The 72,089-nt window shown below is 44.6% G+C and overlaps 2 protein-coding genes across 2 annotated transcripts in view; both read left to right on the top strand.

The window, feature by feature from the left end:
* Window positions 1-35,413: 35,413 nt before the first annotated feature.
* Window positions 35,414-40,642, top strand: LOC123180426 (uncharacterized). Its single transcript, XM_044592482.1, has 3 exons — window positions 35,414-35,994; window positions 36,232-36,629; window positions 37,677-40,642. The coding sequence occupies exons 2-3, from the start codon at window positions 36,506-36,508 to the stop codon at window positions 39,905-39,907; spliced, it is 2,355 nt and encodes a 784-aa protein (XP_044448417.1). The 5' UTR covers window positions 35,414-35,994; window positions 36,232-36,505; the 3' UTR covers window positions 39,908-40,642.
* Window positions 40,643-68,910: 28,268 nt separating this feature from the next.
* Window positions 68,911-72,089, top strand: part of LOC123180425 (disease resistance protein RGA5) — a 5,480-nt gene continuing 2,301 nt past the window's right edge. The window contains exons 1-3 of the mRNA XM_044592481.1: window positions 68,911-69,150; window positions 69,251-70,526; window positions 71,605-72,089. The exon at window positions 71,605-72,089 is cut by the window's right edge and continues 1,532 nt beyond it. Coding sequence (XP_044448416.1) covers window positions 69,727-70,526; window positions 71,605-72,089 — 1,285 coding nt within the window. The 5' untranslated portion in view covers window positions 68,911-69,150; window positions 69,251-69,726. The remainder of the gene's footprint in view (window positions 69,151-69,250; window positions 70,527-71,604) is intronic.

The following is a 72,089-nucleotide window of genomic DNA, read 5'->3' as shown; positions in this document are numbered from 1 at the left end:
TAAAGGTGCTCTACAGGTGTCTCCAAAGGTACTTGTTGGGTTGGCGTATTTCGAGATTAGGATTTGTCACTCCAATTGTCGGAGAGGTATCTCTGGGCCCACTCGGTAATGCACATCACTATAAGCCTTGCAAGCATTGTGACTAATGAGTTAGTTGCGGGATGATGTGTTACGGAACGAGTAAAGAGACTTGCCGGTAACGAGATTGAACTAGGTATCGAGATACCGACGATCAAATCTCGGGCAAGTAACATACCGGTGACAAAGGGAACAACGTATGTTGTTATGCGGTCTAACCGATAAAGATCTTCGTAGAATATGTGGGAGCCAATATGGGCATCCAGGTCCCGCTATTGGTTATTGACCGGAGACGTGTCTCGGTCATGTCTACATAGTTCTCGAACCCGTAGGGTCCGCACGCTTAACGTTACGATGACAGTTTTATTGAGTTTTGATGTACCGAAGGAGTTCGGAGTCCCGGATGAGATCGGGGATATGACGAGGAGTCTCGAAATGGTCGAGACGTAAAGATCGATATATTGGACGGCTATATTTGGACTTCAGAAAGGTTCCGAGTGATTCGGGTATTTTTCGGAGTACCGGAGAGTTACGGGAATTCGTATTGGGCCTTAATGGGCCATACGGGAAAGGAGAGAAAGGCCTCAAAAGGTGGCCGCACCCCTCCCCATGGTCTGGTCTGAATTGGACTAGGGAAGGGGGGCGCACCCTTCCTTCTTTCTCCTTCCCCCTTCCCTTCTCCTACTCCCACAAGGAAAGGAGGAGTCCTACTCCCGGTGGGAGTAGGACTCCCCCCTATGGCGCGCCTCTCCCCTTGGCCGGCTGCCTCCCCCTTGCTCCTTTATATACGGAGGCAGGGGGGCACCCCAGAGACACAACAATTGATCCTTGAGATCTCTTAGCCGTGTGCGGTGCCCCCCTCCACCATATTACACCTCGACAATACCGTTGCGGAGCTTAGGCGAAGCCCTGCGTCGGTGGAACATCATCATCGTCACCACGCCGTCGTGCTGACGAAACTCTCCCTCAACACTCGGCTGGATCGGAGTTCGAGGGACGTCATCGAGCTGAACGTGTGTAGAACTCGGAGGTGCCGTACGTTCGGTACTTGATTGGTCGGATTGTGAAGACGTACGACTACATCAACCGCGTTGTGATAACGCTTCCACTGTCGGTCTACGAGGGTACGTGGACAACACTCTCCCCTCTCGTTGCTATGCATCCCCATCATCTTGCGTGTGCGTAGGAAATTTTTTGAAATTACTACGTTCCCCAACATGGGGGTACGTAGGTATATATAGGAGGAAGAAGTATGTCGGTGGAGCAACGTGGGGCCCACGAGGGTGGAGGGCGCGCCCCCTACCTCGTGGCCTCCTGGAAGCTTCTCTTATGTAGGGTCCAAGTCTCCTGGATCATATTCGTTCCAAAAATCACGCTCCCGAAGGTTTCATTCCGTTTGGACTCCGTTTGATATTCTTTTTCTGCGAAACTCTGCAATAGGCAAAAAAACAGCGATTCTGGGTTGGGCCTCCGGTTAATAGGTTAGTCCCAAAAATATGAAAGTGGGTAATAAAGCCCAATATTGTCCAAAACAGTAGATAATATAGCATGGAGCAATCAAAAATTATAGATACGTTGGAGACGTATCAAGCATCCCCAAGCTTAATTCCTGCTCGTCCTCGAGTAGGTAAATGATAAAAACAGAATTTTTGATGCGGAGTGCTACTTGGCATAATTTCAATGTAATTCTTCTTAATTGTGGTATGAATATTCAGATCCGAAAGATTCAAGATAAAAGTTCATATTGACATAAAATAATAATACTTCAAGCATACTAACTAAGCAATTATGTCTTCTCAAAATAACATGGCCAAAGAAAGTTCATCCCTACAAAATCATATAGTTTAGTCATGCTCCATTTTCATCACACAAGAATGCTCTCATCATGCACAACCCCGATGACAAGCCAAGCAATTGTTTCATACTTTAGTAATCTCAAACTTTATAAACCTTCACGCAATATATGAGCGCGAGCCATGGGCATAGCACTATGGGTGGAATAGAATATGATGATGGGGGTTATGTGGAGAAGACAAAAAAGGAGAAAGTCTCACATTAACGAGGCTAATCAATGAGCTATGGAGATGCCCATCGATTGATGTTAATGCAAGGAGTAGGGATTGCCATGCAACGGATGCACTAGAGCTATAAATGTATGAAAGCTCAACAAAAGAAACTAAGTGGGAGTGCATCCAACTTGCTTGCTCACGAAGACCTAGGGCACTTGAGGAGGCCCATTGTTGGAATATACAAGCCAAGTTCTATAATGAAAAATTCCCACTAGTATATGAAAGTCACAAAACAAGAGAATCTCTATCATGAAGATTATGGTGCTACTTTGAAGCACAAGTGTGGCAAAGGATAGTAGCATTGTCCCTTCTCTCTTTTTCTCTCATTTTTTTGGGCCTTCTCTTTTTTTTATGGCCTTTCTCTCTTTTTTTCCTCACTTGGGACAATGCTCTAGAAAATGATGATCATCACACTTCTATTTATTTACAACTCAATACTAGAACAAAGTATGACTCTATATGAATGCCTCCGGCGGTGTACCAGGATATGCAATGAATCAAGAGTGACATGTATGAAAGAATTATGAACGGTGGCTTTGCCACAAATACTATGTCAACTACATGATCATGCTAAGCAATATGACAATGATGAATGTGTCATGATAAACGGAATGGTGGAAAGTTGCATGGCAATATATCTCGGAATGGCTATGGAAATGCCATAATAGGTAGGTATGGTGGCTTTTTTGAGGAAGATATAAGGAGGTTTATGTGTGAAAGAGTGTATCATATCACGGGGTTTGGATGCACCGGCGAAGTTTGCACCAACTCTCAATGTGAGAAAGGGCAATGCACGGTACCGAAGAGGCTAGCAATGATGGAAGGGTGAGAGTGCGTATAATCCATGGACTCGACATTAGTCATAAAGAACTCACATACTTATTGCAAAAATCTACAAGTCATCAAAAACCAAGCACTACGCGCATGCTCCTAGGGGGATAGATTGGTAGGAAAAGACCATCACTCGTCCCCGACCGCCACTCATAAGGAGGACAATCAAAGAACACCTCATGTTTCAAATTTGTTACATAACGTTTACCATACGTGCATGCTACGAGACTTGCAAACTTCAACACAAGCATTTCTCAAATTCACAACTACTCAACTAGCATGACTTTGATATTACTACCTCCATATCTCAAAACAATCGTCAAGCATCAAACTTCTCTTAGTATTCAACACACTCATAAGAAAGTTTGTACTAATCTTGAATATCTAGCATATTAGGATTATTTAAGCAAATTACCATGCTATTTAAGACTATCAAAATAATATAAGTGAATAATGAGAGATCAATAGTTTCTATAAAACAAATCCACCACCGTGCTCTAAAAGATATAAGTGAAGTACTAGAGCAAAACTATATAACTCAAAATATATAAGTGAAGTACAAAGAGTATACTAATAATTTCCAAATCATGTATGGCTCTCTCAAAAGGTGTGTACAGCAAGGATGATTGTGGTAAACTAAAAAGCAAAGACTCAAATCATACAAGACGCTCCAAGAAAAACACATATCATGTGGTGAATAAAAATATAGCTCCAAGTAAAGTTACCGATGGAAGTAGACGAAAGAGGGGATGCCTTCCGGGGCATCCCCAACCTTTGGCTTTTCGGTGTCCTTAGATTATCTTGGGGGTTCCATGGGCATCCCCAAGCTTAGGCTCTTGCCACTCCTTGTTCCATAATCCATCAAAATCTTTCACCCAAAACTTGAAAACTTCACAACACAAAACTTAACAGAAAATCTCGTGAGCTTCGTTAGCGAAAGAAAACAAAAGACCACTTCAAGATACTGTAATGAACTTATTATTTATTTATATTGGTGTTAAAACTACTGTATTCCAACTTTTCTATGGTTTATAAACTATTTTACTAGCCATAGATTCATCAAAATAAGCAAACAACACACGAAAAACAGAATCTGTCAAAAACAGAACAGTCTGTAGTAATCGGTAACTAACGCAAACTTCTGGAACTCCAAAAAATCAGCAAAAATAGGAAGACCTAGGCAATTTGTTTATTGATTAGCAGAAATTGGAATCAGTATTTTATCGCGTTCTGGTGATTTTTAACAATTGTTTTCGTGAACAGAAAGTTTCTGGAAATTTCTGCAAGATCAAATAACTATCATCCAAGAAGATCCTATAGGTTTAACTTGGCACAAACACTAATTAAAAAATAAAAACACATCTAACCAGAGGCTAGATCAAATATTTATTGAATAATAGCAAGGAAAAATATTGGGTTGTCTCCCAACAAGCGCTTTTCTTTAAAGCCTTTTAGCTAGGCATTGATAATTTTAATGATGCTCACATGAAAGACAAGAATTGAAGCACAAAGAGAGCATCATAAAACATGTGACAAACACATCTAAGTCTAACATACTTCCTATTCATAGGCATATTATAGAAAAACAAATTATCATAGCAAGCAAAAACTAGCATATGCAAGGAAGAGGAAAGGAACAATAGCAATCTCAACATAACGAGAGGTAATTTAGTAACATGAAAATTTCTATAACCATATTTTCCTCTCTCATAATAATTACATGTAGGATCATAAGAAAATTCAACAATATAGATATCACATAACATATTCTCAACACGATCCACATGCATGCGAAGTTGACACCCTTCCAAAATAGTGGGATTATCCTTAACTAAAGTCATGATTTCTCCATGCCCACTTTTATCAAAAATTTCATAAGATTGAATATTATCCAAATATGTGGGATCTAAAGTTGACACTCTTCCAAACCCACTTTCAATATTATTGCAAACACTATTATCAATTTTATATTCATCATGGGGCTTAAATAAATTTTCAAGATCATAAGAAGAATCTCCCCAATCATGATTATTGCAGCAGGTAGTGGACATAGCAAAACTAGCATCCCCAAGCTTAGGGTTTTGCATAATATCAGCACAATTGACATCAAGAGAATTTATAATAAAATTATTGCAATCATGCTTTTTATTCAAGGAACTATCGTGAATCTCTTCATAAATTTCTTCATCACAATTTTCAGATTCACAAATTTCAAGCAAAACTTCATAAAGATAATCTAGTGCACAAAACTCACTAGCAATTGGTTCATCATAATTGGATCTCTTAAAAAGATTAGCAAGTGGATGAGGATCCATAGATCTTAGCTTCTCTGTTTAGGAATAAATACTCAACTATTTCAACCAAGCGAGAAAACGAGCCAAGAAAGACATCAAGGCGAATGGAAAAAGGGCGAATAAAACGGCAAGGGTGAAGTGGGGGAGAGGAAAACGAGAGGCAAATGGCAAATAATGTAATGCGGGAGATAAGGGATTGTGATGGGTACTTGGTATGTTGACTTTTGCGTAGACCTCCCCGGCAACGGCGCCAGAAACCCTTCTTGCTACCTCTTGAGCACTGCGTTGGTTTTCCCTTGAAGAGGAAAGGGTGATGCAGCAAAGTAGCGTAAGTATTTCCCTCAGTTTTTGAGAACCAAGGTATCAATCCAGTAGGAGGCTACGCGCGAGTCCCTCGCACCTGCACAATACAAATAAATCCTCGCAACCAACGCGATAAGGGGTTGTCAATCCCTTCACGGTCACTTACGAGAGTGAGATCTGATAGATATGATAGGATGATATTTTTGGTATTTTTATGATAAAGATGCAAATTAAAATAAAAGCAAAGTAAAAGCAAAGGCAATAACAAAGTGTTGGAAGATTAATATGATGAAGATAGACCCGGGTCATAGGTTTCACTAGTGGCTTCTCTCAAGAGCATAAGTATTTTAGGTGGGTGAACGAATTACTGTTCAGCAATTGACGGAATTGAGCATAGTTATGAGAATATCTAGGTATGATCATGTATATAGGCATCACGTCCGAGACAACTAGACCGACTCCTGCCTGCATCTACTACTATTACTCCACTCATCGACCGCTATCCAGCATGCATCTAGAGTATTAAGTTCATGAAAACAGAGTAATGTCTTAAGCAAGATGACATGATGTAGAGGAATAAATTCATGCAATATTATAAATACCCCATCTTTTTATCCTCGATGGCAACAATACAATACGTGCCTTGCTGCCCCTACTGTCACTGGGAAAGGACACCGCAAGATTGAACCCAAAGCTAAGCACCTCTCCCATTGCAAGAAAGATCAATCTAGTAGGCCAAACCAAACTGATAATTCGAAGAGACTTGCAAAGATAACCAATCATACATAAAAGAATTCAGAGAAGATTCAAATATTGTTCATAGATAATCTTGATCATAAACCCACAATTCATCGGTCTCAACAAACACACCGCAAAAACAAGATTACATCGATAGATCTCCACGAGAGAGGGGGGAACATTGTATTGAGATCCAAAAAGAGAGAAGAAGCCATCTAGCTACTAACTATGGACCCGAAGGTCTGAGGTAAACTACTCACACTTCATCAAAGAGGCTATGGTGTTGATGTAGAAGCCCTCCGTGATGGATGCCCCCTCCGGCGGAGCTCCGGAACAGGCCCCAAGATGGGATCACGTGGGTACAGAAGGTTGCGGCGGTGGAATTAGGTTTTTGGCTCCGTATCTGATCGTTTGGGAGTACGTAGGTATATATAGGAGGAAGAAGTACGTCGGTGGAGCAACGTGGGGCCCACGAGGGTGGAGGGCGCGCCCCCCTACCTCGTGGCCTCCTGGAAGCTTCTCTTACGTAGGGTCCAAGTCTCCTGGATCATGTTCGTTCCAAAAATCACGCTCCCGAAGGTTTCATTCCGTTTGGACTCCGTTTGATATTCTTTTTCTACGAACCTCTGAAATAGGCAAAAAACAGCAATTCTGGGCTGGGCCTCCGGTTAATAGGTTAGTCCCAAAAAATAATATAAAAGTGGATAATAAAGCCCAATATTGTCAAAAACAGTAGATAATATAGCATGGAGCAATCAAAAATTATAGATACGTTGGAGACGTATCAAGGGTCGACCTTGAACACTTGTGTTTCATGGAAGTTTCTCAAAAGTAAGTATCCCCTTGTATATATTCATTGTATTATAAAAATAATGTGCCAAGGTTTGGCTTTAGAATGTTTAAATTGCGTGTTTGGTGTGTGCTGTAGAAAAACAGAAACTTTGGCTGTAGTGTTCGAATTCTTATTTTTTACTCGAGCATGCTAAAATCTTGAAACTTTTACATATTACTGCTCTGCAAATTGTTTATATTGTCCTATTTTTTAGAATTTTTTAAGTTGCAGAAGTATACGAAATATCCAGATTGCTACAGACTGTCCTGTTCTTGACAGATTCTGTTTTCTATGTGTTGTTCACTTATTTTGATGAATCTATGGGTTTTATCGGGGGGTATGACCCATGGTGAAGTTGGAATACAGTAGATATAATGCTAATATGAAATTGGAATGAGTTTACAACAGTACCTAAAGGTAGTGATTTGCTTTATTATACTAACAGATCTCACAAAGTTTTTGTTAAGTTTTGTGTGGATGAAGTGTTCGAAGAACGAGGAGTTACCAATATGAGAAGAATAATGAGAGGCAAGAGTTCAAGCTTGGGGATGCCTAATGCACCCCAAGTAAATATTTCAAGGATACTCAAGCATCTAAGCTTGGGGATTCCCCCGGTTGGCATCCCATCTTTCTTCTTCAACAATTATAGGTATACCTCGGTTTTTGTTTTGTTCACATGATATGCGTCTTTTGTGTTTATCTCTCTCTTCTTTTCCTTTATGCTCCATGCTAGTGTGAGATAGCCCTTCATTTATTTGTAGAATGCTCTTTGTGCTTCACTTAAATCTTTTGAGTATGCCTCTATAGAATGCTCTTTGTGCTTCACTTAAATCTTTTGAGTATGCCTCTATAGAATGCTCTTTATGATTCACTTAAATCTTTTGAGTATGTCTTTGTAGGATGCTCTTTGTGCTTCATTTAAATATTTCGAGTATGGCCTTATAGAATGCTTCATGTGCTTCACTTATATATTTTGAGCTTGGATTGATAAATATATATTATTTGTAGAATGCTCTTTGAACTTCACTTATATCTTTTAGAGTATGAATAAAATTATCATTAAAGGTGGGTTTGGAAGAGTGTCAACTCTAGGTAATGATCCCACAATTTTGGAGGGTGTTGAATCTTATAATATTTATGAAAGTGGATTTGTAGAGGTCATGACTTTATTTAATGATGATTCCACTATTTCGGAAGAGGTTCTAATTGATTATGAGAACAGAGTTGCTATCTATGATGATTATTGTGATCACATGTATGCTATAAAGAATAATGATAACAATGAAAATTGTCATCTTGATTTTAATTTTCAATTCGATTATGCCTCACATGATAGTTATTTTGTTGAGTTTGCTCCCACTACCATTCATGAGAATAAATTTGCTTATGTGGAGAGTGGTAAAATTTCTATGCTTGTGTATCATGAAAAGAATGCTTTGTGTGATAGCTATACTATTGAATTGCATCATAATGCTACTGAAAATTATTATGAGGGGGGAATATATGCTTGTAGGAGTTGCAATAATATCAAGTTTCCTCCCTATGTGTTAAAAATCTTGAAGTTATGCTTGTTTTGCCTTCCTATGCTAGTTGATTCTTGTTCCCATAAGTTGTTTGCTCACAAAATCCCTATGCATAGGAAGTGTGTTAGACTTAAATGTGCTAGTCATATTCTTCATGATGCTCCCATTATGTTTCAATTCTTATCTTTTATGTGAGCATCATTGAAATCATCGTGCCTAGCTGAAAAGGCATTAAAGAAAAGCGCTTGTTGGGAGACAACCCAATATTTATCCTTACTATTTTTGTGTGTTCACATGATTAAGCTACTGTAGTAATCATGTTTTATAGCTTTAGTTTCAATAAAGTGCCAAGTAAGACCTTTGGGACGGCTTACGGTAATAGTTGATTTGATCTTGCTGAAAAACAGAAACTTTTGCTCTCAGGAAAACAATTCTCATTTTTAACAGAAGCGCGATAAAATACTGATTCTTTTTGAAGAAGATTAATAAACAAATTGCTTAGGTTTTCCTAATTTTTCAGAATTTGTGGAGTAGCATAAGTATGGTTGTTGTTCAGATCATTACAGACTATTCTGTTTCTGGCAGATTTTGTTTTCAATGCATAGTTTGCTTGTTTTCTAGTTTCTATGGCTTATATTGCTCAATATAAATTGTGGAAATGATATGGTATAGTAGGAATTGTGTGAGAACAGTTATGAATATTGTCTTTGACAGCACCAAAGTGAATGATTTACTCTTTATCATACTAACCCATCTCACGAAGTTCCGTTAAGTTTTGTGTGATTGAAGTTTTCAAGTTTTGGGTGAGATATCGATACAAGGAGAATAAGGAGTGGAAAGACCCTAAGCTTGGGGATGCCCAAGGCACCCCAAGGTAATATTCAAGGAAGACTCAAGCGCCTAAGCTTGGGGATGCCTAAGGCACCCCAAGGTAATATTCAAGAAAGACTCAAGCACCTAAGCTTGAGGATGCCCCGGAAGGCATCCCCTCTTTCGTCTTCAAAACCATTGGTATACCTTTCTCGGAGCTATATTTTTATTCGTCACATGATTTTTGTTTTGCTTGGAGCGTATTTTCATTTTACTTGTTGTTTGAATAAAATCATTGGATCTGAAATCTTGAATAAGAGAGAGTCCTCCCATGGCTAATTAATTATTTGACTACTCATTGTCCTTCACTTATATATTTTTGTTGGAAATATGCCATAGAGGCAATAATAAAGTGGTTATTATTATATTTCCTTGTTCATGGTAATTGTCTATTATTCATGCTATAATTGTATTAATCGGAAACTGTAATACATGTGTGAAAACATAGACCATAATATGTCCCTAGTAAGCCTTTAGTTGACTAGCTCGTTGATCAATAGATGGTTGTGGTTTCCTTACCATGGACATTGGATGTCGTTGATAACGGGATCACATCATTAGGAGAATGATGTGATGGACAAGACCCAATCCTAAGCATAGCACAAAATCGTGTAGTTCATTTGCTAGAGCTTTTCTTATGTCAAGTATCATTTCCTTAGACCATGAGATTGTGCAACTCCCGGATGCCGTAGGAATGATTTGGGTGTATCAAACGTCACAACATAACTAGGTGGCCATAAAGGTGCACTACAGGTATCTCCGAAGTGTCTGTTGGGTTGGCACGAATCGAGACTGGGATTTGTCACTTCGTATGACGAAGAGGTATCTCTGGGCCCACTCGATAATGCATCATCATAATGGGCAATGTGACTAAGGAGTTAGCCATGGGATCATGCGTTACAGAATGAGTAAAGAGACTTGCCGGTAACGAGATTGAACGAGGTATGGGGATACCGACAATCGAATCTCGGGCAAGTAACATACTGATGGACAAAGGGAATTGTATACGGGATTGATTGAATCCTCGATATCGTGGTTCATCCGGTGAGATCATCGTGGAACATGTGGGAGCCAACATGGGTATCCTGATCCCGCTGTTGGTCATTGGCCAGAGAGATGTCTCGGTCATGTCTGCATGGTTCCCGAACCTGTAGGGTCTACACACTTAAGGTTCGGTGACGCTAGAGTTCTTATGGGAAATTGTATGTGGTTACCGAAGGTTGTTCAGAGTACCGGATGAGATCTCGGACGTCACGAGGATTTTCGAAATGGTCCGGAGGGGAAGATTTATATATGGGAAGTCCAGTTTCAGTCGCCGGAGTGGTTTCGGGGGTTATCGGTATTGTACCGGGACCACCAAAAGGTGTCCGGGGTCCACCGGGTGGGGCCACCTGCCCCGGAGGACTTAGTGGGATGCATATGGGTGGGAACCAGCCCTCTAGTGGGCTGGTGCGCCCCCCCCCCAAGGGCCCAAGGCGCCTAGGGTTGAAAACCCTAGGGGGTAGGGGCGCCTCCCACCAACTTGGGGGGCAAGCCTCCCCCTTGGCCGCCTCCCCCCCTCTAGATTCATCTAGGGAGGCCGGCCCCCTCTCCCCTTCACCCTATAAATAGGTGGGGGTGGGAGGGCAGCCACACCCTTCCCCTGGCGCAGCCCTTCCACCCTCCAACACCTCCTCCTCCTCCATAGTGCTTGACGAAGCCCTGCCGGAGAACTGCAAGCTCCACCACCACGCCGTCGTGCTGCCGGAGCTCTCCCTCAACTTCTCCTCTCCCCTTGCTGGATCAAGAAGGAGGAGACATTCCTGGGCTATACGTGTGTTGAACACGGAGGCACCGTCCGTTCGGCGCTTGGATCGGATCTTCCATGATTTGAACCGCCGCGAGTACGACTCCATCAACCACGTTCTTGTAATGCTTCCGCTTAGCGATCTTCAAGGGTATGAAGATGCACTCCCTCTCTCTCGTTGCTAGTATCTCCTAGATTGATCTTGGTGACACGTAGGATTTTTTTTTTGAATTATTACTACATTCCCCAAAAGTGGTATCAGAGCTAGGTCTATGCGTAGATTCTATGCATGAGTAGAACACAAGTAGTTGTGGGTGATGATTTGTTCAATTTTCTTACCGTTACTAGTATTATCTTGATTCGGCGACATTATGGGATGAAGCGGCCTGGACCGACCTTACACGTACGCTTACGTGAGACAGGTTCCATCGATTGACATGCACTTGTTGCATAAGGTGGCTAGCGGGTGTCTGTCTCTCCCACTTTAGTCGGATCGGATTCGATGAAGAGGGTCCTTATGAAGGGTAAATAACAATTGGCATATCACCGTTGTGGCTTTTGCTTAGGTAAGAAACTTTCTTGCTAGAAACCCATAGCAGCCACGTAAAACATGCAACAACAATTAGAGGACGACTTACTTGTTTTTGAAGGGTATGCTATGTGATGTGATATGGCCAAAAGGATGTGATGAATAATATACGTGATGTATGACATTGATCATTTTCTTGTAATAGGAATCATGACTTGCATGTCGATGAGTATGACAACCGGCAGGAGCCATAGGAGTTGTCTTAATTTATTGTATGACCTGCGAGTCAATGTAAACGCCATGTAATTACTTTACTTTATTGCTAATCGTTAGCCATAGTAGTAGAAGTAATAGTTGGCGAGACAACTTCATGAAGACACGATGATGGAGATCATGATGATGGAGATCATGGTGTCATGCCGGTGACGAAGGTGATCATGTCGCGCCTCGAAGATGGAGATCAAAGGCGCAAGATGATATTGGCCATATCATGTCACTTTATGATTTGCATGTGATGTTTGTCATGTTTACATCTTATTTGCTTAGAACGACGGTAGCATAAATAAGATGATCCCTCACTACAATTTCAAGAAATGTGTTCTCCCTAACTGTGCACCGTTGAAAAGGTTCATTGTTTCGAAGCACCACGTGATGATCGGGTGTGATAGATTCTAATGTTCGCATACAACGGGTGTAAGCCAGATTTACACATGTGAAACACTTAGGTTGACTTGACAAGCTTAGCATGTACAGACATGGCCTCGGAACACGAGAGACCGAAAGGTCGAACATGAGTCGTATAGTAGATGCGATCAACATGGAGATGTTCACCGTTGATGACTAGTCCATCTCACGTGATGATCGGACACGGCCTAGTCGATTCGGATCATGTATCACTTAGATGACTAGAGGGATGTCTATCTGAGTGGGAGTTCATTAAATAATTTGATTAGATGAACTTAATTATCATGAACTTAGTCTAGAAAAATTGTCTTTACAATCTATCTTGTAGTTCAAATGGCCCACGCTAATGTTGCCCTCAACTTCAACGCGTTCCTAGAGAAAACCAAGCTGAAAGACGATGGTAGCAACTATACGGACTGGGTCCGTAACTTGAGGATCATCCTCATAGCTGCCAAGAAAGCATATGTCCTTGAAGCACCGCTAGGTGACGCACCCATTTTCCCAGCAACTCAAGACGTTATGAACGCCTGGCAGTCGCGTAGTGATGATTACTCCCTGGTTCAGTGCGGCATGCTTTACAGCTTAGAACCGGGGCTCCAAAAGCGTTTTGAGCAACACGGAGCATATGAGATGTTCCAAGAGCTGAAAATGGTTTTCCAAGCTCATGCCCGGGTCGAGAGATATGAAGTCTCCGACAAGTTCTACAGTTGTAAGATGGAGGAAAATAGTTCTGTCAGCGAGCATATACTCAAAATGTCTGGGTTGCACAACCGCTTGTCTCAGCTGGGAGTTAATCTTCCAGATGACTCGGTCATTGACAGGATCCTCCAGTCGCTTCCACCTAGCTACAAGAGCTTTGTGATGAACTACAATATGCAAGGGATGGAGAAGTCCATTCCTGAGTTATATTCAATGCTGAAATCAGCGAGGTGGAGATCAAAAAGGAACATCAAGTGTTGATGGTGAATAAGACCACTAGTTTCAAGAAAGGCAAGGGTAAGAAGAACTTCAAGAAGGACGGCAAGGGAGTTGCCGCGCCCGGTAAGTCAGTTGCCGGGAAGAAGCCAAAGAATGGACCCAAGCCTGAGACTCAGTGCTTTTATTGCAAGGGAAATGGTCACTGGAAGCGGAACTGCCCCAAGTACTTAGCGGATAAGAAGGCCGGCAACGCCAAAGGTATATATGATATACATGTTATTGATGTGTACCTTACCAGCGCTCGTAGTAGCTCCTGGGTATTTGATACCGGTGTGGTTGCTCACATTTGTAACTCAAAACAGGAGCTGCGGAATAAGCAGAGACTGGCGAAGGACGAGGTGACGATGCGCGTCGGGAATGGTTCCAAGGTCGATGTGATCGCCGTCGGCACGCTACCTCTACATCTACCTTCGGGATTAGTTTTAAACCTCAATAATTGTTATTTAGTGCCAGCTTTGAGCATGAACATTGTATCTGGATCTCGTTTAATGCGAGATGGCTACTCATTTAAATCCGAGAATAATGGTTGTTCTATTTATATGAGAGATATGTTTTATGGTCATGCCCCGCTGGTCAATGGTTTATTTTTATTGAATCTCGAACGTGATGCTACACATATTCATAGTGTGAATGCCAAAAGATGTAAGGTTGATAATGATAGTCCCACATACTTGTGGCACTGCCGCCTTGGTCACATTGGTGTCAAACGCATGAAGAAACTCCATGCAGATGGACTTTTGGAGTCTCTTGATTATGAATCATTTGACACGTGCGAACCATGCCTCATGGGCAAAATGACCAAGACTCCGTTCTCCGGAACAATGGAGCGAGCAACCAACTTGTTGGAAATAATACATACTGATGTGTGCGGTCCAATGAGCGTTGAGGCTCGCGGTGGCTATCGTTATGTTCTCACCCTCACTGATGACTTAAGTAGATATGGGTATGTCTACTTAATGAAACACAAGTCTGAGACCTTTGAGAAGTTCAAGGAATTTCAGAGCGAGGTAGAGAATCAACATGACAGGAAAAAAAAGTTCTTACGATCAGATCATGGAGGAGAATACTTGAGTCACGAGTTTGGCACGCACTTAAGGAAATGTGGAATTGTTTCACAACTCACGCCGCCTGAAACACCTCAGCGTAATGGTGTGTCCGAACGTCGTAATCGCACTCTATTGGATATGGTACGATCTATGATGTCTCTTACCGATCTACCACTATCATTTTGGGGTTATGCTTTAGAGACTGCCGCATTCACTTTAAATATGGCTCCATCGAAATCCGTTGAGACGACACTGTATGAATTATGGTTTGGGAAGAAACCTAAGCTGTCATTTCTGAAAGTTTGGGGATGCGATGCTTATGTCAAGAAACTTCAACCTGAAAAGCTCGAACCCAAATCGGAAAAATGCATCTTCATAGGATACCCTAAGGAAACTATTGGGTATACCTTCTACCTCAGAACCGAAGGCATGATCTTTGTTGCCAAGAATGGATCATTTCTGGAGAAAGAGTTTCTCTCGAAAGAAGTAAGTGGGAGGAAAGTAGAACTTGATGAGGTACTCCCTCTTGAACCGGAGAGTAGCGCAGCTCAGGAAGATGTTTCTGTGGTGCGTGCACCGACTAGAGAGGAAGTTAATGATGATGATCATGAAACTTTGGATCAAGTTGCTACTGAACTTCGTAGGTCCACAAGGACACGTTCCACACCAGAGTGGTACAACAACCTTGTCTTGGAAATCATGTTGTTAGACAATGGTGAACCTTCGAACTATGAAGAAGCGATGGTGGGCCTGAATTCCAACAAATGGCTTGCAGCCATGAAATCTGAGATAGGATCCATGTATGAAAACAAAGTATGGACTTTGACGGACTTGCCCGATGATCGTCAAGCCATAGAGAATAAGTGGATCTTTAAGAAGAAGACCGACGCGGATGGTAATGTGACCGTCTATAAGGCTCGGCTTGTCGCTAAGGGTTATCGACAAGTTCAAGGGGTTGACTACGATGAGACCTTCTCACCCGTAGCGAAGCTGAAGTCTGTTCGAATCATGTTAGCAATTGCCGCATTCTATGATTATGAGATCTGGCAAATGGACGTGAAAACGGCATTCCTTAACAGTTTCCTTAAGGAAGAATTGTATATGATGCAGCCGGAAGGTTTTGTCGATCCTAAGAATGCTGAAAAGGTATGCAAGCTCCAGCGCTCCATCTATGGGCTGGTGCAAGCATCTCGGAGTTGGAACATTCGCTTTGATGAAATGATCAAAGCGTTTGGGTTTATACAGACTTATGGAGAAGCCTGTATTTACAAGAAAGTGAGTGGGAGCTCTGTAGCATTTCTCATATTATATGTGGATGACATACTATTGATGGGAAATGATATAGAACTTTTGGAAAGCATAAAGGCCTACTTGAATAAGTGTTTTTCAATGAAGGACCTTGGAGAAGCTGCTTACATATTAGGCATCAAGATCTATAGAGATAGATCGAGACGCCTCATTGGTCTTTCACAAAGCACATACCTTGACAAGATATTGAAGAAGTTCAATATGGATCAGTCCAAGAAGGGGTTCTTGCCTGTATTGCAAGGTGTGAGATTGAGCGCAGCTCAACGCCCGACCTCGGCAGAAGAAAGAGAAAAGATGAGTGTCATCCCCTATGCCTCAGCCATAGGCTCTATTATGTATGCCATGCTGTGTACCAGACCTGATGTGAACCTTGCCATAAGTTTGGTAGGGAGGTACCAAAGTGATCCCGATATGGAACACTGGACAGCGGTGAGGAATATCCTGAAGTACCTGAAAAGGACTAAGGATATATTTCTCGTTTATGGATGTGACGAAGAGCTCGTCGTAAAGGGTTACGTCGATGCTAGCTTCGACACAGATCTGGATGACTCCAAGTCACAAACTGGATACATGTATATTTTGAATGGTGGGGCAGTCAACTGGTGCAGTTGCAAGCAAAGCGTCGTGGCGGGATCTACATGTGAAGCGGAGTACATAGCTGCTTCGGAAGCATCTCAGGAAGGAGTCTGAATGAAGGAGTTTATCACCAACCTAGGAGTGATTCCCAATGCGTCGGGCCTGATGACTCTCTTCTGTGACAACACTGGAGCTACTGCCATTGCCAAGGAGCCCAGGTTTCACAAGAAGACCAAGCACATCAAGCGTCGCTTCAAATCCATTCGTGAATATATTCAAGATGGAGACATAGATATTAGTAAAGTACATACGGATCTAAATGTCGCAGATTCGTTGACTAAACCTCTTTCACAAGCAAAACTTGATCAGCACCAGAACTCTATGGGTGTTTGATTCATCATAATGTAACTAGATTATTGACTCTAGTGCAAGTGGGAGACTGTTGGAAATATGCCCTAGAGGCAATAATAAAGTGGTTATTATTATATTTCCTTGTTCATGATAATTGTCTATTGTTCATGATATAATTGTATTAACCGGAAACCGTAATACATGTGTGAATACATAGACCACAACATGTCCCTAGTGAGCCTCTAGTTGACTAGCTCGTTGATCAATAGATGGTTGTGGTTTCCTGACCATGGACATTGGATGTCGTTGATAACGGGATCACATCATTAGGAGAATGATGTGATGGACAAGACCCAATCCTAAGCATAGCACGAGATCGTGTAGTTCGTTTGCTAGAGCCTTTCTTATGTCAAGTATCATTTCCTTAGACCATGAGATTGTGCAACTCCCGGATGCCGTAGGAATGCTTTGGGTGTATCAAACGTCACAACGTAACTAGGTGGCCATAATGGTGCACTACAGGTATCTCTGAAAGTGTCTGTTGGGTTGGCACGAATCGAGACTGGGATTTGTCACTCCGTATGACGGAGAGGTATCTCTGGGCCCACTCGGTAATGCATCATCATAATGAGCTCAGTGTGACTAAGGAGTTAGCCACGGGATCATGCGTTACAGAACGAGTAAAGAGACTTGTCGGTAACGAGATTGAACGAGGTATGGGGATACCGACGATCGAATCTCGGGCAAGTACATACCGATGGACAAAGGGAATTGTATACGGGATTGATTGAATCCTTGACATCGTGGTTCATCTGTTGAGATCATCGTGGAACATGTGGGAGCTAACATGGGTATCCAGATCCCGCTGTTGGTTATTGGCTGGAGAGATGTCTCCGTCATGTCTGCATGGTTCCCGAACCCATAGGGTCTACACACTTAAGGTTCGGTGACGCTAGAGTTGTTATGGGAAATTGTATGTGGTTACCGAAGGTTGTTCGGAGTCCCGGATGAGACCCCGTACGTCATGTGGAGTTCCGTAATGGTCCGGTGGTGAATATTTATATATGGGAAGTCCAGTTTCAGTCGCCGGAGTGGTTTCGGGGGTTATCAGTATTGTACCGGGACCACCGAAAGGTGTCCAGGGTCCACCGGGTGGGGCCACCTGCCCTGGAGGACTTAGTGGGCTGAATATGGGTGGGAACCAGCCCCCTAGTGGGCTGGTGCGCCCCCCCCCAAGGGCCCAAGGCGCCTAGGGTTGAAAACCCTAGGGGGTGGGGGCGCCTCCCACCAGCTTGGGGGGGCAAGCCTCCCCCCTTAGCCGCCGCCCCCCTCTAGATGCATCTAGGGGGCCGGCCCCCTCTCCCCTTCACCCTATAAATAGGTGGGGGTGGGAGGGCAGCTGCACCCTTCCCTTGGCGCAGCCCTTCCACCCTCCAAGACCTCATCCTCCTCCGTAGTGCTTGGCGAAGCCCTGCCGGAGAACCGCAAGCTCCACCACCATGTCGTTGTGCTGCCGGAGCTCTCCCTCAACTTCTCCTCCCCCCCCCCTTGCTGGATCAAGAAGGAGGAGACGTCCCCGGGTTGTAAGGGTGTTGAACGTGGAGGCGCCATCCGTTCGGCGCTTGGATCGGATCTTCCGCGATTTGAATCGCCGCGAGTACGACTCCGTCAACCGCGTTCTTGTAATGCTTCCGCTTAGCGATCTTCAAGGGTATGAAGATGCACTCCCTCTCTCTCGTTGCTAGTATCTCCTAGATTGATCTTGGTGACACGTAGGAATTTTTTTGAATTATTACTACGTTCCCCAACACTTTTTGGAGTAGTTTGTCATTTACTCACGTGCTTCACTTATATCTTATGAGTAAATGGTTGAATGAATTGAATATCATAGATCTGAAATTATATATGCTACATATGCTTATCCCATGGGGAGTAATGACTTCACTTATAAGAAGTATAGGTGGTAAAATTTATTGAAAGTTAGCAAACTCAACATTGGTCACTTGAACAATTCATGAAAGAATACTGAAGGAAGAGAGATTTCACATATAAATATACTATCTTGGACATCCTTTGCAAATGTGAGCACTCATTAAAATATGACATGCTAAAAAGTTGATGTTGGACAAGGAAGACAACATAATGGGTTATGTTTTCTTATATCCGAATAGTAGTTATAATGTCATGGATCCTCCCACATGTTGAGCTTGCCTTTCCCTCTCATGCTAGCCAAATTCCTTGCACCAAGTAGAGATACTACTTGTGCTTCCAAACATCTCTTAAACCAGTTTTGCCATGAGAGTCCACCATACCTACCTATGGATTGAGTAAGATCCTTCAAGTAAGTTGTCATCGGTGCAAGCAATAAAAATTGCTCTCTAAATATGTATGATCTATTAGTGTGAATAAAATAAGCTTTATACGAACTTGTGATATGGAAGAAATAAAAGCGACGGACTGCATAACAAAGGTCTTTATCACAAGCGGCAATATAAACTGACGTTCTTTTGCATTAAGATTTTCTGCATCCAACCATAAAAGTGCACGACAACCTCTGCTTCCCTCTGCGAAGGGCCTATCTTTTACTTTTATCTTCTACCCTTATACAAGAGTCATGGTGATCATCACCTTTCCTTTTTATACTTTTTCCTTTGGCAAGCACTATGTGTTGGAGAAATCCGGATATATATATATATATCCACTCGGATGTAGGTTATCATAAAGTATTACTGTTGACATTACCCTTGAGGTAAAAGGTTGGGAGGCGAAACTATAAGCCCCTATCTTTCTCTGTGTCCGATTGAAACTTTGAATCCATAAGTATCGCGATAGTGTTAGCAATTGTGAAAGACTATATGATAGTTGTGTTGGAGATCGTTGCAGAAATTTTAAAATTTCTACGCATCACCAAGAACAATCTATGGAGTCTTCTAGCAACGAGAGGGAAAAGAGTGCATCTACATACCCTTGTAGATCGCGGGCGGAAGCGTTCAAGTGAACGGGGTTGATGGAGTCGTACTCGTCGTGATCCAAATCACCGATGACCGAGCGCCGAACGGACGGCACCTCCGCGTTCAACACACGTACGGTTGGGGAAGACGTCTCCTCCTTCTTGATCCAGCAAGGGGAGGGAGAGGTTGATGGAGATCCAGCAGCACGACGGCGTGGTGGTGGAAGCAGCGGGGATCTCGGCAGGGCTTCGCCAAGCTCAGCGAGAGGGAGAGGTGTCACGGGAGGGAGAGGGAGGCGCCAGGGGCTTGGGGTGCTGCTCCCATGCGCCTCCCCACTATATATAGGGGTGGAGGGGGCTGGTTTCTTGCCCTCCAAGTCCATTGGGGCGTTGGCAAAGGTGGGGGAAAGAAATCCCATCATTTCCCTTCCCCACCGATTGTTATCCCCCTTTTTTAGGGATCTTGATCTTATCCCTTCGGGATATGATCTTATTCCTTCTAAGGTGGGATCTTGGTGCGCCTTGACCAGGGGTGTGGGGCCTTGCCCCCACTACCCACGTTCATGTGGGTCCCCCCATGCAGGTGGGCCCCACTTCGGAACCTTCTAGAACCTTCCCGGTACAATACCGAAAAATCCCGAACATTTTCCGGTGGCCAAAATAGGACTTCCCATATATAAATCTTTACCTCCGGACCATTCCGGAACTCCTCGTGACGTCCGGGATCTCATCCGGGACTCCGAACAACTTTCGGTTAACCGCATACTAATATCTCTACAACTCTAGCGTCACCGAACCTTAAGTGTGTAGACCCTACGGGTTCGGGAGACATGCAGACATGACCGAGACGACTCTCCGGTCAATAACCAACAGCGGGATCTGGATACCCATGTTGGCTCCCACATGTTCCACGATGATCTCATCGGATGAACCACGATGTCGAGGATTCAATCAATCCCGTATACAATTCCCTTTGTCAATCGGTACGTTACTTGCCCGAGATTCGATCGTCGGTATCCCAATACCTTGTTCAATCTCGTTACCGGCAAGTCACTTTACTCGTACCGTAATGCATGATCCCGTGACCAAACACTTGGTCACATTGAGCTCATTATGATGATGCATTACCGAGTGGGCCCAGAGATACCTCTCCGTCATACGGAGTGACAAATCCCAGTCTCGATTCGTGCCAACCCAACAGACACTTTCGGAGATACCCGTAGTGCACCTTTATAGCCACCCAGTTACGTTGTGACGTTTGGCACACCCAAAGCACTCCTATGGTATCCGGGAGTTGCACAATCTCATGGTCTAAGGAAATGATACTTGACATTTGGAAAAGCTCTAGCAAACGAACTACACGATCTTGTGCTATGCTTAGGATTGGGTCTTGTCCATCACATCATTCTCCTAATGATGTGATCCCGTTATCAATGACATCCAATGTCCATAGTCAGGAAACCATGACTATCTGTTGATCAACGAGCTAGTCAACTAGAGGCTCACTAGGGACATGTTGTGGTCTATGTATTCACACATGTATTACGATTTCCGGATAACACAATTATAGCATGAACAATAGACAATTATCATGAACAAGGAAATATAATAATAACCATTTTATTATTGCCTCTAGGGCATATTTCCAACAGTCTCCCACTTGCACTAGAGTCAATAATCTAGTTACATTGTGATGAATCGAACACCCATAGAGTTCTGGTGTTGATCATGTTTTGCTCTAGGGAGAGGTTTAGTCAACGGATCTGCTACATTCAGGTCCGTATGTACTTTACAAATATCTATGTCTCCATTTTGAACATTTTCACGAATGGAGTTGAAGCGACGCTTGATATGCCTGGTCTTCCTGTGAAACCTGGGCTCCTTGGCAAGGGCAATAGCTCCAGTGTTGTCACAGAAGAGAGTCATCGGGCCCGACGCATTGGGAATAACTCCTAGGTCGGTAATGAACTCCTTCACCCAGATTGCTTCTTGTGCTGCCTCTGAGGCCGCCATGTATTCCGCTTCACATGTAGATCCCGCCACAACGCTTTGCTTGCAACTGCACCAGCTTACTGCCCCACCATTCAAAATATACACGTATCCGGTTTGTGACTTAGAGTCATCCAGATCTGTGTCGAAACTAGCATCGACGTAACCCTTTACGACGAGCTCTTCGTCACCTCCATAAACGAGAAACATATCCTTAGTCCTCTTCAGGTACTTCAGGATATTCTTGACCGCTGTCCAGTGTTCCATGCCGGGATTACTTTGGTACCTTCCTACCAAACTTACGGCAAGGTTTACATCAGGTCTGGTACACAGCATGGCATACATAATAGACCCTATGGCCGAGGCATAGGGGACGACACTCATCTTTTCTCTATCTTCTGCCGTGGTCGGGCATTGAGCCGTGCTCAATTGCACACCTTGCAATACAGGCAAGAACCCCTTCTTGGACTGATCCATATTGAACTTCTTCAATATCTTGTCAAGGTACGTACTTTGTGAAAGACCAATGAGGCGTCTTGATCTATCTCTATAGATCTTGATGCCTAATATATAAGCAGCTTCTCCAAGGTCCTTCATTGAAAAACACTTGTTCAAGTAGGCCTTTATGCTTCCCAAGAATTCTATATCATTTCCCATCAACAGTATGTCATCCACATATAATATGAGAAATGCTACAGAGCTCCCACTCACTTTCTTGTAAACACAGGCTTCTCCATAAGTCTGTGTAAACCCAAACGCTTTGATCATCTCATCAAATCGAATGTTCCAACTCCGAGATGCTTGCACCAGCCCATAGATGGAGCGCTGGAGCTTGCATACCTTGTTAGCATTCTTAGGATCGACAAAACCTTCCGGCTGCATCATATACAATTCTTCCTTAAGAAAGCCGTTAAGGAATGCCGTTTTGACGTCCATTTGCCATATCTCATAATCATAGTATGCGGCAATTGCTAACATGATTCGGACGGACTTCAGCTTCGCTACGGGTGAGAAAGTCTCATCGTAGTCAACCCCTTGAACTTGTCGATAACCCTTAGCGACAAGTCGAGCTTTATAGATGGTAACATTACCATCCGCGTCTGTCTTCTTCTTAAAGATCCATTTGTTTTCTATCGCTCGCCGATCATCGGGCAAGTCTGTCAAAGTCCACACTTTGTTTTCATACATGGATCCTATCTCGGATTGCATGGCTTCAAGCCATTTGTCGGAATCTGGGCCCGCCATTGCTTCTTCATAGTTCGAAGGTTCACCGTTGTCTAACAACATGATTTCCAAGACAGGGTTGCCGTACCACTCTGGCGCGGAACGTGTCCTTGTGGACCTACGAAGTTCAGTAGGAGCTTGATCCGAAGTACCTTGATCATCATCATCATTAACTTCCTCTCTAGTCGGTGCAGGCACCACAGGAACATCTTCCTGAGCTGCGCTACTTTCCGGTTCAAGAGGTAGTACTTCATCAAGTTCCACTTTCCTCCCACTTACTTCTTTCGAGAGAAACTCTTTCTCCAGAAAGGACCCGTTCTTGGCAACAAAGATCTTGCCTTCGGATCTGAGGTAGAAGGTATACCCAATGGTTTCCTTAGGGTATCCTATGAAGACGCATTTTTCCGACTTGGGTTCGAGCTTTTCAGGTTGAAGTTTCTTGACATAAGCATCGCATCCCCAAACTTTTAGAAACGACAGCTTAGGTTTCTTCCCAAACCATAATTCATACGGTGTCGTCTCAACGGATTTCGACGGAGCCCTATTTAAAGTGAATGCGGCAGTCTCTAAAGCATAGCCCCAAAATGAGAGCGGTAGATCGGTAAGAGACATCATAGATCGCACCATATCCAATAGAGTGCGATTACGACGTTCGGACACACCATTTCGCTGAGGTGTTCCAGGCGGCGTGAGTTGTGAAACTATTCCACATTTCCTTAAGTGTGTGCCAAATTCGTGACTCAAATATTCCCCTCCACGATCTGATCGTAAGAACTTTATTTTCCTGTCACGTTGATTCTCAACCTCACTCTGAAATTCCTTGAACTTTTCAAAGGTCTCAGACTTGTGTTTCATTAGGTAGACATACCCATATCTACTCAAGTCATCAGTGAGAGTGAGAACATAACGATAGCCACCGCGAGCCTCAACACTCATTGGACCGCACACATCAGTATGTATGATTTCCAATAAGTTGGTTGCTCGCTCCATTGTTCCGGAGAACGGAGTCTTGGTCATCTTACCCATGAGGCATGGTTCGCACGTGTCAAATGATTCGTAATCAAGAGACTCCAAAAGTCCATCTGCATGGAGCTTCTTCATGCGTTTGACACCAATGTGACCAAGACGGCAGTGCCACAAGTATGTGGGACTATCATTATCAACCTTACATCTTTTGGTATTCACACTATGAATATGTGTAACACTACGTTCGAGATTCATTAAGAATAAACCATTAACCAGCGGGGCATGACCATAAAACATATCTCTCATATAAATAGAACAACCATTATTCTCGGATTTAAATGAGTAGCCATCTCGAATTAAACGAGATCCTGATACAATGTTCATGCTCAAAGCTGGCACTAAATAACAATTATTGAGGTTTAAAACTAATCCCGTAGGTAAATGTAGAGGTAGCGTGCCGACGGCGATCACATCGACCTTGGAACCATTCCCGACGCGCATCGTCACCTCGTCCTTTGCCAGTCTCCGTTTATTCCGCAGCTCCTGCTTTGAGTTACAAATATGAGCAACCGCACCGGTATCAAATACCCAGGAGCTACTACGAGTGCTGGTAAGGTACACATCAATAACATGTATATCACATATACCTTTGGTGTTGCCGGCCTTCTTGTCCGCTAAGTACTTGGGGCAGTTCCGCTTCCAGTGACCACTTCCCTTGCAATAAAAGCACTCAGTCTCAGGCTTGGGTCCATTCTTTGGCTTCTTCCCGGCAACTGGCTTACCGGGCGCGGCAACTCCCTTGCCGTCCTTCTTGAAGTTCTTCTTACCCTTGCCTTTCTTGAACTTAGTGGTTTTATTCACCATCAACACTTGATGTTCCTTTTTGATCTCCACCTCCGCTGATTTCAGCATTGAATATACCTCAGGAATGGTCTTTTCCATCCCCTGCATATTGAAGTTCATCACAAAGCTCTTGTAGCTCGGTGGAAGCGACTGAAGGATTCTGTCAATGACCGCGTCATCCGGGAGATTAACTCCCAGCTGAGTCAAGCGGTTGTGTAACCCAGACATTTTGAGTATGTGCTCACTGACAGAACTATTTTCCTCCATCTTACAACTGAAGAACTTGTCGGAGACTTCATATCTCTCGACCCGGGCATGAGCTTGGAAAACCATTTTCAGCTCTTCGAACATCTCATATGCTCCGTGTTGCTCAAAACGCTTTTGGAGCCCCGGTTCTAAGCTGTAAAGCATGCCGCACTGAACGAGGGAGTAATCATCAGCACGCTGCTGCCAAGCGTTCATAACGTCTTGGTTCTCTGGGATGGGTGCGTCACCTAGCGGTGCTTCTAGGACATAATCTTTCTTGGCAGCTATGAGGATGATCCTCAGGTTCCGGACCCAGTCCGTATAGTTGCTGCCATCATCTTTCAGCTTGGTTTTCTCTAGGAACGCGTTGAAGTTGAGGGCAACATTAGCGTGGGCCATTTGATCTACAAGACATATTGTAAAGATTTTAGACTAAGTTCATGATAATTAAGTTCATCTAATCAAATTATTCAATGAACTCCCACTCAGATAGACATCCCTCTAGTCATCTAAGTGAAACATGATCCGAGTCAACTAGGCCGTGTCCGATCATCACGTGAGACGGACTAGTCAACATCGGTGAACATCTTCATGTTGATCGTATCTTCTATACGACTCATGCTCGACCTTTCGGTCTTCCGTGTTCCGAGGCCATGTCTGTACATGCTAGGCTCGTCAAGTCAACCTAAGTGTATTGCGTGTGTAAATCTGGCTTACACCCGTTGTATTCGAACGTTAGAATCTATCACACCCGATCATCACGTGGTGCTTCGAAACAACGAACCTTCGCAACGGTGCACAGTTAGGGGGAACACTTTCTTGAAATTATTGCGAGGGATCATCTTATTTAAGCTACCGTCGTTCTAAGCAAATAAGATGTAAAACATGATAAACATCACATGCAATCAAATAGTGACATGATATGGCCAGTATCATATTGCTCCTTTGATCTCCATCTTCGGGGCGCCATGATCATCTTCGTCACCGGCATGACACCATGATCCATCCATGATCTCCATCATCGTGTCTTCATGAAGTTGTCACGCCAACGATTACTTCTACTTCTATGGCTAACGTGTTTAGCAATAAAGTAAAGTAATTTACATGGCGTTATTCAATGACACGCAGGTCATACAAAAAATAAAGACAACTCCTATGGCTCCTGCCGGTTGTCATACTCATCGACATGCAAGTCGTGATTCCTATTACAAGAACATGATCAATCTCATACATCACATATATTTCATTCATCACATCCTTTTGGCCATATCACATCACAAGGCATATGCTGCAAAAACAAGTTAGACGTCCTCTAATTGTTGTTGCATGTTTTTACGTGGCTTCTATAGGTTTCTAGCAAGAACGTTTCTTACCTACGTAAAACCACAACGTGATATGCCAACTTCTATTTACCCTTCATAAGGACCCTTTTCATCGAATCCGATCCGACTAAAGTGGGAGAGACAGACACCCGCTAGCCACCTTATGCAACTAGTGCATGTCAGTCGGTGGAACCTGTCTCACGTAAGCGTACGTGTAAGGTCGGTCCGGGCCGCTTCATCCCACGATGCCGCCGAAACAAGATAAGACTAGTAGTGGCAAGAAAATTGACAACATCTACGCCCACAACAAGTTTGTGTTCTACTCGTGCATAGAAACTACGCATAGACCTAGCTCATGATGCCACTGTTGGAGATCGTTGCAGAAATTAAAAAATTTCTACGCATCACCAAGAACAATCTATGGAGTCTTCTAGCAACGAGAGGGAAAAGAGTGCATCTACATACCCTTGTAGATCGCGAGCGGAAGCGTTCAAGTGAACGGGGTTGATGGAGTCGTACTCGTCGTGATCCAAATCACCGATGACCGAGCGCCGAACGGACGGCACCTCCGCGTTCAACACACGTACGGTTGGGGAAGACGTCTCCTCCTTCTTGATCCAGCAAGGGGAGGGAGAGGTTGATGGAGATCCAGCAGCACGACGGCGTGGTGGTGGAAGCAGCGGGGATCTCGGCAGGGCTTCGCCAAGCTCAGCGAGAGGGAGAGGTGTCACGGGAGGGAGAGGGAGGCGCCAGGGGCTTGGGGTGCTGCTCCCATGCGCCTCCCCACTATATATAGGGGTGGAGGGGGCTGGTTTCTTGCCCTCCAAGTCCATTGGGGCGTTGGCAAAGGTGGGGGAAAGAAATCCCATCATTTCCCTTCCCCACCGATTGTTATCCCCCTTTTTTAGGGATCTTGATCTTATCCCTTCGGGATATGATCTTATTCCTTCTAAGGTGGGATCTTGGTGCGCCTTGACCAGGGGTGTGGGGCCTTGCCCCCACTACCCACGTTCATGTGGGTCCCCCCATGCAGGTGGGCCCCACTTCGGAACCTTCTAGAACCTTCCCGGTACAATACCGAAAAATCCCGAACATTTTCCGGTGGCCAAAATAGGACTTCCCATATATAAATCTTTACCTCCGGACCATTCCGGAACTCCTCGTGACGTCCGGGATCTCATCCGGGACTCCGAACAACTTTCGGTTAACCGCATACTAATATCTCTACAACTCTAGCGTCACCGAACCTTAAGTGTGTAGACCCTACGGGTTCGGGAGACATGCAGACATGACCGAGACGACTCTCCGGTCAATAACCAACAGCGGGATCTGGATACCCATGTTGGCTCCCACATGTTCCACGATGATCTCATCGGATGAACCACGATGTCGAGGATTCAATCAATCCCGTATACAATTCCCTTTGTCAATCGGTACGTTACTTGCCCGAGATTCGATCGTCGGTATCCCAATACCTTGTTCAATCTCGTTACCGGCAAGTCACTTTACTCGTACCGTAATGCATGATCCCGTGACCAAACACTTGGTCACATTGAGCTCATTATGATGATGCATTACCGAGTGGGCCCAGAGATACCTCTCCGTCATACGGAGTGACAAATCCCAGTCTCGATTCGTGCCAACCCAACAGACACTTTCGGAGATACCCGTAGTGCACCTTTATAGCCACCCAGTTACGTTGTGACGTTTGGCACACCCAAAGCACTCCTATGGTATCCGGGAGTTGCACAATCTCATGGTCTAAGGAAATGATACTTGACATTTGGAAAAGCTCTAGCAAACGAACTACACGATCTTGTGCTATGCTTAGGATTGGGTCTTGTCCATCACATCATTCTCCTAGTGATATGATCCCGTTATCAATGACATCCAATGTCCATAGTCAGGAAACCATGACTATCTATTGATCAACGTGCTAGTCAACTAGAGGCTCACTAGGGACATGTTGTGGTCTATGTATTCACACATGTATTACGATTTCCGGATAACACAATTATAGCATGAACAATAGACAATTATCATGAACAAGGAAATATAATAATAACCATTTTATTATTGCCTTTAGGGCATATTTCCAACAAGTTGAGTATGTGGAATTTACTACAAAGCTCTTACATAGACCCTTCCTGAAAATAAGATGAATTGCAATTGTTTGATGACGGAGAACATAGTTTGTTAGTTTTCAAGAAATTTTATGGTCTATACTTTAATTTGTGGATAGCTTGTTACTTGATCATGAGAAGTTTTATGAGATGAGCTACTGTTTATGACGAAGAATAATGCTAGAAAAGTGCTTGAAACTTTCATTAATCAAACTTGTGCACTTGATAGCATTCACACTTCATAAATTATTTCTTTTATCATTTACCTACTCGAGGACGAGCAGGAATTAAGCTTGGGGGTGCTGATACGTCTCCAACGTATCTATAATTTATGAAGTATTCATGCCATGTTTACAATGATTCCATGTGATTTTGGTATGATTTGATTAGAACTAACCCGGACTGACGTTGTTTTCAGCAGAACTATCGTGGTCTTGTTTTTGTGCAGAAATAAAAGTCCTCGAAACGAGCTGAAAATTAACGGAGAATTTTTCTGGAAAATATGAAAAATACTGGAAGAAAAAGATACGGAAGAGGAGTCCCGGGGCCACCACAATGGTGGGGGAGCCCCCCCTAGGGCATGCCCCTCGACCTTGTGATTGCCTCATGGGGCCCCCTGACATGAAACCGACGCCAATTCCTCCTATAAATCCAAAAAAACCCATAATAGAAGAGAGATCGGGAGTTCCGCCGCCGTAAGCCTCTGTAGCCACGAAAAACCAATCTAGGCCCTCTCTGGCACCCTGCCGAAGGGGGCCAACATCACCGAAGGCCATGGAGGAGGAAGCCGGAGGGGTCACCATCGTCATGGAGGCCAAGGATCAGAGGGAGAACCTTTCCCCATCTAAGGGGGAGGCCATGGAGGAGGAAGCACAAAGGGGAGAACCACTCCCCCTCTCTCTTGGTGGCGCCGGAGTGCCATCGGGGGAACCATCACCGCGGTGATCGTCTTCATCAACATCACCATCTTCATCACCATCCTCATCTCTTTTACGCGGTCCACTCTCCCGCACCCCGCTGTAATCCCCTACTTGAACATGGTGCTTTATGCCACATATTATGATCCAATGATGTGTTGCCATCCTATGATGCTTTGAGTAGATTTCTTTTGTCCTATTGGTTGATTGATGATCTAGATTGGTTTGAGTTGTATGTTTTATTTTGGTGCTGTCCTATGGTGCCTTCCGTGTTGCGGGGATTCCCACTGTAGGGTGTTGCAATACGTTCATGATTCGCTTATAGTGGGTTGCTAAAGTGACAGAAGCTTAAACCCGAGTAAGGGGGTTGTTGCGTATGGATAAAGGGGCTTGATACTTTAATGCTATGGTTGGGTTTTACCTTAATGATCTTTAGTAGTTGCGGATGCTTGCTAGAGTTCCAATCATAAGTGCATATGATCCAAGAAGAGAAAGTATGTTAGCTTATGCCTCTCCCTCATATGAAATTGCAATAATGATTACCGATCTTGTTAACAATTGCCTAGGATAATTCCGCACACCAATCCATCATTATTCCACACTCGCTATTTATAATATATAGTAATATATTCTAACTTTATGATAACATCACCTACTTTTATATTTTAGTTCTCCGATATCATGCAAAGGTATCCTCTTCATACCCACAACATAGTTTTATTTCTCGTTTCTAGTTGGAAGCAAATGTTCGGTGTACGTAGAGTCGTATCAGTGACAGATAGGACTTGAGAGAATACTAATCTTACCTTTAGCTCCTTCTAGGTTCGACACTCCATGCTTATCACTTCCACCTTTGGAAATTGCTACGATGATTCCTTGCACTTGAGGATTATCATATGCTAACCTACAGAGCATTCTTTAGAGGAACACACCTATGTGAGCCCGACTGCTGGTCACAGTCTATGAGATTGGGTGATCTCTAGGAAGCTCATGAGAAGGTACATAGTATGACTAATAAGCTCCACCCATGGGGTTTAGCCTTCGGCACCCACGTATCAGCTGACAATAGGCGAAACTTCTGCACGCCAAACCGACAATTCAAGGCATAGTCCATTGTTCAGTTGTGAAGAAGTTTAATCCTATTGTTCTAGGTGGAAGTTCAACTTAACAGTCTCCACTGAAAATTCTGGTATATCAAACATTGTTTGGAATAGTTGACAAATTTATGTGCCTCGAGATCTGGTGGGGGATTGATGGATTATGGATGGGCTTAAGCCCATATAAGACAATAATCCTTAGTTAATCTCTAAGGCCCATTATTGCGTACGATAAATGATGGAAAGTGTGGGAAGTTTAGTACCATACTACTACAGTAAGAAGAGTGAGACCTCTTTATAAGGGATGCTCTACCACTTGCTATTGGGAGCTTGGGAATATGAGCTGTACACGCGCGGTCCTCCTCCTCCGCTGCACGCATCGCCTCGCCATGCCTCGCCTCGTCACGACGCGCGCGCGCACCCGCGGGTTGCGGGAATGAGCCGAGTCGAAGCTTATTCTTGCCGGTAAGGAATGGTTAATTAATTGTTAATTAATTAACGAGTCGCTTGCAGAAGCGGCACTGTCTGAGATGTTGGACCGTGGGCTGTTCGCGGACTCGGTCGTGGGCCTGAGTCCAGGCCCATCTTCCTGACGTCCTATATAAGAAGGCGCTGGCCAGAGGAGTAAACCCTAACTCAGTTCACTCACTCGTTCTCGTACAACACTAGCCGTCATCTATTGTTCCCCTCTCTATGCTGCCTCCGGCGATCCCATCCCGACGACCGCGTGCACAATTGGTCGGGAGTGCAGGTGCCTCCGGAACCCTGTCGTTCGAGATCCTGCCTGGGAGAACGACAATAAGGTTTTTGGGAAGCGTCTCGACGCGACTGCTCCCGATCCGTCCCCGTCTCCGTCCACCTCTGCTTCCACTACTTCCCTTGCATTGACTCCATGGCTGACGACGAAGCCGCCAAGAAGAAGGCCTCGCCCCATGCCGAGGCTGCCGCTGCCAGGTTGGCCTGGCCAACCGGAGGGTATGACTCGTTCACCCCCTATTTGCTCGTTCATGTGCTGGCCGTATATATGCTGTTCATAGATGTTTTGGTTCTATGTACTGTACGTGCTCACATGCTTAGGTATCGGTATGAGATGCATACCATATTTACCATGCTTACTGTTTACTCGTGGTTTAGATTAGTTGGAAGAGTGCTAATATTTCCAACAATATACATTTCTTAAAAATTTATATTTCCTTTCTAATAGAAGGTCAACCAGCATGAGCCGCTTCGGCAAGCTCCATCGCGTGAACCACACCTAGTCTCCACCAAACCTGGCCACACGGGCCGGCCCAACAAGGCCAACCCGCGAGCACACTGGCACGGCCCACCATGGGCCAGGCACACACGAGCTAAACGGGCCATGCCCCGCACGCGGCACGCCTTGGGCCGTGCATGGGCTTGGAGGCTGGGCACGCGGGCCGGCACAGCACAGCCTGCTAATTTTTTTAAAAAAAATCAAGATTTTTTTATATGTTCTAAAATACAATCCAATATGCCTAAAAAACAGCCCAACGGGCTAAAAAATGTGGCGCAATATGCTAGACATCGTGAGAGCTATGTCTCGCATTAAGCGAGACAGGATCTACTCTCGCATCTCTTTTTCAAGAACCTTTTAGAAGTTCTACCCATATGTGTTCTGATCGCCAATTCATATTACGAAAAAGGGAAGCGAGACAGAAATCCAGTAGCGGTCGATTGAAATCAAGAGAATAAGCTAAATAGTTTTGACTTCGTAAGGGGACTGGAGCACGCTACCATGAGACAAAAGATCCTCTTTCGAAGTCTGCAGCGATGGGCCGACCCATTGAAGCGAAAATAAAACTAGGAATAATACAGAGAGAGAGAGAGAGAAAGGAGCGCTCAGGGTGAAATTCGATCCCGGACTCATGGGTAATAAGCAGAGTAGCTAACCATTTTGCTAGTGTAGGACGTATTAATGAAATCTATGGCGTGTTTTACTTGAGGCGACACGGTCCGGTTCCACTATTTTTTTTCCTTTTTTCCTCATTTTCACTCCGTGTTTTCTCTGTTTTCAAATACAAGTTTGACTGGTTTTCGAAAATGTGTTTTCTTTACATTTTTTATATGCTTGATTGATAGTTTTCAAATAAAAATATCAGCATTTTTTTAATACACGGCTGACATTTTTCTATACACATTTAACATTTTCAAACGCTTTATTAACATTTTTCAAACACTTTTTCAACATTTTTCAAATGCTTCTTTAACATTTTGATATACATGATAAAAAAATTCATTATTTGTTTAATACATGGTCAACTTTTTTTCTATGCACATTTAATATTTTCCAAATACTTGATTAACATTTTTATATGCATGATCAAAAAAATTCATCATTTTGTAATACATGATCAACAATTTTTCTATACACGTTCAAGATTGTCCGAATGCTTGTTCAACATTTTTCAAATACTTGTTCAATATTTTTAAAATACATATTCAACATTTTCAAATATTTGTTCAATATTTTTCAAATACTCGTTCAAAGTTCTTCAAATAGTTGTTTAGCAATTTTCAAATGTTTTTGTGGAGTGTATTGTTGCAATATATATATATATATATATTATTTATATATATATATATATATAATATTATAAAAAATACAAATAAAGCAAGAAAAAAATGTGGCCTCCTGCGAGTGTGGGCCGGCCCATCTCGCTCGCCCTTCAGCAAGTCGAAAGCTGGACTCGCTGAAGGCGAGATAGTTAAACATGCCACGGTCCGGCCCGTTTATTAGTTAGGTCGTGCCTGGGTTGGAGGATGCAACACGTGGGCTGTTCTCATTTTTTCTTTGTTTTTCTACTTTTATTTTTAAAATATTATATATAAATATATATGTTATTGAAAAAGTATCTAAAAATATTGAATACGTATTAAAATACAAAACAAATATTTGCAAATGTTAAATAATTATTAAAAATGTTGAATAAGTATTTAAAAATGTTGAACGGGTACATGAAAAATGTTGAACGAGTATAAAAAATATTGAAAGAGTATAGAAAAAGGTTAAATAAGTATTAAATATATTTAATAAGTGTTAAAAATGATGAACAAGTATTTAAAAACTATTGAACAATTATTGGAAAAATGTTGAGAAGGTATTTGGAAAAATGTTGATCATGCATATAAAAATATTAAACATGTTTGAAAAAATAGTAATCATGTACTCCCTCCATTCCAAAATTCTTGTCTTAGATTTGTCTACATATGGATGTAGTTATTCATATTTTAGTGTTAGATACATCTGTATCTAGATAAATTTAAGACAAGAATTTTAAGACGGAGGGGGTATATAAAAATGTAGAAAATAACATAAAAAGAAATAAAGAAAAACCAAAAAAGTGAAAGCCAAAAAAGAAAGAAAATAAACCAAAGGAAACAAAAATGAAAAAAAAAAAGCTAAAGAAACTAATGAAAAAACCCAGGGAAAAAATCCAAAGAAAACGAAAAAACAAAAGAAAAGGAGAAAGCCCGGCTCTTTTTCTCTATATAGTAGGGTTCACAAACCGAAAGCTAGCTCAGTGGCTTGATGCCGTTTCTCTAAACCCGAAGTCACTAATTAAGGAATACTTCTTTAAAAAATCACTCCCACCTTCTCAGGTTGCGACAGGTGGCGCCCTGTATGCGCGCCACTTGTCGCAACGCCACTTGTCGCAACCTGAGAGTTTTTTTTCGTACATCCGTTTATTCAAAACGTTTTATCCTTAAACCATGCGTTCATATCTCTTTTCCCTTTCCGAAAAAGGTAAGGCCGTGCATCTCGAGAAAGCAAAACCGTGCCTCTTGCAGAAAGAAAAAAAACAGAAAACGTATTTTATTTTTCATTTCCTAGAGGCACGGCCGTACCTCTTACGGAAGCAAAACTGTACCTCTCACAAGGAAAGGAACAGAAAATGTGTTTTTTTGTTTCCTCTCTCAAGGAAAGGAACAGAGAACGTGTCTTTTTTTCCAAGAGGCACGACCGTGCCTCTCCGGAAGCACAACCGTGCCTCTCACGGAAGCAAGACCGTGCCTCTCGTAGAAAAAAAAAATAAAAAAATCATTTTTTCTGTTTCGAGAGGCACGGTTGTGACTCTCACGAAAGCACACCCGTGCCTCTCGCAGAAGAAAAAAAAAACAAAAAATGTGTTTTTTCCGTTCCGAGAGGCACGGTTGTGCCTCTCACAAAAGCACAACCGTGCCTCTCGCGGAAGGAAAACAAATATGTTTTTTCATTTCTGAGAGCCATGGCCGCGCCTCTCGCGAAAGCAAAACCGCGTCTCTCGCAGAAGAAAAATCGTGCCTCTCGCGAAAGGAAAAAAGATATTTTTCGTGTAATTTTTTTAATTTTTTTGTTGGTCCAATTGTTGAGGAAGACCAAAACCAAAAAGTCAAAAAAAACCAAAAAAACAATTTAAAAATCCAAAAACGTGTGCGAAAAAATATAAAAAATCCGTATAAAATGCTCAGAGTGCAACATGTGACGCGGCTGGCGTGCTCTTAATCCACGATCGTTGGAAGGCTCCAGAAAGAGGTCTGCCTGCTCCCCTCACCGAGCCCGATTAGCCGACCCTTCAGCGAGTGATCCTTCCCATCTCGCTTAAAACCAGAAATCCCACTAAAAAGGCTTAAAGCCAGAAATAGTGGCCGCGAGCTGACCACCCGCCGACGGCCACGACCCAGATATGCTCGCAGTGTGGATCCCCGCCAGCGGCTCCCATCAAGCGCTTTCCAGCCACCGCCTCATCCCGCCCCTCTGCTTCCCGAAGCTCGCACTCCTCCTGCTGTGCCGCCGCCGGGCGAAATCCTCGTCGAGGCTGGGCTCGGACGCCGCGTCGCTGCACCGGCGCTCCTCCTGCTCCCTGAGCGGTGCCGCCCCAGGGCCTCGCATCCCCGCACTGGCGCTCTCCCCCCCCCCCCCCCCCCCCCCCCCTGCTCCCCAAGCCCCTCGTCTCTCCGCCTGCTGTCCCTGCTGGGGACGGGGTCAGCGGCGTGACCTGCATCTGCTTGCGTGATTGGATCATTGGAACGTAGTGATTGGATCATCGGAGATGGGCGGCCTGCTGCTGACTGGGGTGACTGGGGTAGGGAATATGTCCGTTCGCAGGTTACTCAAGAATGGATTCAGGCAGAAGGTGATGGTGCGAAAGTGCAGGCACACTCACAGAGTAGGGTTTTACGGGCAGCAGATGATGATGCAGGTTGCAGACACAGTCACAGAGCAGAGTTTTACTGTACAAATCAGGAACCATTCGACAGTGCAGGTTGAAGACACGGTCACTGAGCAGAGTTACTGTCCAAATCAGGAACCATTAGACAGTGCAGCTTGCAGACAGAGTCACCGAGCAGATTTTGAGGTGCATTGAAGCTGTGGTGCTTTCATGTGAGCTCAGACCTTGCTTCAGCGAGTGATTTAGAGGATTAGTGGTGGTTCGTTTACTTTCTGAGAGGCAACTTCAGAAGAAAAGTTCAGATCTCTTTGTAAAAAAATTGTGCTATGCAAGTGTTAGCTGTAAATCAGGTGCGTGCCATCAAGTGTCAAAACATAGTAAATACTACCTCCGTTCGTAAATAAGTGGCATGGTCCAAGCCACTTATTTCCGAACTGAGGGAGTAGTACTCTGTTCAACATGTAAATTGTTTTATCCTTTTTTTGTAGTCATATCTTTTGTAAAAATATAGAAAGCTTTATTAGAAGACATGCTTATTTTCACAAGACAGGCTACATGCCCATAAAATCCATTATCTGCCCATACAGGAAAAAAACACTACTGGCGAATGGCAAGACGGTGAGGGTGCTGCCGGCGTGCATGAACTTCCACCCGGCATGCGTGGGCGAGTGGCTGCGGTTCAACATGACATGCCCGTTCTGCCGCGCTGCACCTGCTGTAGCAGTTTCCGGTCTCCTTTGCCCTGTGACACCAATCGTCGGTGATGGACTCCGAAGAAAGAAGGATAGGGCTGACCTTTTTTCATCTCTGAAGTGTTTATATATGTACTTTTGTTTATACTAGTCCACTTTTTAATTCACCATGGTTTATCTTTCTGTTTGTAGATTTTCCAGTGATATGAGATTTGGTGATTCTATCTATATTTCTCTTCACGTTTGCCATAATTATTTGTTCATCACTTCCAACTCCACACCTGTAGAAAAAGGTATGTGATATTCCTTTAGGAATATACTCCCTCTGTAACTTTTTATAAGACGTTTTTAGAGTCCATGACAGTATCAAAAAATGTCTTGTATTAAGTTGCAGAGGCAGTATTTGTTATTTATTACTTTAGTTAGTACAGTCATTTTCTTGTTCCCCGGAATCATTTTTTTCTTCCATATGTTCGCCACAATTCAGAATTTTAGTGAATATGAGAGATATATTTTTTGTTTCACGTATATTCTTGCTCATGCCATTAAATTTTTTCCATGAAAGTTCGTGTAATTAGTGAACCTTACATAGAATAGAATGTTGGGTAGCGGTGCGGAGGGCCTCCGGAGTTGCCCCGGGAGCGACCAGGTTGGCGAGCACGAGTGGCCAATACTCCCTCCTCTTTTGTTTATAGCGCACCCAATATATATATTTTGCTTTATTCTTTTTAGAGTGCATTCTAATGGATGTGAGGCATAGCAATTAAATAAAACGAGAAAGCTTCTGTTTTAAGTCAAAGTTGCATAAATTTATGTGATTGCATGCCATTAGGGATAGACCATTAATTGCCTTGATCTAGTATTATGCGTTGATCTAAGTTGTATTAGCGGAATTACATGCTCGAAAATTTGTTTGATTTTAGCCTGGGTGCACTATAAACATAATAGAAGAGAGTATATAAGATTAGGCCATAGCATATTGGTGTCCGTCAAACACTATAGAGTATGCCCTCTGTCCAAACATATTTGTCACATACATTGAGCATGCAACTTGGCCGAAACGGCGTCGCATTAGTAATATGCATATATCATTGGATTCTTCCTCAATAACGGTGCATCCATTCCATCTCAATAAATAAATAAATAACACTACGCGTGATTAACCTCCAATACCGAGTTGATACTTCCAACGTAACTACTGATGAAGGACTACGACATGTGAGATAGTGAAAATATTAGTATATATCTTGTATGCTTGGCTCACACTTTGTATTGTACTTCATAGTCAGTAAGCTAGATCGAGCTGCCTGTTCTCACTAACTACTGATTATTCCATCTAGCCAAGCTGAACTACCAGAACTACAGCAGAAGGCGCTTCGCTGAACAAGGCAGGATGGTACGCCATCCTGTGAAGCAGCTGTATAATGAGCTGCCACAAGCGGCACCGGCACCCGCACAAGCACAGGGGGGCCATACCTCATGGTGGCACAGCGAGAAGATGGTGGGAACCCAGATTGAGCTCCTGTTATTACTCTATGTCGTCATTGGCGCCATACAGGTGGTGGGCAATCGGTACAGGCGCAGCATCAATAGCGCCTATGTTAAGTACCCACTATGGCTGGCATACTCTGCCAGCCAACCCTTAGTGGCATATACCCTTGGTGTTATGTACAACTCTCCGTTCAAAGAGACCAAATCTCTGCTCACTACTATGTTTGTTGTCGTTGCTTTGGGGAGAGTGAACACGATGACAGCTTACAATGTTGATGACAACAAGCGGTACACCGCCCAGTTCTTCCGGCATGTCCTGTTTGTGGTGAGCTACATGTCCATGGCCATAACCATCCCCCACACCTCCGGATTTTTAGGTTGGAACGCTCTCATTCACTCCCTGATCGCGGTGTTCTTTCTGATCTTCTTTCTGACCATGAATGGTGGAAGGACTTGCGCAAATATCATGGCAAGTAGCTTCTCAGACAAGGGGAGCTTATACCTCCAAACGCATATGAAGATTGACCAACGGGCATCTGTAGCTTATGATCCAGTATCTCTTGAAGGGTACAACTACCTTGTTTTTTCTTTCGATCAGAAGAAAGAGCACCGTAAGGATGAACAGGAGAAGATTGTGGAGGTGAATGAGAATGATGATGAGGAGAAGCTGGTAGTGGAGGTGGATGAGAAGAATGATGATGAGGAGGAGCGGAAGCATGAAAAGGTTGATGAAAATGATAATGAAAAGGAGGAGGAGATCATGGAGGTGAAGGAGAAGGACGATGATGATGATGATGAGGAGGAGGAGCAGAAGCATGAAAAGGCTGATGAAAATGAGAAAGAAAAGGAGGAGGAGATCGTGGAGGTGAAGGAGAAGGACGATGATAATGATGATGATGATGAGGAGGAGGAGCAGAAGCATGAAAAGGATGATGATTATGATGAAGGGGAGGAGAAAAGTGATGATGAGGACGAACGGGGCCATATTACAGTTAGCATGGTATGGAGTTCCTCTTCAGGTCCGTTCGGTGGAAGTGAAGGTCCACGACTGAAGGAACTGTGCCTTTCCTTTGCCTTGTTTCAGCTATTACGGAGGCGTTTCTTTGGGGCCGATTGCCCTGAAGCGAAGCTTCAGAAAACTCATGATCTGGTCTTCAAAGGATTCCTCTTGGATGTAGAGAGAAACTACGAAGCTGCATATAGGATAATTGAGACAGAGCTGGCTTTCACCTACGATCATTTCTTCTCCACCACTCATTCCTTATTCAGTGCACATGGTACCATTAACTTTTTCCTCAGCATTTTTTGTGTTGCGGTCATATATCCTTCAGGAATAGTAACATTGATCAAGGATCTCCTGCGCTATAAACATGAGTCTCTCAGCTCACCTAGTAGGGTGCCATGGGGAAGAACAGGCATTCTGACAGGAGTAGTACTTGTCATGCTGAGTTTTGCACTTGAGCTGCTACAGCTTTATGTTCTTATTTCATCCGACTGGGCTAAGGTAGAATTTGCCTGTCGGCTTCCAGGACTATACTTCGGAAAAAATCTCCCACAGTTATTTGGTTATTGGCAGAATAAGATTGGCCAGCACTCGCTAATTAAGGATTTGCATGGAAAATCATTCATCGCTGACCTGGTGGGGTCTTTGTCTTATTTGTTTCAGTCCTTTCATTGCTATACTTCAGCTTTCCCTCGAGGATTTGAACATCGTGGTGTTAAGAAGGCAGATCGCATTCCATTGACAGACACCGTCAAGTTGGCCATTGCTAGAACTCTCAAAGAGAGCAATGGTCAACTGTCGTGCGGAGTATCATCATTGCGACAGAATTTTCAAGGTGAAGAAATTCCATTATGGGCATGCAATCACGAGACTCCTGCCAGAACCATGTTGATTTGGCATGTTGCAACTGAGTATTGTGTCATCGCACAATGTAAGATTGCAGAGCTAGAAACTTTGGTACTCAACCATCATACTGTTGCCCAAGAAATATCAAGTTATTGCGCATATTTGATGGCGTTTGTGCTAGAATTGCTCCCGGATCATCCTTTGGAGACCACAAATTGTTTCATGAAGTGAGGAACGAGGCACTAAACTTGTTGCGCAAAGACAGGACGCCGTTTGAGAAACACACAAAGATGAAAACCTATCACCGGCAACATGAGACGACCTTTGCGTCGGGGATCTGGTTAGGGAAGAAGCTTGAAGAAATGAGAGATGACAGTCGGTGGAAGATGCTGGCAGATTTCTGGACTGAAATGATATTGTACGCAGCTCCATCGGACAATGCAAAGGATCATATACAGCATCTGGCAAATGGAGGTGAGTTTCTAACACACCTGTGGGCGTTGCTCTCCCACGCTGGCATTCTAGAGAGGGATCAACAGATCCATGGCCATCCTCCTGCAGAATGTTTTGCACCTCGCGAAGCAACAACCTATGCTGATGAGCAGACGTGCAGAAATGATCAGCAGCTGGATCCACTGCTTCACTCCCGTTCCGTTCAAGCTACACAGCTACGGCAAACGGAGGTAGAAATGACTGCATCAATGGAGCGTCGTATTGATATTTCTGAAGTTTCAAGCTCCACCAAGCAGGCCTGAGTGAATAAGTGTGAGGTCTCTTCACTGTCAGGTGGTATAAAATTGTGAGAGTTCAGTTGTTTGCTAGTACTAGTCAATTTGTTTGATGCCTCCAGTTGTAAGACCTGTTATGACAATCTAGTTGATTTGTGTTGCTTCCAGTAATTTACTGTGCCTTTCACTCTGTAATATGGTTGTGATTTCCACTCAAGAAGATGGTTGTGATTTGTTAGTGCCATGCATATATGCTGATATGGATGCTAACTGAACTATGATTTTCAGGAAACATTGGGTTTGGTCAAATATGTTTACGTAAGAAAATGCAGGGCAACACGTGATTCCCCATGCTTTTTATTATAAGTTGATCCCTGCCCAGCATGGCTCAGGTTCGCAATGGTTATTTCCCCTGTGTTCTTGATCCAAGTGTTTTTTTACGGGCAAATCAGAGAGCTTTATTCAACAAAAGTGTTCCCGGGCAATCAGCCAGGAGGCTGGTTACCAAGAAGCTAGGTGTCATTGATCCAATTTACCGAGCACCTCCTCGATGTAAAATAGGGTCTAGTTTATATATTGTACTTGTGCACGTATACGAACACGTATGTAATTGTAATATAATCATCTATATATTGAGACGTGAGGTGGATGTCAACACCCACGCAAAACCCTAAACCCTCCTGTTTAACTTGGTATCAGACACCACCCGGGCCGCCGCGAGACCCTCCACGCTGCCGCCGCGCGCAGCCATCTTCCGCGCCGCCGCCGCGAGTCCCCCTGTCCGCCGTTGCGCGCCGCTCTTTTCCATGCCGCCGCGATGTCATCCTCAGCCTTGTTGCTTTCCAACCCCGTCGGCGCCATCACCTCGCCCGCGGCCGCCTCGGTTCCCGCCGCGTTCTCCGTTCCGGGGATCTCCGTCCGCCTCGGCCGCAACAATTTCATGCTATGGGGGGGCATCACCAGCACCGTTCTCGCCAATGCCAACCTCCATGGCCATCTTGATGGCACCACGGCGGCACCGGACAAAACCCTCGCTGTGGGCACTGGCGACGCCGCGACGACCGCCGCCAACCCAGCGTACCATCACTGGTGGACTCAGGATCAGAAGGTCAAGGGCCTTCTCCTCACCTCCATGGATGAGGATATTGCATGCCAGCTTATTGGCTGCGAGTCAGCACAGGCGGTGTGGACGGCCGTCGGTGCCATGTTCGGCGCGCAGAGCCGCGCCAACGTCCGTCACATCCGGCGTCAATTCAAACGCTGAGGAAGGAGGAGCTGTCCGCGGCTGAATACATGCACAAGATGAAGGCCCTGGCCGACACCATGGCCACCGCCGGCTCCCCGATCCGTGATGATGAACTCATCGATCACATCCTCACTGGACTTGGCTCCGTCGACAACTCCATCGCCGCCTTCCTGGGTGTGAGTAATGCACCTATGCCCTACTCCAGTTTCTACTCGCTCGTTTTGTTGTTCGAAGCGCTGCAGTCCCAGCAGAGTGCGGCGGAGGGGTGGTCTCCCTCTGCCAACGCTGTGACCCGCTCGGGTTCATACGGCACTGGCAGACGTGCGCCCTACTCGGAGCCCTACCCCTCAGACGGTGGGGGTCGCCCGACTGATGGGAACGGCCAGTCGGGGCAAGGCCGCCAAGGTGGCAATGGCGGCACCAACGGCGGCTGCAACCCTGGCTACGCCGGCAATGGCCGGCAAGGTGGCGGGGGCAACGCCGGCAGTGGTGGTCGTCGCAATAATTGATGGCGCCCCAGGTGCCAAATCTGCAAGAACTGGGGCCATGAGATCGATGAGTGCCGCAAGCGCTATGACCAGGACCACCACACACGCTCCGCCAACTCGGCCTCCACCAGCACCGTTGACTATCCTTGGGTGCTGGATACCGGGGCTGCGGATCACTTGACTAGTGATCTTGAGCGTCTCCAGGTTCACGAGCGCTATGACGGCAAGGATCAGGTTCAGGTGGCTAATGGTGCAGGTTTGTCTATTTCACACATTGGTCATTCACGTTTAACCGGTTCATCCCTAAAACTGCACAACATACTTCATGTTCCACACATCAGCCATCATCTTCTTTCTGTTTATCGCCTTGTCTGTGATAATGACGTGTTTGTTGAGTTTCACCGTCGTTTTTTCTTTGTTAAGGACAAGGCAACCAGGCGCGTACTTCTTCACGGTAGAAGTCATGGGGGGTCTACCCGATCCCATTCGCTTGTGCATCGTCATCATCGTCTCGCCATGCATCCTTTAGTATTAGAGTCTCGTCGTCACAATGGCATCAGCGTCTTGGTCACCCTACAAATAATTTGGTCACCTCCATTGTTCGGAGTCATGATCTCCTGTGTTCTAGTTCAAATAATTCACCGTTAGTGTGTGATGCCTGTCAGCGTGCTAAGAGTCATCAGCTACCTTATTCTACGTCTTATCATGTCACTACTGTACCTCTTGAATTAATACATTCAGATGTTTGGGGTCCCGCTATTGCTTCTTCAAGGGGGGTACAAGTATTATGTTAGCTTTGTTGATGACTACACGCGTTTCACCTGGATTTATTTGCTTAAACACAAGTCTGATGTTGAGCAAGTCTTTTATAATTTCCAGGCTCATGTCAAATGCCTTTTGGATTGTAAAATCAAGGTCGTTCAGTCCGATTGGGATGGTGAATACCACAAACTTCATCGCTACTTTCAACGCACGGGCATCTCTCACCGTGTGTCGTGTCCACATACATCTCAGCAGAACGGTATTGCCGAGCGCAAACATCGTCATTTGGTGGAGAGCAGCCTTGCTTTACTTGCGCACTCTTCTCTCCCACTTTGGTTTTGGGATGAGGCTTTTCTTACGGCATGTTATCTCATCAACCGTATGCCCACTCCGGTTCTCAACACGGATACAACTTTGTTCCGTCTGTTTCATGTTCAGCCCAACTATTCCTCACTTCGGATCTTTGAGTGTGCTTGCTGGCCTAGTCTTCGCAAGTACAATGCTCACAGGCTTGAGTTCCATTCCAAGATGTGCGTATTCCTTGGCTACAGCCCTCTGCATAAGGGCTATAAGTGTCTTGATCGCACCTCGGGTAGGATATATATTTCTCGTGACGTTGTCTTCGACAAGACTGTTTATCCTTATTCCAACCCAGGTGTTTCGGTTGACATTGCTTCTCTTGAACATGCCATCACTTTTCCATCTAATGAATCGGTTTCAGATGTCCATGTGCGCAAATATGACCTGTCCTATCTATCACCTAACCCGTTACCTGCAGGCGATGTTGCTTTGTTTTCTCCCCAGGTGACCGTCGCTGCTCCTGAGCCTGATATTGTGATCGACGTGCATGCATCGGACATGCATGCCACGCCTCCCGATGCGGCCTCGCCTGCCTCTCCTGCTAGCCCGCCTGCCTCGCCAGTTGGCGAGTCTGCAGCATCGGCTGGGTCGCCGGCCGCGTCTCCCGGGCTACCACCATCGCCCGGCTCCCCCACGTTTCCTGGACTGGCCCAGCCCACTGTCTCACCCCGGCCCGTGTCGCCTGTCGCTGAGGAGTCCTCAGTCGCGACACCTCTGGCCGGGTCCTCTGGCGATGCAGCTCCGGGGCATGCCATGGTCACACGTCATCGTGATCATACGCGCAAGGAGAAGACTTACACCGATGGCACGGTTCGATATGATTCCCGTCGGCGTGCATTTTTTGCCGCGCCGGTTTCTCATCGTGATGCTCTTGGTGAACCCGCTTGGCGTGCCGCCATGTTTGAGGAATTTGCTGCTCTTCGTCACACTAATACCTGGGTGTTGTTGCCTCGGCCTCCCGGTGTTTATGTCGTGGGCTGCAAGTGGATTTTCAAGACCAAGCATCGTCCGAATGGATCTGTCGACAAGCACAAAGCTCGTCTTGTTGCTTGCGGCTTTACTCAACAGCAAGGGATAGTGAAAGTGCAACTATCCCTGGGTGGTTTTGGTAATTTCTAACAACATATAGCTCATTGAGCTAATGCTATTTCAAGATAAACATTTCAGGAAAGCTCAATGATTGGCATGGCATGGATGAGAAAAGTGGATCCCTCAAAATTCTAAGGACAAAGAATTGGCTCAAGCTCAAAGCTCAGGACTCTACATTTTTCATTTAAGTGATCCAAGATCACATTGAGTCCATAGTAAAAGCCAATACTATTAAGAGGGGATGAGGTGTTGCTTAATGGCTTGCTTGCTCAAAGTGCTTAGTGATATGCTCCAAAGCCCTCAACTACTTTCTCACATCCACATATGTCCCAAACCAAAAGTCAAACTCGGCCCCACCGAATCTTTCTATCCGGCGCCACCGAGTTCTCTTGACATAGCCGCTGCCAGAAACCCTAGTCTTTTCGGTCTCACCGATAGGGATCTCGGTCTCACCAAGATGGGATTGCAAACTCTCTGTTGCCTATTGCAATAATTTCGATCTCACTGAAATATGCAATCGGTCCCACCGAGATTGCAATGCAAACTCTCTGTCACCCCTTCGTAACGTTTCGGTCTAACCGAGATGAGCGAATCGTCCCACCGAGTTTGCCTGACCAACTCTCTGTTTGTCTATTACCAAAATCGGTCTCACCGAGTTTGTGTAATCGGTCTCATCGAGATTACGTTATGCCCTAACCCTAACGAAATCGGTCTCACCGAGTTGACGTGTCGGTCCCACCGAAAATCCTAACGGTCACATTATGAACTAAATCGGTCTAACCGAGTTCGGTAAATTGTGTGTAACGGTTAGATTTTGTGTGGAGGCTATATATATACCCCTACACCCACTCTTCATTCGTGGAGAGAGCCATCAGAACATGCCTACACTTCCAACATACATTTTCTAAGAGAGAACCACCTACACTTGTGTTGAGATCAAGATATTCCATTCCTACCACATAAATCTTGATCTCTAGCCTTCCCCAAGTTGCTTTCCACTCAAATCGTCTTTCCACCAAATCCAAATCCTGTGAGAGAGAGTTGAGTGTTGGGGAGACTATCATTTGAAGCACAAGAGCAAGGAGTTCATCATCAACACACCATTTGTTACTTCTTGGAGAGTGGTGTCTCCTAGATTGGCTAGGTGCCACTTGGGAGCCTCCGTCAAGATTGTGGAGTTGAACCAAGGAGTTTGTAAGGGCAAGGAGATCGCCTACTTCGTGAAGATCTACCCGAGTGAGGCAAGTCCTTCGTGGGCGACGGCCATGGTGGGATAGACAAGGTTGCTTCTTCATGGACCCTTCGTGGGTGGAGCCCTCCGTGGACTCGCGCAACCGTTACCCTTCGTGGGTTGAAGTCTCCATCAACATGGATGTACGATAGCACCACCTATCGGAACCACGGATAAACAATCTCCGTGTCAACATTGCGTTTGCTCCCTCAAACTCCTCCCTTTACCTTCATATGCAATTGTTTTACTTTCCGCTGCTACACTCTTAGAATTGCATGTGTAGGCTGATTGCTTGACTTGTGCTAAGTTGCTAAAATATGCCAAGAACTAAAATTGGAAAAGGCTAGATTTTAATTGGTCAAGTAGTCTAATCACCCCCCTTCTAGACATACTTTCGATCCTACAAGTGGTATCAGAGCTTTGGTCTCCATTTGCTTTGATTTCCATAGCTTTTGGTGGTCATAGCCTTGGTTTCACAACCAAGGAGAGTATGGCGTCTAGCGAGGGAAATTACCACCGTAGAGGTCCTTACTTTGATGGTACAAATTTTGCTAGTTGGAAGCATAAGATGAAAATGCATATTCTTGGACATAACCCCGCCGTTTGGGCTATTGTGTGTATTGGCTTGCAAGGTGAATTCTTCGATGGGAGAGAACCAAACCGTGAAGCTACCGTGGAGGAGTTGAAGATGCTACAATACAATGCTCAAGCTTGTGATATTCTCTTCAACGGATTATGCCCCGAAGAATTCAACAAAATCAGCCGTCTTGAGAATGCAAAGGAAATTTGGGATACTTTGATTGATATGCATGAAGGTACCGACTCCGTCAAGGAATCCAAATTGGATGTGCTTCAAAGTCAACTTGACAAGTTCAAAATGAAAGATGGTGAAGGTGTCGCTGAAATGTACTCTAGGCTTGCTCTCATCACAAATGAGATTGTCGGCTTAGGAAGTGAAGAGTTGACCGATAAATTTATCATCAAGAAGATCCTAAGAGCCTTGGATGGAAAATATGATACCGTGTGCACATCAATCCAAATGATGCCCAATTACAAAGATCTCAAGCCAACGGAAGTCATTGGAAGAATTGTTGCTCATGAGATGTCACTCAAGGATAAGGAAGAGCTTCACAACAAGTCAAGTGGTGCTTACAAAGCCTCGTGTGATGCTCCCACATCATCAAGTGAGAAACAAACCTTCAATGAAGAATTGAGCCTAATGGTGAAGAACTTCAACAAGTTCTACAAAAGTAGAAGCAAGGAAAGAAGTTCCAAGTCAAGGTCCTACAATGACAAAAGATCTTCTAGTCGTGAGCGTAATTGCTACAATTGTGGAAGACCCAGACACTATTCCAATGAGTTTACGGCTCCCTACAAAAGAAGAGAAGATTCTCCCAAAAGAAGGAGTAGAAGAGAAGAATCACCACCAAGAGAAAGAAGGAGTAGAGATGATCGTTATGAACGAAGACCCTCTCGGAGAAGTAAGGATTCGGAAAGGAAGGACAAGTCATCAAAGAGCTACACAAAAAGAAGACATCAAGCTCATGTTGGTGAATGGGTATCCGGCTCCGACTCCGACAATCACTCCGAAAGAAGTTATCACTCCGACTCCGAATATACTCAAGATGAAGGTGTTGCCGGACTAGCACTTGTGACAACCAACTCCTACGACATATTTGAATCACCAAATGAAGGAATTGGGATATGCTTCATGGCTAAAGGTCCAAAGGTAACACACCCCGAGTATGTTGATTTCAATAGTGATGAAGATGATTTGCTAGGAGATGATGATTTACTTGTTGACAACTCTAGTTACGAAAACTATGATGAACGTGCTATTAATCATGCTAATCAAGATAAAACGAATGATGATGATAAGAAGGAGATTGAGCGTCTAACTAAAGAACTAAACACTCTTAAGTTAGCTCATGAGACTACCTTGGAAGATCATCGAGAACTTTTAAAGACTCATGATAAGCTACATTTTGAAAAGCTCAGCCTTGAGCAAGAACATGAGTTTTTAAAGGCAATCAATGATGATCTTCGCAAGAAAAGTTCTTCTTACATTGCCAAGCGTTTACTCTTGTCTACTTACATGCCACAAGTTAAATCTAACAACAAGAACAAGAAAGATTCTTCATCTAGTAGTAACAACAATCATGCTAAATCCAATGTTGTTGCTTCTAGTAGTTCTCTTGATTCCACTAATGATTCTCTTAGCCAAGTTACACTTGAGCAAGAAAATAGCTTATTGAAGGGAATTATAGAGAAAGGTGTTTACAAGAGCCTTGCCGGAAGTAAACAATTTGAGGAAATTGTACGCAAGCAAGGAAGACACCGGGAGAATCAAGGTGTTGGTTTTGAACAAAAGTTCAATGCCAATGGAGTTGAGTGGGAAGAAGATCAATACCCCAAGATGAAGTTTGTTCCTCAACAAGAGAAGTATGATCCTACTTCTTTCAAAGGAACACAAGCTCAAGATGATCTTCCACCACAAGACCACAAGCAAAAAGGCAAGGACAAGCTTCAAGAGGAAATTGATGCATTTGAAGAAGCACCTAAGGCCTTAAGTGGGTTCCCAAGACTACATCAAGTTCTACTTCATCAAGTACGACTACAACTCCAAGGATTCCCATCAAGATGGTGTGGATCCCAAAGAAGAAGAACTAGAGAGTTCTTGAGGGTGACTCCGCCAACATACTTCACTCTTATCATTTTGGCAATGACAAGTGCAAACAACTTCCACATCTTGCACTAGTCCAAGGATTCACAAACCCTCTTGTTGGTAAGACAAGGGACAAGGTAACCTAATGCTTCCATGGACAACATCTTGTGTATACATCACTCTATGTCTATGGATATCCTTGCTTGTTCCTTGTGGGACTAACCGGTGTAGGTATTGAAAGTGCAACTCACTCCAAAGGATTGCTCCGAATGATCTACATCAACTTTGAGCATCCACATCTTCAACACCTACATGAAGTCATCATCGACAAAAACCAAGGTTAGTTCATCCCTCTTAGGGGGGATATCACATCTAGGGGGAGCTTTACTCTAATCAATTGAGCCAAAGCAACTCTAATGATGTGATCACAACAATGCTTTATGTAAAAGTGGTAACCCCACTTGTGCTTAAACGATGAGTATGACCTATGATCAAATGTTCTCATTTGACTCCTAAGTCAATATACTCATATATAGATGACCTAGTCATCGCCAATTCCTTGATAGATGCTAGAGTGTTTGTGCATGCTTTGTCACATATTTCATTTGCCATTTTATTGTGTGAGCATGTTGAATGCATATTTTTACTCATTCGAGGACATCCATTTGTTGCTTTGATTGTTTGGCTTTTTCTCTTTTGCCAAATGGATGGACAAGAATGCCTAAGAACTCCCTCTAGCTATCTATGTTTTTCTCGTCTCAAACTCTATTCATGCTACATCATAAAGTTTGATCAAGTCAGATTCGAACCACTCTGAGTGAGGAGCACTCGGAGTTCCCGATTCGTCATAGACTTAAACTTCCAAAACCTCTTTGTGCATTTTGGTCTGACCGATTCATCCTTTTCGGTCCTACCGAGATCACTAAGTTGATCTAGGTTTTCAATCTCGGTGCAACCGATTAGAACATTTCGGTCACACCGAGTTGCAGTAACTGCTTGCAGTTTTGCATCTCGGTGCCACCGAGTTGTTCCACTCGGTCACACCGACAGTGTCAGGTTATATATACCTACGGGTCAAATTTTGGAAAAATTTCCGAAACCCTTCGCCCATGCGTAACCTGCTCTGCCTTCTCGGGTCTCCGGATCGTCCTCTCGCCGCCAGCGACCACCCGCCGCTGGTCTTCGCCGCCGTCAACGGCAATCTGCCCCGACGTTGCCGCCGTAGCAAGTTCACCTCCGAGATAGGGTATGAACTTGATCTTTGTGCTATTCATTAACTCTGATTCCTAGCACATTGCTTTGCCATGTCTCTTACCACGCATGAAATCATCCTGTCCAATGAAAACATCGCGTAGATTTGATTTGATTTGAAAATTTAGGGTTAGGTTTCCGCCGAACTCATCTCGGACCGACCGAATTGTAGAAGTCGGTCTCACCGATTTGGCTTAGGCCATTGCACATGTGATTTTCGGTCTGACCGAGAATTGCAAATCGGTGTGACCGAGTTCGATTCACTGTGAAACCCTAGCAGTCTCGGTGCCACTGAACTGTGACTCGGTCTGACCGAGTTCACTAGTTTAGGCTCCAAGTGTTGCTTCGGTATCACCGAGTTTACAAATCGGTAGCTCCGAAATGCTTTCTGTGGAGAACTAAAACTAAGGTTTTGAGTTATCTGTTTTGCAAAACTCCTGTGCTTTGTGATGCTCATCTTCTCTACCTCATCTATAATCTATTCACAGGGTCTGCTGACAGTTTGCCTGCAAGATGTCTGACCAAAGTGACAGCCAGAACAAGTCTGAACAGCAGGTGCAGATGAGTGAGGGTTCTGATCCCTCTAGCAGCTATGATGAGGGCAGCAGGAGCACACCAAGTAACTTGCCAAAGGCAGCTACCAGGACAAGGAAGAAGAAAACTTCTGATTCAGAGGATGAAGATTATGTGGCTGTTGAGGATGAGGCCACTTCAAGGAAAAAGGTGCTGAAAAAGGAGTATGGCACAACTGCTGCAACAAAGCCTGGACTGAAAACAAAGGCTCCAGCAAGAAGAGTTCCAATGTCAAAGTCAAGGAAAGTTGCCACAGGTGAAACCATGAAGTTCTCCATTGAATCTGAAGAAGAAACAGCTGGTGATGGTAAGAAGAAGAAGAGGGCAAGAACCACTACTGCCAGAGTTCTTGGAAAGCCCTCAATGAAGAAAGATTCTGAAGGAGAAGAGGAAGAGGAATAGGATGTTGCACCAGCACCCAAAGCTCAAAAGCTCATGGGAGATGCAATCAGATCAGGGGCTGCTCCATCTAAGCCCAAAGGTGCTCCCAAGGCTGCTGCTCCAGCTCAGAAACCCCCTAAACCCAAGAGAAGCACTAGAAACATCCCTGCTGAGGAGAAGAACAAGGCCCTAGTGCCTGAAGCTGCTGCTGAAGAAGAAGATGACTCAGTTGTGTTGAGGAAGCTGAAGCCCAAGATACCCGACCACAATGATGCACACCCTGTGGTAGAAAACATGAAAGTCAGGAAGGATGCAAGACTGAGGTTATGGAGACAGTCTAATCCATATGCTGTCAGGAGGAGGACTGTTGTGGACTACAGGTTTCACACCAAGGAACAGCAAGACTTTTATGAAACAATCCTGCTTGACAAGAAGCCCATTGTGTGTGACATGAGATGGGTTGACTGGGAGTACATCAAGGAGAATGAAGATCACTATCTAGGTGTATATGACAGCTTCAAGGCATGTGGAGTTGACACCTTTGTTGCCCAGAAGCTCACCAAGTGGAATGATGAGCTCATCATGCAGTTTTACTCCACTACCCACTTCTACTCAGATGGAAAGATCATTTGGATGTCTGAAGGTACTAGGTACCAATCTTCTGTTGAAGAATGGGCTCAGTTGATCAATGCCCCAGAGGAGAATGAGGATGACTTGGATATTTATGCTGAGAAGAAGAAAGACCACAACACAATGACCAACATGTACAAATAGATCCCAGATGATGCTTTGGACACTCATAAGTTTGGATTTGTCCACTTTTTGTTGTCTGGTCTGCCTACCATAAATTGGATCCTTAGGCACACATTACTACCCAAGTCAGGTGATCACAAGATGATCAAAGGACAGGCCATCAACTTGCTACATTTGTTTGATGTGCCTCAAAAATTCAAAGTCATGAGTCTGATTGTGGAGACAGTCAAAAGGACAGCAACTGATCAGAAGAGAAGTTGTGGGTATGCCCCACAAATTCAGGAGCTCATCAACTCCAAGATGGGCAAAGGCAAATATCTACTGGATAAGGAGCACCTACCCATCTACCCTGAATTTGAAGACAACACTGTTGTCATGAATGAAAATGAACCATCTTCAGCTCAAGCACATGAGAAGAGAGAGAAGGCAAGGGCAGAGAAAGCTGCAAAGATGCCAATTGTTGAAGAGGCATCTCAAGTGTTCTTGAAATCTAAACAAGATCAACTTGGATATCTGATCCAATCCACTTTGAGGATTGATAAGGGCTTGGCCACCCTGACTCAAAACCAGGAGAGTTTGGAGAGGATCATTGAGCAGAAGTTCTATGATCTGGATGTCAAGGTAACTGAGATCCAAACTGCAGTTGAGCAGCTACAGGAGGAAGTAGAGGAGAAGAAGGGCAAGTCTACTATAGATGATTTTGCTAGAGTGCCCAGAGGACAAAGATCTGCTGCAGTGCCCGTGACAAATACTAGAGCAACAACATCAGCACCAGCAGCTACAGCTCCAATGCCACCTCCAGCAGCCACTCCATCAGCTCCAGCTACATCATCTAAAGCCTTCGTTCTTGGAGTTATCTCGACACCACCTCATGAAGACCAAGCCTGAGAGACGTTTAGCACTATGCATTTTTGAACTTTTTGGTAACTTGTTGGCAAAGGGGGGGAATGTATAGATCATAGGCTTCGCAAGAGAGTGTTGCTTCTTTTATCTCTCTTGCTATTTTGGTTGAACTTCTTTACTGTGTGCTTGTGTGATATACTTTATGTGCTTGTGAGATACTTGTTTGATCATGTGTTTGATCATATGCTACCTTAATGCTTGTTGGATGATATTATCTCTTATATCCTTATTGAAGGAAATATGCCCTAGAGGCAATAATAAAGTATTATATATTTCCTTATATCATGATAAATGTTTGTATTCATGCTAGAATTGTATTAACCGAAAATATAATACATGTGTGAATATATAGACAAACAGAGTGTCACTAGTATGCCTCTACTTGACTAGCTCGTTAATCAAAGATGGTTATGTTTCCTAGCCATAGACATAAGTTGTCATTTGATTAACGAGATCACCTCATTAGGAGAATGACGTGATTGACTTGACCCATTCCGTTAGCTTAGCACTCGATCGTTTAGTACGTTGCTATTGCTTTCTTCATGACTTATACATGTTCCTATGACTATGAGATTATGCAACTCCCGTTTACCGGAGGAACACTTTGTGTGCTACCAAACGTCACAACGTAAATGGGTGATTATAAAGGTGCTCTACAGGTGTCTCCAAAGGTACTTGTTGGGTTGGTGTATTTCGAGATTAGGATTTGTCACTCCAATTGTCGGATAGGTATCTCTGGGCCCACTCGGTAATGCACATCACTATAAGCCTTGCAAGCATTGTGACTAATGAGTTAGTTGCGGGATGATGTGTTACGGAACGAGTAAAGAGACTTGCCGATAACGATATTGAACTAGGTATCGAGATACCGACGATCAAATCTCGGGCAAGTAACATACCGGTGACAAAGGGAACAACGTATGTTGTTATGCGGTCTGACCGATAAAGATCTTCGTAGAATATGTGGGAGCCAATATGGGCATCCAGGTCCCGCTATTGGTTATTGACCGGAGACGTGTCTCGGTCATGTCTACATAGTTCTCGAACCCGTAGGGTCCGCACGCTTAACGTTACGATGACAGTTTTATTGAGTTTTGATGTACTGAAGGAGTTCGGAGTCCCGGATGAGATCGGGGACATGACGAGGAGTCTCGAAATGGTCGAGACGTAAAGATCGATATATTGGACGACTATATTCGGACTTCGGAAAGGTTCCGAGTGATTCGGGTATTTTTCGGAGTACCAGAGAGTTACGGGAATACGTATTGGGCCTTATTGGGCCATACGGGAAAGAAGGAAAAGGGCCTCAAGGGTGGCCGCACCCCTCCCCTTGGTCTGGTCCGAATTGGACTAGGGAAGGGGGGCGCCCCCTTCCTTCCTTCTCTTTTTCCCTTCCTCTTTTCCTATTCCATATGGGAGGTGGAATCCTACTAGGACTAGGGAGTCCTAGTAGGACTCCACACTTGGTGCGCCCCCTCCTAGGGCCGGCCTCCTCCTCCCTTGCTCCTTTATATACGGGGGCAGGGGGGCACCCCAGAGACACAACAATTGATCTCTTGATCTCTTAGCCGTGTGCGGTGCCTCCCTCCACCATATTACACCTCGATAATACCGTTGCGGAGTTTAGGCGAAGCCCTGCGTCGGTGGAACATCATCATCGTCACCACGCCGTCGTGCTGACGAAACTCTCCCTCAACACTCGGCTGGATCGGAGTTCGAGGGATGTCATCGAGCTGAACGTGTGTAGAACTCGGAGGTGCCGTGCGTTCAGTACTTGATCGGTCGGATCGTGAAGACGTACGACTACATCAACCGCGTTGTGATAACGCTTCCGCTGTCGGTCTACGAGGGTACGTGGAAAACACTCTCCCATCTCGTTGCTATGCATCACCATGATCTTGCTTGTGCGTAGGAAATTTTTTGAAATTACTACGTTCCCCAACAGTGGTATCCGAGCCTGGTTTTATGCGTTGATGTTATGCACGAGTAGAACACAAGTGAGTTGTGGGCGATATAAGTCATACTGCTTACCAGCATGTCATACTTTGGTTCAGCGGTATTGTGAGATGAAGCGGCCCGGACCAACATTACGCGTACGCTTACGCGAGACCGGTTTCACCGTTGCGAGCACTCATTGCTTAAAGGTGACTGGCGGGTGTCTGTCTCTCTCACTTTAGTTGAATCGAGTGTGGCTACGCCCGGTCCTTGCGAAGGTTAAAACAACACCAACTTGACAAACTATCGTTGTGGTTTTGATGCGTAGGTAAGAACGGTTCTTGCTAAGCCCGTAGCAGCCACGTAAAACATGCAACAACAAAGTAGAGGACGTCTAACTTATTTTTGCAGGGCATGTTGTGATGTGATATGGTCAAGACATGATGTGATATAATGTATTGTATGAGATGATCATGTTTTGTAACCGAGTTATCGGCAACTGGCAGGAGCCATATGGTTGTCACTTTATTGTATGAGATGCAATCGCCATGTAATAGTTTTACTTTATCACTGAGCGGTAGCGATAGTCGTAAAAGCAATAAGTTGGCAAGACGACAACGATGCTACGATGGAGATCAAGGTGTCGCGCCGGTGACGATGGTGATCATGACGGTGCTTCGGAGATGGAGATCACAAGCACGGTGCTTCGGAGATGGAGATCACAAGCACAAGATGATGATGGCCATATCATATCACTTATATTGATTGCATGTGATGTTAATCCTTTATGCATCTTATCTTGCTTTGTTTGACGGTAGCATTATAAGATGATCCTTCACTAAATTATCAAAGTATAAGTGTTCTCCCTGAGTATGCACCGTTGCGAAAGTTCTTCGTGCTGAGACACCACGTGATGATCGGGTGTGATAGGCTCTACGTTCAAATACAACGGGTGCAAAACAGTTGCACACGCGGAATACTCAGGTTAAACTTGACGAGCCTAGCATATGCAGATATGGCCTCGGAACACGGAGACCGAAAGGTCGAGCGTGAATCATATAGTAGATATGATCAACATAATGATGTTCACCGATGAAACTACTCCATCTCACGTGATGATCGGACATGGTTTAGTTGATTTGGATCACGTGATCACTTAGAGGATTAGAGGGATGTCTATCTAAGTGGGAGTTCTTAAGTAATATGATTAATTGAACTTTAATTTATCATGAACTTAGTCCTGGTAGTATTAGCATATCTATGTTGTAGATCAATAGCTCGCGTTGTTGCTTTCATATGTTTATTTTGATATGTTCCTAGAGAAAATTGTGTTGAAAGATGTTAGTAGCAATGATGCGGATTGGATCCGTGATCTGAGGTTTATCCTCATTGCTGCACAGAAGAATTATGTCCTTGATGCACCGCTAGGTGACAGACCTATTGCAGGAGCAGATGCAGACGTTATGAACGTTTGGCTAGCTCAATATGATGACTACTTGATAGTTTAGTGCACCATGCTTAACGGCTTAGAATCGGGACTTCAAAGACGTTTTGAACGTCATGGATCATATGAGATGTTCCAGGAGTTGAAGTTAATATTTCAAGCAAATACCCGAGTTGAGAGATATGAAGTCTCCAACAAGTTCTATAGCTAAAAGATGGAGGAGAATCGCTCAACTAGTGAGCATGTGCTCAGATTGTCTGGGTACTACAATCGCTTGAATCAAGTGGGAGTTTATCTTCCAGATAAAATAGTGATTGACAGAATTCTCTAGTCACCATCACCAAGTTAGTAGAACTTCGTGATGAACTATAGTATGCAAGGGATGACGAAAGTAATTCCCGAGCTCTTCGTGATGCTGAAATCGACGAAGGTAGAAATCAAGAAAAACATCAAGTGTTGATGGTTGACGAGACCACTTCAAGTGTTGATGGTTGACAAGACCACTAGTTTCAAGAAAAGGGCAAAGGGAAGAAGGGGAACTTCAAAAGAACGGCAAGCAAGTTGCTACTCAAGTGAAGAAGCCCAAGTGTGTACCTAAGCCTGAGACTAAGTGCTTCTACTGCAAAGGGACTGGTCACTGGAAGCGGAACTACCCCAAGTATTTGGTGGATAAGAAAGATGGCAAAGTGAACAAAGGTATATTGGATATACATGTTATTGATGTGTACTTACTAGTGTTTATAGCAACCCCTCAGTATTTGATACTGGTTCAGTTGCTAAAGAGTAGTAACTCGAAAACGGGAGTAGCAGAATAAACAAAGACTAGTAAAAGGCGAGGTGACGATGTGTGTTGGAAGTAGTTCCAAGATTGATATGATCATCATCGCACACTCCCTATACTTTCGGGATTAGTGTTGAAACTAAATAAGTGTTATTTGGTGTTTGCGTTGAGCATGAATATGATTTGATCATGTTTATTGCAATACGGTTATTCATTTAAGTTAGAGAACAATTGTTGTTCTGTTTACATGAATAAAAACCTTTTATGGTCACACACACCAACGAAAATGGTTTGTTGGATCTCGATCGTAGTGATACACATATTCATAATATTGAAGCCAAAAGATGCAAAGTTAATAATGATAGTGCAACTTATTTGTGGCACTGCCGTTTAGGTCATATTGGTGTAAAGCGCATGAAGAAACTCCATACGGATGGGATTTTGGAATCACCTGATTATGAATCACTTGATGCTTGCGAACCGTGCCTCATGGGCAAGATGACTGAAACGCCGTTCTCCGGAACTATGGAGAGAGCAACAGATTTGTTGGAAATCATACATACAGATGTATGTGGTCCGATGAATATTGAGGCTCGTAGCAGGTATCATTATTTTCTGAGCTTGACAGATGATTTGAGCAGATATGGGTATATCTACTTGATGAAACATAAGTCTGAAACATTTGAAAAGTTCAAAGAATTTCAGAGTGAAGTGGAAAATCATTGTGACAAGAAAATAAAGTTTCTATGATATGATCGTAGAGAAGAGTATTTGAGTTACGAGTTTGGCCTTCAGTTAAAACAATGTGAAATAGTTTCACTACTCACGCCACCTGGAACACCACAGCATAATGCTGTGTCCGAACGTCATAACCGTACTTTATTGGATATAGTGCAATCTATGATGTCTCTTACCAATTTACCACTATCGTTTTGGGGTTATGCCTTAGAGACAGCTACATTCACATTAAATAGGGCACCATCTAAATCCATTGAGACGACGCCTTATGAACTGCGGTTTGGCAAGAAACCAAAGTTGTCGTTTCTTAAAGTTTGGGGTTGCGATGCTTACGTGAAAAAGTTTCATCCTGATAAGCTCAAACCCAAATCGAAGAAATATGTCTTCATAGGATACCCAAAGGAGACTGTTGGGTACACCTTCTATCACAGATCCGAAGGCAAGACATTTGTTGCTTAGTATGGATCCTTTCTAGAGAAGGAGTTTCTCTCGAAAGAAGTGAGTGGGAGGAAAGTAGAACTTGATGAGGTAACTGTACCTGCTCCCTTATTGGAAAGTAGTTCATCACAGAAATCTGTTCCTCTGACTCCTACACCAATTAGTGAGGAAGTTAATGATGATGATCATGTAAACTTCAGATCAAGTTACTACCAAACCTCGTAGGTAAACCAGAGTGAGATCCACACCAGAGTGGTATGGTAATCCTGTTCTGGAGGTCATGTTATTTGACCATGATGAACCTACGAACTATGAGGAAGCGATGATGAGCCCAGATTCCGCAAAATGGCTTGAGGCCATGAAATCTGAGATGGGATCCATGTATAAGAACAAAGTATGGACTTTGATTGACTTGCCCAATGATCGGCGAGTCATTGAGAATAAATGGATCTTCAAGAGGAAGACGGACGCTGATAGTAGTGTCACTATCTACAAAGCTAGAATTGTCGCAAAAGGGTTTTCGACAAGTTCAAGATGTTGACTACGATGAGAGTTTCTCACTCGTATCTATGCTTAAGTCTGTCTGAATCATGTTAGCAATTGCCGCATTTTATGAAATATGGCAAATGGATAAACAAAACTGCATTCCTTAAAGAAGAGTTGTATATGATGCAACCAGGAGGTTTTGTCAATCCTAAAGGTGCTAAAAAAATATGCAAGCCCCAGTGATCCATCTATGGACTGGTGCAAGCATCTCGGAGTTGGAATATACACTTTGATAAGTTGATCAAAGGATATAGTTTTATACAGACTTGCGGTGAAGCCTGTATTTACAAGAAAGTGAGTGGGAGCACTACAACATTTCTGATAAGTATATGTGAATGACATATTGTTGATCGGAAATAATGTAGAATGATTCTGCAAAGCATAAAGGAGTGTTTGAAAGGAGTTTTTTTCAAAGAAAGACCTCGGTGAAGCTGCTTACATATTGAGCATCAAGATCTATAGAGATAGATGAAGACACTTGATAAGTTTTTCAATGAGTACATACCTTAACAAGATTTTGAAGTAGTTCAAAATAGAACAGTCAAAGAAAGAGTTCTTGCCTGTGTTACAAGGTGTGAAATTGAGTAAGACTCAAAGCCCGACCACGGCAGAAGATAGAAAAAGAATGAAAGTCATTCCCTATGCCTCGGCCATAGGTTCTATAAAGTATGCCATGCTGTGTACCAGATCTATTGTATACCCTAGCAAGGGAGTACAATAGTGATCTAGGAGTAGATCACTGGACAGCGGTCAAAATATCCTTACTGGAATAAGGATATGTTTCTCGATTATGGAAGTGACAAAAGGCTCATCATAAAGGGTTACGTCGATGCAAGTTTTGACACTAAATCTAGATGACTCTAAGTCTCGGTCTGGATACATATTGAAAGTGAGAGCAATTAGCTAGAGTAGCTCCGTGCAGAGCATTGTAGACATAGAAATTTGCAAAATACTTACGGATCTGAATGTGACAGACCCGTTGACTAAAATTATCTCACAATCAAAACATGATCACACCTTAGTACTCTTTGGGTGTTAATCACATAGCGATGTGAACTAGATAATTGACTCTCGTAAACCCTTTGAGTGTTGGTCACATAGAGATGTGAACTATGGGTGTTAATCACATGGTGATGTGAATTATTGATGTTAAATCACATGGCGATGTGAACTAGATTATTGACTCTAGTGCAAGACTGAAGGAAATATGCCCTAGAGGCAATAATAAAGTATTATATATTTCCTCATATCATGATAAATGTTTATTATTCATGCTAGAATTGTATTAACCGGAAACATAATACATGTGTGAATATATAGACAAACAGAGTGTCACTAGTATGCCTCTACTTGACTAGCTCGTTAATCAAAGATGGTTATGTTTCCTAGCCATAGACATAAGTTGTCATTTGATTAACGAGATCACCTCATTAGGAGAATGACGTGATTGACTTGACCCATTCCGTTAGCTTAGCACTCGACCGTTTAGTATGTTGCTATTGCTTTCTTCATGACTTATACATGTTCCTATGACTATGAGATTATGCAACTCCCGTTTACCGGAGGAACACTTTGTGTGCTACCAAACATCACAACGTAAATGGGTGATTATAAAGGTGCTCTACAGGTGTCTCCAAAGGTACTTGTTGGGTTGGTGTATTTCGAGATTAGGATTTGTCACTCCAATTGTCGGAGAGGTATCTCTGGGCCCACTCGGTAATGCACATCACTATAAGCCTTGCAAGCATTGTGACTAATGAGTTAGTTGCGGGATGATGTGTTACGGAACGAGTAAAGAGACTTGCCGGTAACGAGATTAAACTAGGTATCGAGATACCGACGATCAAATCTCGGACAAGTAACATACCGGTGACAAAGGGAACAACGTATGTTGTTATGCGGTCTGACCGATAAAGATCTTCGTAGAATATGTGAGAGCCAATATGGGCATCCAGGTCCCGCTATTGGTTATTGACCGGAGACGTGTCTCGGTCATGTCTACATAGTTCTCGAACCCGTAGGGTCCGCACGCTTAACGTTACGATGACAGTTTTATTGAGTTTTGATGTACCGAAGGAGTTCGGAGTCCCGGATGAGATCGGGGACATGACGAGGAGTCTCGAAATGGTCGAGACGTAAAGATCAATATATTGGATGACTATATTCGGACTTCGGAAAGGTTCCGAGTGATTCGGGTATTTTTCGGAGTACCGTAGAGTTACGGGAATACGTATTGGGCCTTATTGGGCCATACGGGAAAGAAGGAAAAGGGCCTCAAGGGTGGCCGCACCCCTCCCCTTGGTCTGGTCCGAATTGGACTAGGGAAGGGGGACGCCCCCTTCCTTCCTTCTCTTTTTCCCTTCCTCTTTTCCTATTCCATATGGGAGGTGGAATCCTACTAGGACTAGGGAGTCCTAGTAGGACTCCACACTTGGTGCGCCCCCTCCTAGGGCCGGCCTCCTCCTCCCTTGCTCCTTTATATACGGGGGCAGGGGGCACCCCAGAGACACAACAATTGATCTCTTGATATCTTAGCCGTGTGCGGTGCCCCCCTCCACCATATTACACCTCGATAATACCGTTGCGGAGCTTAGGCGAAGCCCTGCGTCGGTGGAACATCATCATCGTCACCACGCCGTCGTGCTGACGAAACTCTCCCTCAACACTCGGCTGGATCGGAGTTCGAGGGATGTCATCGAGCTGAACGTGTGTAGAACTCGGAGGTGCCGTGCGTTCGGTACTTGATCGGTCCGATCGTGAAGACGTACGACTACATCAACCGCGTTGTGATAACGCTTCCGCTGTCGGTCTACGAGGGTACGTGGACAACACTCTCCCATCTCGTTGCTATGCATCACCATGATCTTGCGTGTGCGTAGGAAATTTTTTGAAATTACTACGTTCCCCAACACTTATATGATCATTCACTTGCTTGGTGATGAGTGCATGCTTTTAATTTCTATCATTTTGAGCGCTCCACCAAGATGTATGTGACATGGAAGAGTAACCCATGATCCTAATCGATTGTGCATTTGCATTCAAAAGAAAATTTTAAATAATGCACAAATTTAGGGGGAGCTCTTGCTTATCACATACTTCTCAAAGCGTAAATGTTTTTCAATCTTATTATCATTTGTCGAAGCTTTGATCTATATGTTGTCATCAATTACCAAAAAGGGGGAGACTGAAAGTGCAACTATATCTGGGTGGTTTTGGTAATTTCTAACAACATATAGCTCATTGAGCTAATGCTATTTCAAGATAAACATTTCAGGAAAGCTCAATGATTGGCATGGCATGGATGAGAAAAGTGGATCCCTCAAAATTCTAAGGACAAAGGATTGGCTCAAGCTCAAAGCTCAGGACTCTACATTTTTCATTTTAAGTGATCCAAGATCACATTGAGTCCATAGGAAAAGCCAATACTATTAAGAGGGGATGAGGTGTTGCTTAATGGCTTGCTTGCTCAAAGTGCTTAGTGATATGCTCCAAAGCCCTCAACTACTTTCTCACATCCACATATGTCCCAAACCAAAAGTCAAACTCGGCCCCACCGAATCTTTCTATCCGGCGCCACCGAGTTCTCTTGACATAGCCGCTGCCAGAAACCCTAGTCTTTTCGGTCTCACCGATAGGGATCTCGGTCTCACCAAGATGGGATTGCAAACTCTCTGTTGCCTATTGCAATAATTTCGATCTCACCGAAATATGCAATCGGTCCCACCGAGATTGCAATGCAAACTCTCTGTCACCCCTTCGTAACGTTTCGGTCTAACGGAGATGAGCGAATCGGTCCCACTGAGTTTGCCTGACCAACTCTCTGTTTGTCTATTACCAAAATCGGTCTCACCGAGTTTGTGTAATTGGTCTCACCGAGATTACGTTATGCTCTAACCCTAACAAAATCGGTCTCACCGAGTTGACGTGTCGGTCCCACCGAAAATCCTAACGGTCACGTTATGAACTAAATCGGTCTGACTGAGTTTAACAATTCGGTCCCACCGAGTTTAGTAAATTGTGTGTAACGGTTAGATTTTGTGTGGAGGCTATATATACCCCTCCACCCACTCTTCATTCGTGGAGAGAGCCATCAGAACATGCCTACACTTCCAACATACATTTTCTGAGAGAGAACCACCTACACTTGTGTTGAGATCAAGATATTCCATTCCTACCACATAAATCTTGATCTCTAGCCTTCCCCAAGTTGCTTTCCACCCAAATCGTCTTTCCACCAAATCCAAATCCTGTGAGAGAGAGTTGAGTGTTGGGGAGACTATCATTTGAAGCACAAGAGCAAGGAGTTCATCATCAACACACCATTTGTTACTTCTTGGAGAGTGTTATCTCCTAGATTGGCTAGGTGTCACTTGGGAGCCTCCGTCAAGATTGTGGAGTTGAACCAAGGAGTTTGTAAGGGCAAGGAGATCGCCTACTTCATGAAGATCTACCCGAGTGAGGCAAGTCCTTCGTGGGCGACGGCCATGGTGGGATAGACAAGGTTGCTTCTTCGTGGACCCTTCGTGGGTGGAGCCCTCCGTGGACTCGCGCAACCGTTACCCTTCGTGGGTTGAAGTCTCCATCAACGTGGATGTACGATAGCACCACCTATCGGAACCACGGATGAAAAATCTCCGTGTCCACATTGCGTTTGCTCCCTGAAACTCCTCCCTTTACCTTCATATGCAATTGCTTTACTTTCCGCTGCTACACTCTTAGAATTGCATGTGTAGGTTGATTGCTTGACTTGTGCTAAGTTGCTAAAATCTGCCAAGAACTAAAATTGGGAAAAGGCTAGATTTTAATTGGTCAAGTAGTCTAATCACCCCCCCCTCTAGACATACTTTTGATCCTACAGATAGACTATGGAGATACTTTCAGCCCAGTGGTGAAGCCTGCCACAGCTTGCCTGGTTCTCTCTCTCTCGCTGTGTCTCGTGGGTGGAGCCTTCGACAGATTTGCCGAAGATGTCTATATGCAGCAGCCCCCTGGGTTTGAGGATGCCACTTATCATTCTCATGTCTGCAAACTTCAGAGGTCCATCTATGGGCTCAAGCAGTCGCCCCGTGCCTGGTATGCTCGGTTGAGTCAGCGTCTCTCCCAGCTTGGTTTTGTTGCCTCCAAAGCAGACACGTCCTTGTACATCTTTTCACATGGTGCTATTCAGGTATACATGTTGGTGTATGTTGATGATATTGTGATTGCTGGCTCTACCCCCGCTGTGGTGGATCGCCTTGTGCAGTCATTGTCTGCTAGTTTTCCCATCAAAGACTTGGGTCGGCTGGAGTACTTCCTTGGATTGGAAGCGTCCTTTCATTTCGGGGGCATGACATTGACGCGGAAAAAGTATGCGCTTGATCTTCTTCATCGTGTCAACATGGAGAACTACAAGTCCACTTCCACTCCGCTTGCTATGTCCGAGAGCCTCTCACGTCACAGTGGTGCACTACTGGGTACTGATGACTCTTTCAGGTATCGCAGTGTGGTTGGAGCACTTCAGTATTTGACACTCACTCGTCCCGACATCTTCTTTGCTGTGAACAAAGTGTGTCAGTTCTTGTCTCAGCCTACGGAGGTTCATTGGGAAGCAGTTAAGCATATTCTGAGGTATGTCAAAGGTACGCTAGACACGGGACTACGGAATCGTAAGTCCATATTTACTGGAGTTAGTATATTCACCGATGCAGACTGGACAGGCTGTGTTGATGACAGGTGTTCTACTGGTGGCTTTGCTATGTTTGTTGGACCCAATCTTATATCTTGGAGTTCAAAGAAGCAGCCTACAGTCTCGAGATCTAGCACCGAGGCAGAGTGTGACGCCCCCGATTCAATCGTACACTAATCATGCACGCAAACGTGTACGATCAAGATCAGGGACTCACGGAAAGATATCACAACACAACTCTAAAAACATAAATAAGTCATACAAGCATCATATACAAGCAAGGGGCCTCGAGGGCTCGAATACAAGTGCTCGATCATAGACGAGTCAGCGGAAGCAACAATATCTGAGTACAGACATAAGTTAAACAAGTTTGCCTTAAGAAGGCTAGCACAAACTGGGATACAGATCGAAAGAGGCGCAGGCCTCCTGCCTGGGATCCTCCTAAACTACTCCTGGTCGTCAGCGGCCTGAACGTAGTTGTAGGCACCCTCGGTGTAGAAGGAGTCGTCATCGACGGTGGCGTCTGGCTCCTGGGCCCCAACATCTGGTTGCGACAACCAGGAAGAAATGGAAAGAGGGGAAAGAGGGAGAAAAGCAACCGTGAGTACTCATCCAAAGTACTCGCAAGCAAGGATCTATACTACATATGCATGGGTATCAGTGTAAAGGAGCAATACTGGTGGACTGAACTGCAGAATGCCAGAATAAGAGGGGGATAGCTAGTCATGTCGAAGACTACGCTTCTGGCAGCCTCCATCTTGCAGCATGTAGGAGAGAGTAGATGGTAAGTTAACTAAGTATCATCGCATAACATAATCCTACCCGGCGATCCTCCCCTCGTCGCCCTGTGTGAGAGCGATCACCGGGTTATATCTGGCACTTGGAAGGGTGTGTTTTATTAAGTATTCGGTTCTAGTTGTCATAACGTCAAGGTACAACTCCGGGTCGTCCTTTTACCGAGGGACACGGCTATTGAATAGATAAACTTCCCTGCAGGGTGCACCACCTTACCCAACACGCTCGATCCTATTTGGCCGGACACACTTTCCTGGGTCATGCCCGGCCTCGAAAGATCAACACGTCGCAGCCCCACCTAGGCACAACAGAGAGGTCAGCACGCCGGTCTAAATCCTATGCGTGCAGGGGTCTGGGCCCATCGCCCATTGCACACCTACATGTTGCGTGGGTGGCCGGAGAGCAGACCTAGCAACCTCCATTTCAAAGGAAGTTGCGTTACGCGGTCCAACCCGGCGCGTGCCGCTCAGTCGCTGACGTCACGAAGGCTTCGGCTGATACCACGACATCGAGTGCCCATAACTGTTCCCGCGTAGCTGGTTAGTGCGTACAGGCCAGTGGCCAGACTCAGATCAAATACCAAGATCTCGTTAAGCGTGTTATTTTAAAGTAATCGCGGACGCCGACCAGGGCCAGGCCCACCTGTCTCCTAGGTGGTCTCAACCTGCCCTGTCGCTCCGCCACAAAGTAACAGTCGGGGGCCGTCGGGAACCCAGGCCCACCTCTACCGGGATGGAGCCACCTGCCCCTTCAGCCCCCATCTCCGAACAGTATCATAAGTAATGTAACAATATAAGTATATAGCATATGCCCGTGATCACCTCCCGAAGCGATCACGGCCCAGTAGTATAGCATGGCAGACGGACAAGAGTGTAGGGCCACTGATGGAACACTAGCATCCTATACTAAGCATTAGGATAGCAGGTAAAGGTAACAACTGTAGCAACAATGACAGGCTATGCAGCAGAATAGGATTAACCAAAAGCAGTAACATGCTACACTACTCTAATGCAAGCAATATAGAGAAGGAATAGGCGATATCTGGTGATCAAGGGGGGGGCTTGCCTGGTTGCTCTGGCAAGAAGGGTTCATCGTCGATGTAGTCGATCACAGGGGTACCGACATCGGTCCCGGGGTCTACCGGAAAGAAGTAACGAAGGGGAACACAATAAATAACAGAGCAGTCAAAGCATCATAAAGCATAACATGGCAATACGTGGTGCTAGAGGCGACCTAACGCAGTACTAGGTGATACCGGCAAATGGGGGAAACATCTGGGAAAGTATCCCCGAAGTTTCGCGTTTTCGGACAGATGAACCGGAGGGGAAAGTTGCGTGTTCGCTATGCTAGGTATGTGTGGCGGACGAACAGGCTGCGTATCCTGATTCGTCGTCGTTCTGAGCAACTTTCATGTACAAAGTATTTTCTTCCGAGTTACGGTTATTTTTCTATGATTTTCCGAAGTTTAATGCAATTTATGGATTTTCTTTTATCTATTTACTTTATCATTAAAAATAAAATAAAAACATATTGTACCCACTAGGAACTAGCTCTAGTGGATGACAAGTGGGGTCCAGGGTGGCTGAGTCAGCAGTACAGTCAGCGTTGACTGGGTCGAAGTTGACCAGTCAACAGGGTCAAAGGGGCCCGCATGGCATAGACTTAATTTAGCAAGTTAATTAACTTGGTTAAATAAAGGGGGGTGGTCCACTGGTCAGCGACTAACTAAAGGAGGATTAGCAACTAACTAGTTTTAAGCCTAATTAAAAGTGGCAGGGCCCGCCTAGCAGTGGCTTAAGCCACCAACAGGGGATGTGTATTCACGCATGAACAAAAATACAGGGCGCCGGCGGCGGCCGAAGCCAGCATCGCCAGTGCCGTGCAGCAGCAGGGGCCGGCGCGAGCCACGATGGCTAGCGGTGGGTGTGGGCCGGCGACCGGAGGCGACTTGTCAGAGGCGGGGCATCGCCAGGGGGTCGAGCAGCAACGGCCCGCAGAGGAGCACGACGGACAGCTGCGGGCGCGAGTGGCGCGGTGGCAGGCAGCGCCGGCGAACACTACAGCGGGCGGCGCCGATGCGACGAAGCGGCCAGCAGTGCAGTGGCGAGGCTGAGGGGGAGGCTGGGCAAGCAGCGGCAGGGCAGAACAGCAACAGGCGGGGGTGCCGGGCAACATCAGCGTGGCGGGCGGCAACAGTAGAGGCAGGCGCGCGCGGAGGGGAAACGGGGCCGACTAGGCGAGGCGGGCACGCAGCCAAGCGGGTATGCGCTCACGAGCGGTGTGGGTCGCGGCCGGGCGCGACCACACGAGGTAGGGGCGCGGCCACGTGCGTGCCGGGTGACCGGGAGCAGCTGCGGGGAGCGCGAACATCGGGGCTCGATCGGTTCCGGTGTACAACCTCTATGATAATGGAATCATGGGGGAAACAGGGGGAATCAGGGGAGAAGATCACCTAGGAGCACAAGGAAGGCTCGCTGATAGCTTAGCAGCGCCGATGGTGGTCGGATTTTCGACGGAGACGCCGACGACCGCAGGTTGAAGAGGAGCTCGATCCGCTCGATGCTGTCCTCCCCAGCTCGAGCTGATCATCGTAGTCGAAGTAGAGGAGGCAGGCGAAGCCCATGGCAAAGTCTCAGCCGGCGGGGAGGAAGGTGGCCGCGTGGACGGAGGAGGACATGGCGATGGTGGCTCGGCCTTGCGCGGGGGAAGAGGAAATAGGCGAGGGGAAGAGGAGTGAGACGATCTAGGGTTCCGGAGAGGGAGAGAGCGGCAGGGGCTGCCCTTATGCGCGGCGGAGAACCACGGGATGATCGCCACACACCCACAACCGCGGCCATGGTGGTTCGGATGCGTGCCACCACCCCCTTTGTGAACAGGGTGGAGGAGGATGGCTCCTGGTGGGCTGGGTCTGCACTGTGGCCACTAGGGCCCAGTGCAGCAGTAGCAGTTCCTCTACCTCTTTCCTTTTCTAGAACTTTTCTGTTTTCTGCTTTTTCTTTTAATATGCACTGTTTGTATTTAACTAAGCCATCAAATGATTTTTGCAAAATATGGAACTTGGTCCAAAATTGGTGTTGCATTTTTAAGCACTGCCACAAAAGGTTTATCCCTGAACAAAATAGTTTAGTATTTTATAAAATCCAAAATGCATTTATTTAATTGTTTTACCTACTATTTTAATTACTTAAGTGCATTTAAACCTTTTATAAAAATGTGGTCTCTCCATCATAATTACATATGCATTATTTGACACAACCCGAACAATTTGGTTTTAATATTTGAAAAGTTTTGTTGTTTTCCTTTATTTTGAATTTGAATTTCGAATCGGTTCTGAACTAACGCGAGATTTAACAACAATAATCGAGGTGACGTGGCATTGTTAGCAGAGATTACTGTGGCTTAATTATCCGGGCGTCACACAGAGTATAAGGCATTGGCCAATGGCGCGGCTGAAGCCATTTGGATAGACTCAATAGCATTGGTCTTAAAATTATTTTGTTTTGCAAAAATAGAACCATAGAGAAAAGATATCTTCACACAAAAAGCACTGTAATTCATAGTTATAGGAATTATTGGGTAATTTCATGGGTCTTCTATTCAAAACACTATCTTTGTAATGGTTATGAAAGAATGTGCCTCTTACAGAACGCTAAAAATACATACAGTAGCGTATTTCTAAGAAAAACCATAAAAAGATGAAAACATTAAAAATCTGATGTCAGTTTTTTAGGTATGACAAATTAGATATTTTTCATGACAATTTATATTAACGACCAATTTAGTTTGCAATCACGGCAATTTTCTGACAAGAAAATAAACTGAGATGGTTTTGCCATACTCTCACCAACTAAACTTACCATTCTTGAAGAACATAATATGACCATGAAAAAGTTTGGTCATGATGCCCCGCTTTTTCAATAAAAATGGGGAGGGGGAGACCCTTTTGATCATACCTGGCCAAACGGGCCGGCCCGGCCCGGCCCATCGTAATCGTGCCTGGCCCGGCACGGCCCGCCAGGGCACGATTATTATACGGGCCATGCCGTGCCGGCCCGCGTGCTGCGCCCCCAGGCCCAGGCACGACCCAGTTAGTAAACGGGCCGACACGTTGGCCCGTTTAGCACGGTGGACCGCATATTTTCAGCCTGTTATTTGGCGCATTGAGCGTTTTTAGCCTATTTTTACATATTGGGCCATATATAGATGTATAAAAAAATAAAAAACGTAATCGGGCCGTGCCGTGCCGGCCCACGTGCCCAGCCTCCAGGCCCAGGCACGGCCCAGGGCGTGCCGCGTGCCAGGCCCAGGCCGTTTAGCCCGTGCCGTGCCTGGCCCAAGGCGGGCCGTGCCGGCGTGCTCACGGGCCGGCCCGAAAAAAACGGCCCATTTGGCCAGCTATACTTTTGATAAAAAAAAGTTTGGTCACGGTCAAAAATCTGACCAGATTTGTAGTGGGGTAAAAAAAAAACTACCGTAACATCCGTCCGGAGAAGGAGGCCGAAGGCGAACTCCCCGGTCCGGAAGCCGCGCCGGCGGCGGCACCGCCCACCCAACCCACCATGGCTTCGCTGCCGGATCTCCCACTTCCACCCCATTCAGACCCATACTCCCCTTCCACAAGGGAGCACGCGGCTGTCTCGCAGGCCCCTCGTGCGGCTCCTCCGGGCAATCGATCGACATCTGCTGACCCTTGGGAGGTCAGGTCAGTGGGCGATTTTTCTTCTCCTCTGTATGTATTCCTTGCAAGCTGCACTTCTGCCTAATTAAACTGAATTTCCTCACTCGGATCGACGCGTTTGTAGGCCGGAAGGTGCTCCACTGCTTCCTAAAAGCGCAGAGAGCTATCCCGACTTGCTTTGATGAATCCAATCGAATCAAATTGGTGTGCCGCCTTGAGCACTTTTTCTCTGGGAACCAATCTTGACTTTTCTGCTAGTAAATCATTGGGCCACCACAAATGGAAGACAAGGATGCGGCGCCACTGTTCTTTTGTTTAGTTATTAATCATAAGCCTAACAGCATCTGTATTCCTCTGCCCGGTCATCAAGTCAGTGGAAGAATCAATACAATCATGCACGGCTCCACCAAACCTGAAGATGATATTTTGGGTAGGGGCTTTCGGCGCAATTTCTGCTCAGAAAAAGGGCTGAAAAGCGCGTTGCTTGTGCCTTACTAAATGGACCAGAGACCTTACTGGAAGACAAGCACAAACCCTTGAAGCAACCACCACATCACTTGTGAAATCTCACATAGCAGGAAGCTCGCCGGCGAGAGACCCATGGAGGCTGCTCTTGTCACCGTTTCCACGGGGGTGATGAAGCCCCTCCTGTCCAAGCTCTTCAAGCTGCTGCTGGACGAGCACCGGAAGCTCAAAGGCGTCCGCCGTGACGCCAAGTTCATAGGAGACGAGCTTCGCAGCATGAAGGCTGCACTGGAGGTGCTTGCGGATGAAGAACAACTTGAACCTCCGATGAGAATTTGGCGGGATGATGTCCGTGAGCTTTCCTATGACATGGAAGATTGCATTGATGGCTTCGTGGCTCATGTCGACCATGAGCTCGATGGACGTACCATGCTCAAGAAGTTCGTTGACATGTTGAAGAAGCCCAAACATCGCTATCAGGCTGCTAGTGAGATAGGTAAACTCAAGGCCCGTGCAACTGAGGCAAGCGAGAGGCACAAGAGGTATAATATCATCCGGCCAACACCTTGCATTAGCACTTGTGCCATTGACCCCCGGCTGCCGGCGCTTTACGCGGAGGTTGATGAACTTGTTGGCATTGATGGTCCTAAGGACGATATCATCGACTGGTTTCAGTGGGAGGCTACTTCTACGCAGCCTCAAGTGCTGTCTATTGTTGGTTCTGGTGGTCTTGGTAAGACTACTCTAGCAAAGCAAGTCTATCATGCATTGGAAAGCCAATTTTCATGTGCAGCTTTTGTGTCGGTTTCTCGAAATCCTGATATGAGAAAGATTCTAAGAGATATTGCTCAAGGAGTGGGGTTCACAGACAGCCCACCGGATGATGATGTGCAACAATTGATCAGTAAACTCAGGCAGCATCTTAAAGACGAAAGGTAATCCTGCTCACCTATTATAATGTATGTGACTGCCAAGAAAAATAGACAAATAATGTATGTGATTGTTTCTAGGATTTCTACATATTATTTCTAGAAGGGCCTTCACCTTTTAATATATATTGTTGAAAGGTCATGAACAAAGACGCAACTTCGTAATAATTCTTTGTCACTAACTTAGTAATCCTTCTTCGTTTAAAACTTTAAACATTCTTCCCGATATTACTATTCATTTATGTCGTCAAACCTGAATCGTCGATTTCGATCTGTTTGGTTTACGTCTCGTGTATCGTTCTGCTGCTCCAAGGAGATCCGCTGGAGGGCACAGATTCACATCTGGTTGTCAACTCCTGCTGCACCTATCGGTTCAGTTTGCATGCCTCCACTGTCATCACTCAATTACAGTCTATATTCAAATGTCTTACCCATCTAATCTTTCGCTTATTCGCCGTAAGATTTTGTAAAGGAATGTTCATCTCTCTTTGTAACTTGCAAATACATGCATATTTGGAGCTAGAATATCAGGTCATTTTACCAGATTAATTAATTGTTATAATTGGGAACATATAATGTAAACTTCTGTGTCTGCTAAAATTGACCCAAACTCTGGTAACTTCTAGAATTCTGCTTTACCCAAGCTTGTACACGGAACAGTGGAAGTGCTTCCTGCAATGCAGTCAACATGGAGATTTCAGTTACTATTAGAGGTGGCATCCCTATAAATACACAACTTCTAGTTGATTTAGGTACTAGGTTTGACTGTGATATTTCAGGATTCTAACACTTGACAAGTTATCATGTGTTGTCGAACAAAACACAGTATTAAGCAACAGTACTGTACCTCAGTGTTGAAAAATTGCAATCACTCTGTTGACAGTCTTAAGTAATACTAAAACGTGACTTGATATCATGAATGTATCTAATACTAAAACGTGACTTGATACATCCGTATTTAGACAAATCTAAGACAAGAATTTTGGGACGGAGGGAGTATCTAGCTGCATTTAATTAATGCTAATGCTCTATGCAATTTCTAATTAGCTTTACAGGATTTAAATACAATTAAATCATTTTGTAGGTACTTTATTGTAATTGATGATGTGTGGAGCACGGACGTATGGGAAACTATCAGGCTTGTATTATTGAATAATAATAACCATGGGAGTAGAATTATCACTACAACACGTAATACTGAAGTCGCATCATGTTGTTCTTCGGGTGGTGGTCATGTTTATAAAATGGAACCCCTTACGTTTGATGACTCTAAAAGGTTGTTTTTTAGAAGAGCATTTGGTCCTGAGAATTTATGCCATCCTCATCTGGAAAAGGTCTCTAATGACATATTAAGAAAATGTTCTGGCCTACCATTGGCTATTATTACTGTGTCTAGTTTGTTGGCTGATCAGCATGAAGATGAATGGAAGAGAGTGTTAGCTGCTATTGGTTCTGCACTTGCAAAAGATTCTGGTGCTGATAAGATGACAAAGATATTATCTCTGAGCTACTTTGATCTTCCTCACCATCTGAGAGCCTGTTTGTTGTACTTGAGTATATTTCCAGAAG

The sequence above is a fragment of the Triticum aestivum genome, chromosome 1D (assembly GCF_018294505.1).
Source record: "Triticum aestivum cultivar Chinese Spring chromosome 1D, IWGSC CS RefSeq v2.1, whole genome shotgun sequence".
In the NCBI taxonomy this organism is placed as follows: domain Eukaryota; kingdom Viridiplantae; phylum Streptophyta; class Magnoliopsida; order Poales; family Poaceae; genus Triticum; species Triticum aestivum.
This window is presented reverse-complemented; position numbering and strand designations above follow the sequence as displayed.

Coding starts and splice junctions, on each gene's coding strand:
- LOC123180426 (XM_044592482.1), top strand. CDS start 36,506: ATGGTTTATCTTTCTGTTTGTAGATTTTCCAGTGATATGAGATTTGGT. Junction 36,630..37,676: donor CTCCACACCTGTAGAAAAAG/GTATGTGATATT, acceptor TATTCCATCTAG/CCAAGCTGAACTACCAGAAC.